The following is a 71,355-nucleotide window of genomic DNA, read 5'->3' as shown; positions in this document are numbered from 1 at the left end:
GGTAACAGTTTCATAATACAACATGAAGTAATGTGGGTAACAGAATGACACGTTAGAGTAAAACCCAGAAAGGGGCATGTATGGACCCGTTACAAATCTGTTATTACCTGAGGAATGAGGTTAACCTAACTCTCTGCCAATAGAAACAAAAAGACTGCTTTTTGAAGGATGCTGAACCTAGATTCCTTTGCAATTATCTTTAAGTTCTCAGTCCACGTTAAAGAAATCAGAACTAGAAACAGTGGATGAACTGTGCTGTGGTTTATGCAAGAAACACAACACAGACTTGCAACCTGCACTCAGAGAATAAACCCGGAGCTTACTCAAACTCATGTCCACTGACTCGGTGATGCCATCCAACCATCTCATCCTCTGTCATCCCCTTCTCCTCCCACCTTCAATCTTTCCCAGCATCAGGGTCTTTTCCAATGAGTCAGTTCTTCACATCAGGTGGCCAAAGTATTGCAGTTTCAGCTTCAACGTCAACCCTTCCAATGAATATTCAGGACTGATTTCCTTTAGGATGGACTGGTTGGATCTCTTTGCAGTCCAAGGGACTCTCAAGAGCCTTCTCCAACACGACAGTTCAAAAGCATCAATTCTTCAGCTCTCAGCTTTCTTTATGGTCCAGCTCTCACATGCATACGTGACTACTGGAAAAACCATAGCTTTTCTCAGTTAACTACCCAAACATCAGAGAGCTTCCGGCTGTGGGTTTCTTCTGTGTTGGTTATTGTACAGCGTGCAGAATCTGAGGTTTTGGATTGTGTCTTGTCTGTGTGGCGGGAGCCAGTCTATGCCCTGAAGAAAATGGGAGCTTTAGAATGCATTTTCCTGTCCTTCACCATTTCCTGGAGTTTGCTCAAACTTATGTCCACTGAGTCGGTGATGCTATCTAAACATCTCATCCTCTGCCGCCCCCTTCTCTCTCCTACAGGCAAAGTGCCAAGGTGGAGGGTAAAGATGTTTTCCTTTGGCATCTAAAACTCCTCAATCTACACCTTTCATGAGAATCCTTCCCACCTGGGCGCCCCTCAAGCCCAGCTCACCTGACCTCTCTGTGTCCGGCCCAGTGGAGACCCCCCCTGCCCCTTCTTTTCCCCACACCGACCACCTTGTGGGTCTTACAAATGATGGACATTCTCCCTTTCCCATGCTCCTACTAAAACACATGATCAAAATGATAAGGCCACCACCTTTATCAAATGCTTTTATCTTCCCCAAGGCACCTGCCCACTGGATGCATCCTTGCATTTATTCTTTCCAGGGGCCTTAGGGCCCTCTGAGTCACAGTGAACAAACACTGATGAGAACCAAAGGCCAAGTCAAAGGAAAAAATGGAGACAGTGGATAATAAAGCTATAAATGCGAAGCCTTAGGACTTCACCATCCAAGACATCTATTGGCTTTTCAAATATTAAATAGCAATTATCTCCTTGACCTGCATCAAGTATGAATGTTAAAAAAAACTTGCCAAGCTGGTAAAAACAGGCTACTGTATGTTCAGAAATAACAGCCAGGAACATGCTACCCAGTAAACCAAGTCAGGCTGTGGCTGCAAACTACCAATGGATTCATGCATTTGTTCGTTAAGTAAATTACATTTTTATTGGGCATTTACTGTGTGCCAGGCACTGTGGTTTATCAGGGCTCCAGGGGGAGGGAAGTTGCTCAAATATCTCACCTGCCTCTCTCCTTCAGCAAAGCTCTTCATCCAATGCTGGACCAAGCCTCCCAGCTGCACCCAGAAACAGATGTGGTAAATGACCCTACCTGGGGGGAGCCAGCACCCCAATTCTAGCGTTAGCTTATATATCACTTGCAGTAGGAATGGCTGGTGAATGAGAGAGGGAGCCCTAGGAGCTTCAGAAAGCTAGAGGCAGATATTAGATGTTTTCCAATATTTTCATCTAAATTCCCATCATTCTACTGCACAGTTGTTGTTATTCAGTTGCTAAGTTGAGTCTGAGTGTCGTGGTCCTGTGATCTGCAGCATGCCAGGCTTCCCTGTCCACCCATTTCCCGGAGTTTGCTCAGACTCATGTCCATTGAGTTGGTGATGCCATGCAACCATCTCATCCTCTGTTGCCCTCTTCTCCTCCTGCCCTCAACCTTTCCCAGCATCAGAGTCTTTTCCAATGAGTCAGCTCTTCAAAGCAGGTGGCCGCAGTACTGGAGCTTCAGCTTCAGCATCAGTCCTTCCAATGAATATCCAGGGTTGATTTCCTTTAGGACTGATTGATTTGATCTCCTTGCAGGCCAGGGAACTCTCAAGAGTCTTCTCCAGCACCACAACTCAAAAGCATCAATTCTTCACTGCTCAGCTCTCTTTATGGTCCAACTCTCATACCTGTAATGACTACTGGAAAAACCAGAGCTTTGATGATGCAGACCTGTGTCAGAGAAGTGATGTCTCTGCTTTTTAATATGCTGTCTAGGTTTGTCATAGCTTTCCTTCCAAGGAGCAAGCGTGTTTTAATTTCATGGCTGCAGTCATCGTCCTCAGTGATTTTGGAGCCCAAGAAAATAAAGTCTGTCATTGTTTTCACTTTTTCCCCTTATAGCGGAGTCCTATTTTCAGAACTCATTTCAAGATTCCTGAACTGATGCAAAGGCCCTTGAAATGCGTCTCTAACTAGAGCAGCAGGAACTGAGCCACGGTGTGGTGCTCACAACAAGCCCACTGATTCATCCATCACCTAAACTGACTCTGCAAACTGGCACCTAGTAAGTGTGGGCCCCAGGTGACTCAAGGGCAGCTCTTGTCTTCATGAGGTTTTGCGGTTCTTCCCAGTCATACCTGGAAGTGACAGCAGAGTTCTGAGTGTGAGATCTGAGAACCCAGTCATACACCACTGGTCACCTGCTCACAGCAGGGTTACACCTGGTTTTGCATCCATTATAAAGCTACATAGAGTCATTTCGTCAAATCAAAGAACAAGGGACCTAGTGTAGTCTAATATGTGATAATCTCTTGTACAGAGGAAAAGACGTCACAGCAATCTCATTGTCCTCTTGTTGGACAATCTGTATAAATGTATATCCTCAAACTCAGATCACAGACACCTCCTCAATCCAGTCGTTCTATTTGTTATGTTCACAGCATCCTTTATTCAGACTTTCAGGTGTGTCGGATTGGCATGGAAGGGCTGGGGGAGGAGCGCTGTCTGAAGGTCAGAGGAAGAGACTTCCATGCACTTCTTTCAAAATGTTCTTCAGAATTTCCAGCTGATGCAGTAAATGAGATTACAGGTGTATGTATATTTACATCTCCCTGCAGGAGAGCCAAGAGGGAGGGGATATGTACATATATAGCTGATTCACTTCATTTTACAGCAGAAGCTAACGCAACATTGTAAAGTAGCTATACTCAAATTAAAAAATAATAAATGCACACATATATATCTCTTTACAAAAATAAATTAAAAAAACCCCAATTTTACACACATTAAACTACAATCAGGAAATCACTATGTAGTACATCTATGAAATATGGTGTGTCCTTAATAAAGAACAGTAAAGATCTTAAAATCTAACATACACAGGTGATGGATAATAGATGCATAGATAGGTAGATATGGATGGAGATATGATGATGTATATTGATGACAGTTTTAACTGACGTATGAAATATTTCAACCATAGTCACTTGGTCACTTCTTACTATTTTGCCATATTGTCTTTACATTACTGTTTTGTGAAGAATTCTCAGTCCCTTAACCCTTTCCATCTCTCTCTATCCAAATTTAACCGCTTATTTGAAGTTTATTATTCTTATGCATGTTTTTAATGCCTTAAAGGCATTTTTCTATGAATGCATACTTCCAAAAATATATGCAAGTTTGTTTCAAAGGTTTTTAAATGTTATATAAATTGTATCATATTCTCATGCTATGTCTATGAGATTTATTCATGTTCATGCATGTTGTTCTGATTCATTCATTTTTAACTGGTGCATTGTGTTATATTTTATGAATATACCCAATATTTTGTTCATTTTCCTATTGATGGACATGCAGGATTTTCCAGTTTCTTGCTATCACAAACAGCACCATTATAAATATTAAGCTTCTCTCCTTGTGCACTAGTCTCCCTTCCACACATACTGAGAAATGGAATTGCTAAACTGTTGTTGTTACTCAGTCATGTCCAGCTCTCTGTGACCCCATGGATCGTAGCACACCAGACCTCCCTGTCCTTCACCATCTCCCAGAGTCCACCCAAAGTCATGTCCATTGAATTAGTGATGCCACCCAATCATCTCATCCTCTGTTGTCCCCTTCTCCTCCTGCCCTCAATCTTTCCCAGCATCAGGGTCTTTTCTAAGACCCTTAGAATTGCTAAATTATAGAGTCTGAAATATTTAAAGTTATGAGAAATGCAAAATTATTTTCCAAAGTGGTTGTATCAACCACCAGCAGACCATATGCGTTTCTAGTCTCCACGTTCTCACCAAGACTTGGAAGTGTCAGATCTTTTCATCTCTGCCAGTTGGAGAGTGTGAGCTGGTACCTCACTTGGGTTTAATTTGAAGTTCCCCGATGATGAGGATCATCATTCATGTGTTCAGTGTCGACCTGCAGTCCTTATTATGTGACTTTTCTGTCTATAGTGCTTCCCAGGTGGCTCAGTGGTAAAGAATCTGCCTGCCAACGCAGGAGCCGCAGGAGACACAGGTTCGATCCCTAAGTCAGGAAGTTCTCCTGGAGGAGGAAATGGCAACCTACTCCAGTATCCCTGCCTGGGAAATCCCACGGACAGAGGAGCCTGGCGCGCTACAGTCTGTGGATTCGCAAAGAGTCGGACATCTGTCTACACCCTTTGTTAATTTCTATCAAGTTTCTGGTCTTCAGCTTATTGCTTTGAAGGAATTTTAATATATTAAATATAATTAAGATATTTAAGTATATTTGCTTAAATATATTTAAACATTTATATTCAATAAATACTTTAATATATTTATCAGTTATATGCTTTACAAACTTCTCACAATCTTTGATTTGTCTTCTCATTTTTTTATGAATGGAAGTTTTGCTTACAGACAATTGATTTAATCCTCATTTTCTCCTCTGGCTTGTATTTTTTATGTTTTTCATTTAAAATCCATCCCTACACCAAGGTTAGATCTCTCTGATGTTTTCATTTCAAATTTGAAAGTTTGCTTATGTCTTTGGTCTACCTAGGATATGTTTTTGTGCAGAGTGTCTAATTTTAATTCTGATTTTTTGCAAATGGGTACCCAATAGTCCCAGCACCATTTACTGAATAGTCTATATTCCCCACCTGATTTATACAGCTACCTTGCCATTAAGTTGTGTCCATTGTGCATTATTTTGCTTCTGTGTTCTCAATTTTGTGTGTTTATAAATCAAGGTTTTTCCCTTGAGCTAGTTCCCACACTGTTTTAATTACTGTAGCTACAAAATAAATCTTCAAAGCATCTCCCGCTACCTGCTTCTTCAGACTTGTCTTCTCCATTCTTAAACTTGCAGTTTTCCACATGGCTTTTTAATCAGCTTATAAAGTAAAACTTTTTTCTTGCAATTAGATTTCAATGGTATTGAATTTATAGATTAAGTTATTGGGAACTGACCTTATTAAGAGTCAGTCTTTTCATGTATAAAAGTGATAACTCTCTATTTATTTACATTTCTATTGATGTCTTTTGAGAGAGTTGTAAGATTTTTCCAGAAAGGTCTTACATATCCTTGGTTGGGTGTTTTCCCCAAGTACCATATAGTTTGTTTTTATTTGGGTGAATTTGGGGGGCAATTACAATAAAGCATTATTTAATTAAACTTTCAGATTGTTGATTTTTAAAGGAATTAAATTGATTTTTACACATAGACATTTTTCCAGAAGCCTTAATGAAGTTTCTAATTTTAATCATTTCTCAGTGGGTCAGTGTGGGGTTTTGATGTAGAAAGTCATATCATTTACCAGTAACAGTTTGATTACTTCTTTCTAGTCCTTACTCATTTCTTCCCCTTTCTTCAGTCCTACTGGCATGCCTTGGACCTCCACCCAAAACATTCACACAAAGTTCACAAATGGACACAACTAAAGCCTTTAGCACTGCATGTTTAGATTATTAAATCATGAGGACAAATAAGAATGTGGTAACCTAAAAGTCAGGACGTGGTTATCTTTAGGGAAAGAGAAGGTGTTTTGATGGGAAAGGCACTGAGGACTCGGGGGTTGTGGCAATATTGGGTGAGGGTCAGTCATGATTTTGGATTATAGTAATTATCAATCTGTGCACTTTTCCTTTATGCAATTTCTATATGTGTGCTACAATTTACAACTTTAAACATGTTTTTAATTGTTTAAGAATGAATTGGACAGCATTCTCTGTCTTCATATGCTCTAGAACATTCTATTGACAACTAGTGGTAATCTCTGGTCCTTGAATATAAAGCAAAAAAGCAGATTCAAATAGTGTGCTGGTTTTTTTTTTTAATATATGGGGGTTTTGATTATTGATTGAATTTTTAATGATTACATTCCATTCACAGTCCATTTCTTATTGAATGAATTTTTGCTATATTTTTCTAAAACTTCTTTTCCATTGAACTAGATTAGTTCCTAATGTTCTCATATTTGTGAGCTTCTGTCATATTGGTACTTCTGTCCACTTTTTCATTGCTATTGTTCTCTGTACCTGCCCCTTTGAGGGTGATTTTTATTTTCCTGTTTGTACTTTGTTGTGTACTTTTAGAAGTTCTTACCAAAAGTGTGTATTTCTTTTATAATCCATAGCAATCTAAAAAGTCTATTTCAATTTGGGGAGGAAAAACAGTCAAATGTTTGAGAATTCTTTCATAATGTGAAAAAGCACCTCACCAGGCAAAAAAATCTCACCCTAATGTCTCTACTTCACAGTCCAGCGTTTCACAAATCAGGTTTGTTTAAAATGCACTTCTGTGAAGGAAAGGGGTTTCCCAGGTGGTGCAGTGATAAAGAACCCGCCTGCCAGAAGGAGACGTAAGAGACAGGGGTTTAATCCCTGGGTCGGGAAGATCCCCTGGAGGAGGGCACCATAACCCACTCCAGTCTTCTTGCCTAGGGAATCCCAAGGACAGAGGAGCCTGGTAGGCTGCAGTCCCTGGGGCTGCGCTGAGTCGGAATGCTTCTGAGCACAGCATGCATATGATCTCAGCTGATCCTGTGTGTTAAGCTATAGAGAAAAATAAGTGAAAACATCAAAATCATAGGTCAGCATTGAATACCAATTGCTTTTTTACGTCTCACACACCGACGGGCTGTCAGGTTCACAATCTCTTCATCTTCTGCACAGTCTGGTATTAATAGACAGGAAGACAATTCTGCAGGGGACTGGAGTGGGGGTGCATCAGCTGTAAGGTTCCCAGGTGGTGAAAACAGGACTTATACCAATGTTTGGTAGGAAATTTCATCCCAATTATGTACATCTTCCAGAGACCAGCTCTGGCTGAGGAATTTCACGAAAGCCACGTTCCCCAAAACGAAGCCATTAACTCTTCTGGACACATGTGGCCGTAAAACATGCTGGAAGGGCAGATCTCCAGCATTCATTTGCTTCTAAAAATAGCTTGCTTCATCCCATAAACAAAGCACCGCTTTTCTAATGGATATTAGCGGTTTAATTGTTTGAGTCAATCGGGGAAAGGATGGTAATTGCATTCACTTCTACAAATGCACTTGGACTGGACATTAGTTGACTGCCTGCTCTTTGAGGGATGACATCATCATGTATCTTGCCCTTGGCAAACTTTAAGGAAGTCTGGAGGCTTCATCAGCTCCACGTGTCCTGTCTGCGGGCTTTAGGAGCGCACACTCCCGGTCAGCATCCTCTTCTAAAAGCCATCCTCAAGGTCATTCTGAAGGTGAACCGCAGAGTTGGAAGCAGGATACAACACCCTCCACGCCCGCGCCGGGGCCCAGATGGTTCCCATGAACACTGCAGCCGCGGTGCCATCACGATGCTCTCAACTTCCTAAAACGGGCCGTTCTCAGCTGCATTCTGCCTCCCTCGTCCACACGGCTGATGTCTCCCTCTCCAGTTCTCCTGGCTTGGTGGCTGAGGAGGAAGGAGAGAATGACGTGGCAGGCTGAGCGCCATCTGCAGCTGCGTGTTATATATATATATCGGATTTCCGATCCCAAGGTGGGCATCACTGACTTCCTCCTAGGGAACAACTTCACTAAGATCCCAGTTCAGCTAGCAGAGAACAGATCTAGGAGCCTGGCTTTCATTCCTGGGGAGTTTTCGACTGGCTCATTGAAAGCTGTCCGGGAACTTTCATTCGAGCTTTGACAATTTCAGCCTTATCTTTGAGTTAAATAGACGTGGAAGCGTGAAAACAGAGAAATTACTGTTGAACCATAGACAAATTTTATTCCAGGCTGCAGTGGAGTAAATGCTGTAAAGAGACAGGTAATAAGTTGTACCCGCTCTGTACTAAGTATTTGTTGTGTTGAATGGAATGACTTGGGCAAGGGGGCAGTCTGAACAGAAGCAGCTCTCTCCTCTATCACAGCTGTGGTCTCTCCTGTGTCTCTCAGCACTGGACCCTATCGTCCTCTGGACTTTCTAAGGGCACACATCATTAGGTCCGCTGGGATTCCTCCACTCACCACTGGGTGATTTGTCAGACTTTATGCTGCTGGTAAAAATTCTTGGTGGCCTTGATCTACAGCGCAGAGCTCTCAGGAAATACTTTCCCAGAAAATTATTCCAGGTGGCGCTAGTGGTAAAGAACCCACTTGTCCATGCAGGAGACGTAAGAGGTGAAGGTTCAATTCCTGGGTTGGGAGGATCCCCTGGAGAAGGGGGTGGCAACCCACGCCAGTATTCTAGTCTAGAGAATTCCATGAACAGAGGAGCCTGGTGGGCTACAGTCCATGGGTTCGCTACGAGTCAGACACAACTCAGCGACTAACACCTTCCACTTTCACTCAGTATTCTGGCCAAGGAGCCATACTCAAGTCCTGACATGGGGCCAGGTTTCAGTCCCAAACAGAACATTAAGGGAATAAATTCCTCCATGGCCCAACCAGCCACAGATCGGAGGGGGGACACACCGCCCACAGAAGTAATGTTCCCTGTTGCGATTAAGTTTTAACATAAATCACAGTGATGGAGATGCATGGTTACACTTCCTAATGTAACTACGCCCTTGGGGAATAAATGTGACGGTGACATAAATCCGTGAGATGACATCACACTGCTGTCTGTCTCCAGAATGAAACTTTTAACCTTTTTCCTAATACCAGTGTGGAAGGTTTTCCATTTTTGCTCTACCTTATGAAACAAAGTTTCGCCAGCTGGCAACTTTTTCATATAGAAAACTTTGAGAATCTCTTTAAATAGTAGTTATAGGACTTCCCTGGAGGTCTAGTGGTTAAGAATCCGCCCGCCAATGCAGGGGACACGGGTTTGATCCCTGGTCCGGGAAGATCCCGCATGCCATGGAGCAGCTAAGCCCGTGCGCCCCAAAGACCGCAGCCTCTGGCTCTAGAGCCTGTGCGCCGCAAGAAGGGAAGTCGGCACTGCGCAAGCGCATAGGAGCCCCGCCTTTTCGCAGCTAGAGAAAACTCGCGTGCAGCAACGAACACCCAGCACAGCCAAAAATAAATAAAATAAAATAATTTTTTTAAGTGTTAAAGTAGTTATAAATGTACCATAATCATGTTCTCGTGCAAGAGAGAAGGGCATGTCCGGCTGACACACCCGGCATCAGGCCGGCCTGTCGGGCCCGCATGGAGAGCACGTCGTGACCTGAAGCATCAGCTCGGCCACTGAGCTGCTATAGAAACAAACCTCTCTCGCCTGACCGTTCACTCCACTTAAGCAGAATGAAGATCATCGCGGCAAATGAGCAATTTAGCAGTGGAACCGTGGCCAACACAATCTTATCACACAAAGGATCTCTTTCTGGGAAAATGGGTGGATGGCGTTTGTAAATCTGTTCGAGATACCACTTAGCATCTTGTTCCATGACAACTGCAATTTCTTCTGCCCTAACAGGAGGCAAGAGGTCAATGTGCATTGGAAAAGCACAAGAACAAGGGGCAACAGATGACCACTGGGCTGTGTGTAGATAAAAGATCAAATAATTTTTATTGCAGGCTCTATAGTCCAGTGACATCAGAATTTAACGCCATGCTGCGCTGAAGAGGTACTCGATCCTTTAAATCAATACAGAATTTTTTCACCCCATCATTTTAACCCTAAGGATGTTTAGACTCTATTCACCAATAAAAACATTTCCCTTAGAATTTAGCAACATTAAATGCCGTTAAACCAGCATAATCCTTTGATCAGCTTTCTAGAGCACACAAGCAAACTGTGCATTTTTTCACTTTCATCAGAAGCAATCCCTTTCCGTACATATTTCACTGCACAAATTTGATTTCCTGATTTTTTTAGGTCCCTATAAAATTTAACAAATTAACTTTTTTTTTTTTGCCACCAAGCATTTTATTACAAGCTCATTATTTCTTCCAAGTCTAATGTTCTTATGTGAAGATTTAGCTACTATCAGTCTTATTTTGGGTTTTCTATTTCTACCAAGTCTGAATTTTCCTAATAACGTATGCAATCAAAACATCACTGCAGCTGAAATGGTCAAGTCCAGATATTCTGCTTTATTTATGCATACATTGTATAAATAGACTTCCCTTTTTTCTCATGGCATAATCATCCATGTGTAACTGAAATCCCCTTAGTAGCTCAGATTACTCCTCAGCTTGCTTTGGTTGATGCTTTGAGACCTGCCTCGGCTTCCCTGTAAAAGCCACCCAGGGAGGACCCAGTGGGAATCAGGCTGACTCTGGGCATCTCTAGGCGGGGAGGGGACTATGGCCAATGAGTGACATTTCTCTTCTCTACAGGTACTCAGAGGCAGGCGTTGGCATGACACAGGGAGGATGGTCAGCAAGAGTTATCAGGAAAGGGACTATGTTCCCTTGACAATGAGGATCGTGTTTCTAAAAGAGTTCAAAAGGGTGCCTGAGTCCAGTGCCTGTCAGGGACCTCATCACATGGAAATACTGCCCCCAGACTGTCTTTTTAAAATAGTGGTTGTGGTTGTTGTTGTTTAGTCACTAAGTTGAGTCTGACCCTTTTGTGACCCCATGGACTGTAGCCCGCCAGTCTCCTCTGTCCATGGGATTCCCCAGGCAAGAATACTGGAGTGGGTTGCCATTCCCTTCTCCAGGGAATCTTCCTGACCCAGAGATCGAACCCAAGTCCCCTTCCTTGGCAGGTGGATTCTTTACCACTGAGCCACCAGGGAAGCTCCTCATACTGTCTCCCAGAAGCTTTCTTATTTTGCTATTCAAATTTTCATCTACAGTCTAGCAGGGATGTGTTTCAGGGTGTGGTGTGGTGGGTCCACTTTTCTTTCCTCCAGACAGCCACCTAGTTGTCCCAGCATCAGCCTTTAAGGAGAAGGCAATGGCAACCCACTCCAGTGTTCTTGCCTGGAGAATCCCAGGGACGGCGGAGCCTGGCGGGCTGCCGTCTATGGGGTCGCACAGAGTTGGACACGACTGAAGCAACTTAGCAGCAGGAGCAGCAGCCTTTAAAGCCCACCCTTCTCCTCTGCTCTGAGCCACCTGTACCATCAAACTTGTCTCTGAGTTCTGTCTTCTGCTCCGTTTGTCCGTTCTTGCCTTGCACCAAGGGGCAGCCTCATACCTCCTGGCTTTACACCAAGCCTTCCTCGTGGTAGAGTAGGCCCTGACTCCCTGGCTTCTTCACAGTGACTGAGTTACTCTCAGTCTTTCCATTGGTATAGACTGGTTTCACTGATTTAAGGTATTGGTTCAGTTCAGTTCAGTCACTCGGTTGTGTCTCACTCTTTGCGACCCCATGGACTGCAGGTCCAGGCCTCCCTGTCCATCACCAACTCCCGGAGCTTACTCAAACTCATGTCCATTGAGTTGGTGATGCCATCCAACCATCTCATCCTCTGTCGTCCCCTTCTCCTCCCACCTTCAATCTTTCCCAGCATCAGGGTCTTGTCAAATGAGTCAGTTCTTCGCATCAGGTGGCCCAAGTATTGGAGTTTCAGCTTCAGCGTCAGTCCTTCCAATGAATATTCAGGACTGATTTCCTTTAAGGGTGACTGGTTGGATCTCCTTGCAGTCCAAGGGACTCTCAAGAGTCTTCTCCAACACCACAGTTCAAAAGCATCAATTCTTTGGTGCTCAGCTTTCTTTATAGTCCAACTCTCACATTCATACATGACCACTAGAAAAACCATAGTTTGACTAGATGGACCTCTGCTTTTTAATATGCTGTCTAGGTTGGTCCTAACTTTTCTTCCAAGACATGAAATAAGTGTGCAAAATACATTCAGTTTTAAATGTCTGCTTCAGGGAAGGCATAAGTCTTTTAAAGAGCTGTATCCTTGGATTAGGCAGAAATGGCTTCATTGTACGTATTTATTTACATGATGCTAACTACCTACCTGATGACATTTTCTCAGGTCTTACATGTCCCCGATGGTCCTTCTGCCTCCCAGAGCCACAGGACATGTGGTATAACATAGAACATGTACACAGCACCAGTTAGGGCGCTGGCTTCAGACGGGGGCAAGTCACAGCTGTGTGTACCGATGGGTATTTAACCTCTGAGCCTCTACTCCTTACCTTTGGTCATCATTGTACCATCTGCCCCACAGGTTTTTTTTAAAAAGCTACAGGTAAAGCTTGTTGCTCAGTGCCTGGCACACAGTAAGCTCCCGATCTTTAGTGAAAGTTTTTATTATTAATCTTGGTGAATGTCTCAGTTTCTCCCCAGGCAGCATTAAGTCAGGGAGTAAGCACAGGTTTTCATCTCGAGTCCACAGACACTTTTCTGAAGCAGACATTTAAAATGAATGTATTTTGTACACCCATTTCATTGTGACATACCTCTGTGTCAATCAGCGAACACGCACATTTGCCTTCGGGCAGGTCCCAGGGTAGTTCACTGTGTCCCCTTGAGGCTGGAAATAGAAGTCAGAGGGTAACTCGGGCAAGTGGTCAGGGCTGAGGCCAGGCCAGTTCAGGAAGACTCTAAGATTCGACGTTTGGAGAGCAATTCCCAGTTTCTACACAGTTCTTGGAGCAGGCACGCATCCTGTGTGTCTTCTTCCAGAGCAGAGCGTCGTTTTATGTGGACCTGAAACGGAGGATGTGCAAGCCAGACTCCCCCCCAAGGCCTGGTCCTCATGCTTCGTGGGAGGCAGGGCCCCTCTGTAGCTGCCCGGTTAGCCCATCAAGGCCCCAGACCAGCCCGCTCTTCGCCTGACCTCCGGGCAGTGGCAGATGCTCCACTGAGCCGCCTGGACAGCACCTCTGTGTTCCACCACCATCCCCTGACCCCGTTCCTTTGGGCGTGCTATGCTCCCTCTTTCAGCCCCAGGGGCGTCCGCAGCCCAGGACACGCCTAGCAGGAGCTCATAGAAAATCCGGGTGTTATTCCTTGAAGCCCCAGGAGACCACAGACGACATCCTATGCCGAAGCTGGATGCTATATTATTCCACAGACAAAATGCCCCTGGCGTGTAGGACGAACACATACCTGCAGTTTTTAAAGGCACGTTTCTTTACAAACACTGGAAAAACACTTTGCACACAGTGATCTTCCCATGTGAGCATTTTCTTTCTGCAGCAATTATAATCATTAGACTCATTAAGAGATGTTAATAAGAACAATAGACAACTATCAAGTCACTATAACATCCATCTTGGCCAAGGTCAGCCGAAGAATTGATGCTTTCAAACTGTGGTGCTGGGGAAGACTCTTGAGAGTCCCTTGGACTGCAAGGACATCAAACCAGTCAGTCCTAAAGGAAATCAACCCTGAATATTCATTGGAAGGGCTGCTGCTGAAGCTCCAATACTTTGGCCACCTGATGTGAAGAGCCGACTCATTGGAAAAGACCCTGCTGCTGGGAAAGATTGAAGGTGGGAGGAGAAGGGGATGACAGAGGATGAGATGGTTGGATGGCATCACCAACTCAATGGACATGGGTTTGAGCAAACTCAGGGAGATAGTGAAGGACAGGGAAGCAGGCCTGGCGTGCTGCAGTCCATGGAGTCGCAGAGTCGGACACGACAGTGGCTAAACAAAGTCAGTCAGATCTTTGGTCTGATTTTGAATCAGACAAAATTTTACACATGGAGTACACCTGAAATAAAAGTATGTCCCTTGACTGCACAGCTTGGCAGGTACATTTCTCTGCATGTAACTCATGCTTGATTCCTTTGCCAACTGCATAGTGAAGAGTTTGCACCTGTTACTTTACTTGAATTGATTGAGCTCCATGAGCCCTGCTTCTTTTTCTTCCTTGTATTTAAAATATTCCAGCATAATAAATCCTCTTGCTTTGCAGACAAAAAGACTTTCTCTCTGACAAAGCAGTATGATTAGTAAATGCTGTTTTTTCATGGCTGTTAATGTAATCTCATTGCACGTAATACTAAGATGGGCCAGTCCCCTATAGGGCTAAATTATTTACACTGGGCGTATCTGTGGACGTTCACGATGTACAGAACTAATAGAGGTTAGCATGTTAATCCTTGAGAAATCCCCCGTCCCCCACATCCATTTCTGCAGCCATGATGTAGGGTCCGGCACGGCAGGCACTGCCAGTGGCCAGGAGGGGGGTTCCAAGCGGCCCTGGCGGGGTGAAGAGGCTGCACTCGCAGGGGCAGGGGGTACAGGGGAACAGGGGCCCTGGCAGACTGAAAAGCATCTCCTCCGGGCGGGGCACCCGGCCACAGCACAGCGGGCCAGCGGGGAGGAGGGGCGTCTGGCGAGGGGCGGGAGGCGGGCAGCAGGGTGGCATCAGGAGATGGGTCCAGTGTGGCCTTTCCGGGTTCCTCCACCGTGGACTCATCCTCTCCCCTGAGACCCTGTGAGTCCCTCGTTTCTCATCACAGTGTCACCCACGAACTCAGCACCGACTGATGAGTCTTGTGGAGATTTTGCCAAAGAGTGAAGCTGGGAACTGTTTTGAAAACTGAAATTGATAACCCTAGAGACTTGTGTGCAGGGTTGCAGACTGCAGTTTGGAGACGATTCAGCTTGCACCTGCTCAGGTAAATCAAAGCTCCGCAGAACACAGGCCCCTCCCCTGCGGGCGGCCCTGAGCTGCCTTCACGCTCGGTCGCACAGCTGAGTCGATGCAGCAGACACCATACGCTCCACAAATGCCGAAGCCACCACTGGGCCCTTCGCAGAGTCTGCCAGCCCGCCTTAGGGAAAGACTGCACTTGCGAAGTAGCTACGGAATGTCTTATATGGAGCTAGAAAAGGAATTCGTATACAGTATAAACCTGGTCATCACAATAAAAAAAGATTAAATAGAACGGTTGAAAAAGAAAGCTGAGACACTGTTACAGAAAGCAGAACAAAGGACTAAGAGATAGAAGGTGGAAAAGATAAGAAACTTCAGAGGATCCACCCAGAAAGGATAACAGTAGATTAATAAAAGGAACGGAAAAATAGGACAGAGAAAATAACTGACATTTTTAACGCATAACTGAAGTGCAAATTCTTACATTAAAATGACCCATAATGAAGGATAAAGACCTACTTCAAAACACATTATCTTGAGATTTCAAAACACCAAGCATAAATTCCAAAAGTTTCCAGGAAGAAGAGAAATACTACAGATCATACACAAAGGAAGATCCACCCAAATGGCATTAGATACAAGGACAATCACAGGATAAATGCTCAAGAAAAAATATCTTCGAAGTTCTAAGAGAAAATATTCTTCCTCCTACAATTTGTCCCCAGTTAAACAATCAGACGGTTTTCAGAAATTCATGGATCTCAAATGCGTCTTCTGTGGCACTTCCTTAGAGACCTACAGGAAACGTGGGCCACTGACGAGGGGATATACAGCTGACCGCAGAACAGCACGGGTCTGAGCTGTGTGGGTCACTAACACTTGGGCTTTTTCCAGCAGTTGATACTACTGTACCGCTCGATCTGAGGTTGGGGGAATCCGCAGACACTGAGGCAGCTAGGACAGGGAGGGCCAACTTTATGCTAGACTCCAATCTCCAACTACGTAGAGGGTCCACACAGGCTTTGTTCAAGAGTCATCTTTAAATCAATGAAGACAGGATTCACACAGGAGACTTCTCAGGATGAGGGCTGTCCAGGAGGGCTGGACAGAGAAGTTTAGATTGAAGCAAACAGGCAGAACTCAGGGGATGAGCCTAGTGGGAGGACATAGTAGAACTTAGAGAGTATTTGATATATTTAAGCCTTTGTGGGTGGGAGAGGAGGTGGGATACATTGAAAAACTGGCCAACACATGCAACACTGGACAGACCTTTAAGGAAAACTTCAGGTTCATTGAAAACCCATGCAAGTAAACAAAAGAAGGCAATTACTAATCCAAGAAAAATAACAGATTGTAGAAGAAAGAAACCTCACCAGGAACAATATTATATAGCAACAAATCACAGCAACGTATTTTACATTGCAGGAATTATCTGGTATGATGCAAGAGGGGAGATGGCTGGTGTTAAAAAGAGAGATTTTATCGACCATAACTCAATAGATGCTAAAATCAACAAAACCAGAATCAGCTACAGATTATTACTTAGAAATATGGAGAAAAACGAGAAGAAAGATCTACCCAAAGCTGAACATTATCTCAGACCCGTGAAAGGGCAAGCGGGGGCAAGGGTGAGTCTTCCAGCCTCTCTTGGTGGTGAGCACATGGCTTTGATGAAATGCCGTGACTGTCAATGCCTCACAGGCCCCTCCGTCTAACCTTCCCTTCCAACGTTAGCTCAGATGGGAAGGACGCGCTCACTCACCAATCCCTGCCTCCAGCGAGCTCCCCCAGCTGCTGGTATGCCCCTTAGTTTCCACGGATGCAGCAAACAGCTGAGGATGGATGGAGCCTGGTGTCCACTCACGGACCAGCCGACTGTGATGCAGACAAGTGCTGTAACTGTGAGCCCCCACGGTGTTGCCAACATCAGTTACCCGGCTTCCTGTTCCACCCTGGTACTGTCCATGGGGAAAGGAGAGCGGCCCTCTTTCTCCACCTCGACCTACTTCCAACACCAGATGCAGAGCTGCTGTCTGAACGGCACGTGCACCACACTTCCCTCTTCTAAGGAATGACAATTTCTTCAGATGATTACACATGCATCTTTCCTTGTGAAGCAGATCATTTGTCTATTTTACTTTCCTTTATTGAATACTAGTGTGACTGCTAAATGCCATGAATACAGCACTTTCTAATCCTAATGAATACCATGAAGTTCAGATTTAAATGTGTTTCCTTATTTGGGGTTCTAACCTATAAAGAAAAAATCCTATGTATCCAACATACACACAGTGATCACATGATCTTTACCCAACATACAGACACACACCCCCATACATACACATACATGCAGTGGTGCCGTGATCTTTATCCAACACACACACACACACACACGTACATACATACATGAGTGGTCACATGATCTTTACCCCACACACAGACACACCCACCCACACATACACATACATACAGTGGTCACGTGATCTTTATCCAACACACACACACACACAGAGTGGTCACATGATCTTTACTCAACACACACAAACACACACTCCCACATACACAGTGCCTTTATAAAGATCAGTTCACATGATCTTTATTCTACACACACACACGCCCCCTCAAGAGAAAACTTACCAGTTTCCAGTCTCATCCATTTTCCTGTATTTTAAAGTGCAGGGGCAGGAGAAGAGGAAATGTTTTCCTTTTTTATTTTATATGAATTTCCACTGCGATGTGTGATGTTTTTAAAATTTAACTTACTCTTCTAAATGTTAACTTTAAGATGACCCAGGAATCATAATTTATAATGTGAAATAAGAAGACACGGAACAGACCAGTGCTTTATTTTAACTCATGACAAACACCAAGAACAAAACCAGTTAGTCCAACGGAAACAAACAGCAATAATAATTTGCCACCGATTGCTACTGCTTAGTATTTTGTCCCAAACCACTGGTTTACTTTTGCCAACCGCAGGTAGAGAGCCAGGCTGACGATAAAGTACTCCTCCGTCTCTTTGATCCACACCAGCTCCATGCGCAGCCTCCCTTCCGAATCCGAGTAGTCCACACGGTACGCCTCCCCCAGGAATTGAGGGCCGTCGGGGGGCCCGGGGCAGCATCTCACGCAAACCGGGGAACTGAAACACCAGAAGGGTTTCCCGTACTCCTCCAAGAGTGTTAAGTCCATTATGGAGCAACTCTACAAAAGAAACACAGATATTCATAAGTGGCAAGGATAAAAATCCCAGTGAGACCTGAATTTAGTAAACGGTGAGAGGAAGCCTCGTCATGAAGGATTACGTGAGAGAGGAGGGAGAAGAGGAAAGAGAACAAAATGACAGGAAGAGGGAACAGCGCGTGCAGAGTGTGGGCTTCCTGACCCTTTCAGTCTGCCGTGTTGATATGCTGCCTTTCCTGGTCCTCAAGATCTACTGTGATTTCAACATTCTCATACATGTTTCTGTAAGGCTCACCTGAACCCATTTTAAAAAGCCAGGCCTGTGCTCCTGAAGAAATGAAACAATATTCTTTTGTGTATGAAAAATCTTTGCCAAAGCTTAAATACCTGTTTACACGTACAATTAATAAAACATCTCATCACAGCAAAGAGCAAGTGGACCAAGGGAGACGCCTTAGTGATAATGAGGTGGTCTTCGTGCTTGGCGACAGTGCGGCTCTCGGCCTCGGTCGTCACCCCTCACCCCTGTGATGAGGCTTCCGTGCTCCTGGGCAGGATAAAGCCAGCTCACTGGGGGCCTCTGCATCCACAGCAGAACCATCCCACGGGAATCCAGTTCATCCCACAAAATAGAGAAGGAGAGGAGTGAGAACCAGGGCGCCCATGGGCACAGGGGTGACAGGAGGAGCGAGACTGTGCAGAACCAGCCTCCGCCCCACCCCCGGGCCAGTCCCTAACCCCCACAGCAAGCCTCCCCACCCTGCGACTGGTTTGTGACAAAGGTAAACTCCCATTTAACTGTTCAAAGAAATATCTGTGTGCTGGAACGGAACTGCAATATACTTTAAATGGGTGTATGAGAAAGACATTTTTGAGTAAATGCGACTTGCCTGGTGCAACCTACAGCTCCACTCTTTCTCCATAAAACAAACAGCCAAAAGGGCTTCGAGGGAATGGGAGGGTGCAATCAACACCGCTCAGAAACGGTGCTGAGTGCCACCCACCCACTTCGCTCAGTGGAAAACAAAAGGCACTCAGTAAGCGTTGGATAAGTCAATCAACTGATGGTCAGTGGTAAGAAGACATGCACAACTCTTCTGACACCAGAACAATCAATCTGGAACTTTCAAAGCAGCATCACACATACACATCAATAGACACATTAATTATACAGAGACTGAGTACTTTAAGAAAAAAAATTACCTTTATACAGCCGTCAAAACTATTAGTTTTCCAAGAAAGGCCAACTTTTCCAATAAGAGGTAGGTGTTCTGTGTTATTTTTAAAATTTATCACACTGAGCTTCATGTATTCATTTTCAAGGTTTCCTGAAAAGACTGAAGATTTTTTAAATTACTATATAGCAACCAATGCTGGACGACAGGTCGAGATTCCTCGGGTCAGCCCCTACAAGGAAGCCTCGGGGATCTAAGAGCTGGGCTTGGGGATGGAAGGAAAGAAAGACCCCAGCATCTGTCTGAGGCCAGGGAACCACCATCTGCACCTGCATTCCCAAGACAGAGAAATGAGCAAGTCCCACTGGGGAGACCCCTGGGGTGAACCCAGACAGCACCCTGTCACCATGGAGAGACCGCTGAGAGATCACCAGGGGTTCCACTGATCTGATAAAACATAACAGTAAGAAAAATGGGGAGACAGAGCTGTGGAGCTTAAGAAAACAGGGGCCAGAAACTGCACAGAAAGGGCATTAAGTGTAAGGGAGGAGAGAGACGTCCAGAGAAAGAAGCAGGGAGGGCAGGTGACCATGGACGCGGTCAGGGAAGGAGCCCCCACACAGCGTCGCCTCACAAGTGTATAAACAAGCAGAAATCCCGGCCCACGTGGATCGAGAGCCGAGATGGGAGCCGGGGTCACATGGACCCGCGCTGAGCGGCCTGGGAGCAGCCTGACCCCCGGGGCCGTCACGGTGGGGCTGCACGCACGCCTGGGGGCCTGCGGGACTGCTGACCCTCACGCACCCACTGTAACGCGTCCTGCTAAGGCTGCATCACCCGTGACAACGTCACGGGCCTTCACTCGGGCCTTCACTCGCACGTGAGCTTTCTTCAGAGGCCACGCCTGACGGAGCGTGAGATGAGTCACGGGCCAGCAGGGGGAGGAGAGCCAGGAAGAGCGCAAGCTCTCTGACCTCACGCCCTTTCATTCACAGGATGAGAGAGCCAAAGCTGAGCTGCCATGGGAGCCAGAGTCCCGTTCTGGAAACTCGGCACCACGTTCTCACATAGGTGCAACCGGAAGATCGGAAGCAGGACACGGGTTCTGAGTGGGAGTCCCATCAGGCAGTGTGGCTCCAGCTCTGCGGGGCCCATCAGCGGGTCTGGTCCAAGGATGGGCAGCCCAGGGTCCCTCCTTGTCGGCTTCTCCAGCGAGGCCTCGGGGGAGGCGAGGCAACACCATCCTACCCAGCACACATGGCCCTGCTCAGACCCATGTCACCGCACAGCCACACGGGGGACTGCCGGCCGGTCCTCGGGCCACGGCAGAAAGTGGACCCCAAGGTACCACAGCCAGTGACAGCTCAGTGGCATCCATCTGAGTAATAAACATGAAATCTCTCCAGGAAGCGAGGACCGCTGCTCGTCCGTCATCACCAGACATCCTCCCGTAGACCATCGACGACACTGTGGCGTCTTCACGGTCCTCGCTCTCCCCACCGACCCTGGCAGCCGCTTCCGTCTCTGAGACGGAACAAGAGGGAGCTCTGTCTCCGCGTAAGCAATCTGCACACAGGACGCAGGTGTGAAGGTGAGCGCACATAAAACGGGTCATGCTTCCGAGCATCTCCTGTATATCACGCATGAGTTGAGCACTTTGTGTACAGCAGCTTAAAAGAACAGCCTAGAACAGGACTCCTAATTAGACACAGTGTTTCTCTGAGCTCACAGCTGGAAAGCTAGCTGCAGAGAGGTGAACAGCGCCCTCCCTGGGGCCACACAGCAGGTAAGCGGCAGAAGTACCACCCAGACAGTGTCTGTGTCTATGACATGTTACAACAGATTAAAACAGATACAAAATCAGGGAAACAGGATCACCCACTGGTTTAAATACTAGCTGAGAATGTATAATGTGGGTTTAGATTCTCAAGAGGCTTTGTTTTCATTTTACTACCAACAGAGAAGAAAGTATGAATGCACAGACCAGACATGCTGGGGAACCAGTTGCAGCCCCCCAACCATGGCTGATCCCCTGGGCTCCCTGCCTGCCGCCCCAGCCCTCCTGTGACTGGTGGTGAGCGGCCTGGCTCCTGGCTGGGGCGCATCCCTGCTTGCCTGGGTCAGTGTGAGCAGCGGGCGGGGGCAGAAAAGGGGATGCTGCCTTGACGGATGGGGCCAGGGGCACAGGCAGGCTCTGGGGTCAACTCCTGGGGTGACAGGGTGATGCTCTCACGGGAGAAGCCACAGTGCATCATGCGGGTATAAATGCAGAGTCGAGCTCTCCAGGAGACTGAGAGCCAACACATCCTCATAAAACTCCTGTGACGCTTAAACCATTCGGAATAAACTCTGTTGTTGGATCCTGTCTAACCTTAACCTGCCAACACATAAAGGCCACCCCCAAAACGCAGAGAAATACAACACAAGGCTCATTACCCTTGGCTTCCAGGACATGAGCTTACAACCACGAAATCTAAGAGTCATAAGGACTTCATTTCAAACCCTGCCCAGGCATTTACTGGCAGCGTGACCACGGTCAAGCTCCAAGCCAATCAAAATGAGATACGAACAGAAAGTACTTTATAAAGCTATGTGATTAGTAAAATTAACAGTAAATAGTAACATTAGAGGATGGGTCATTATAAATGCCACGCTAAGCACTTTTATGTATTATCCCAACAATAATAATCCGTCTAAGGTTAAGTCTACTGCCAGCCAGAAAGATGCACCATGTTCATGGATTGCAAAACTTGATACTGTTAGGATGTCCATTTACCCAAATTTGATATATAGACTTAATAACCTCAATCATAATCCCAGCAGGTATTTTCTTAAGTGTTTTATTTTGTATGGGGGTATAGCTGATTAACAAACACTGTTGTGACAGACTCAGGTGAACAGCAAAGGAATCCAGCCATACATACACCATCCAGCAGGTATTTAATAAATAATTTATCAATAAAAAATAAGATTTGACAAGCTAATTCTAAAATTCACATGGCGATGCTAAGGGCCTAAAATAGCCACACAATCTTGAAAAAAAGAAAAATAACTGACTTCAAGAATTACTAAAGAGCTAAAGCAATCAAGACAGTGTGGTATCAGTATAAAGATAAATAGATGAACAATGTAGAACAGATGGGTCCAGAAATAGATCAATATTTTTACAAGCAACTGATTTTTTGACAAAAGCATCAAAATAATTCAATGAGAAAAGAAAGTCTTTTCACAAATGGTGTAAGAACAACTTTCTATTCATTTGGGAAAATGAAATGAACCTCAACCCTTGCCTCATACTTCATACAAAAATTAATTACGGATGGATGGTTCACAGACTTAAACCATAATCCAGCTGGAGAAAAGAATATCTCCATAACCTGGTGCAGAAGTTTTTTTTTATAACAGAAAACAATACCATAAAACAAAAAAAAATAATAAATGAGATTTCATCAAAATGAGAAACTTCTGATCACTAAAATGGTACAACCACCAAGAAAATGGGGCGCTTCCCTGGAAGCTTAGTTGGTAAAGTATTCATCTGTGATGCAGGAGACCACCTGCAATACAGGAGACCCAGGTTCGATCCCTGGGTCAGGAAGATCCCCTGGAAAAGGAAATGGCAACCCAGTCCAATATTCTTGCCTGGAGAATCCCATGGACAGAAGAAACTGGAGGGCTACAGTCCACAGGGTGATAAAGAGTCAGACACAACTGAGTGACTAAACCACCACCACCGAGAAAATGAATAAGCAAGCACAGACTGGGAAAAAATGTTTGCAAAACATGTATCTGATAAAGGACTATTACCCAGAATATATAAAAAGCTCTTACAATTGAGGAATAAAGAGACAAAATACACACACACAAGGATTAAAAGACACTCCAAAAACAAGATATACAAATGGATAATGAGCACGTGCAAAAGCGCTTACCGTCGGTGGCCATTAGGGAGAAGCCACCACTGCCACATACTAGACCAACTAACATTTAGAAGTCTAATAACATCAGTGGTCGCCCAGGATATGGAGCGACCACAACACTCAGACACAGATGATGAGAGTGAGAAATGGTACAACCACTCTAAAACTGAAGTTTGGTAACTTCTGATACATAAAAATTTCTTATACATAAAAAAAAAGACTGTCAACTTTCAATCCATAAATCTGCCCTAAGATTCAACTTTTCAGCCCTAGGTATTTAGCCAAGAGAAATAAAAATGTATGCCCACAAAAAAGACTTTCATAAGAATTCTATAGTAGCTTTATTCCTAACAGTCCAAACCAGAAAACAACCCAAATTCCTTCTCTAGCAACAGGAAAACAGGTGAGCAAATTCTGGTGTATTTATTCAACGGAATACATTTCATCCATGAATAGGAATGACGATCACCCTTGCATCTCAAAGACACTATGCTCAAAGAGTCTGAACGCACAGGGACACACTGTACGAGCCCGTTTGTATGACGTCCTAGAACAGGCAAGACCAATCTATCATTAAAAAAGGAAACACATATATGGGAGTTCTTGAATTATTCCTATAATTTTCCCTAAGTTGGACAGCAGAAGGGAAAGTTACAGAAAATGAGGCGCTCCGGGGTTAGCTGTTATCTTGATCAATGTCCCTCCGAAGGCCCCTCTGTGTACACACCAGCCCCACTTTTCACATCCAACCTGTAACTTTGGGCAGGGCCCACTTGAGTCCTCAGAGCTTCCTCGTCCCCCACTGCCTTAGGGAGCTTACCCGTCACCCCTGCGGCTGACAGCACCCTTCTAATTGCGTTCATCTCTTCCTTTCCTAAACCCCTGTGTGTTAGCCACTCAGTCGTGTCCAACTCTTTGGAGTGGGTTGCCATTTCCTTTTCCAGGGGATCTTCCCGACCGAGGGATTGAACCCAGGTCTCCAGCATTGAACCTGGCTCTCCAGCATTCCAGGCAGATTCTTTACCATCTGAGCCTCCAGGAGAGCCCTATACTCTTGAACATTTAAAGATACTGGACTGTTGATCTCTTTCCTGAAATAACCTAGTCTCTGGGAATAAAGGTCATGTCTTCTGTGGCATATTAATGACACTACTATTAACAGTTCTCATTTCTCAGCTATGATTAGAGTTCATTTTTTGCATCATAAATAGAACATAGAAAAAGTGGGAAGTAAAGACAGTGGGGAGGAGAGACCAGTGATTGAGTTTTCCTAAAGCAAAGAACACAGAAGGGGGTTCAGTTAGATTAAAACTGCCTGAGGCAAGGACAGCAGAGCACAGGTTAACTAAACAGATAAACTGAACAAGACAGAGCCCTCGATCACCATCTGGAGACCAGCTCAGGGGCACAAGTAAGTGGAACGGAAGCAACTCTCAGGTGTCTGTGCAAGTTTTGGATAGAGGGAGGGAGACCCTATAAACCTAGAAATACACACCACAGCGTATTAACAATTTACAGCTGCAGAGACCTGATGCTACAATGTAGTAATTAATAATAAGACTCTAATGATCAAACAGAAATGGCACTAATTCTTAAGGTGAGAAAATCTCCTATCAGCTGTCTAAAGTAAATCTCCCCTGGAATACACATAGCTTTGCTATTTTTCTCAGATAATTATCTTCACATAATCTTCAGACACGTCTGTTATTCCAAACCCCTGATACACGTTAAATGCAAATAGTTAAATGCAGTTACAGACCAGGTCTCTGAACATGAAGAAAAAAATCTGACAGACCCAGTGGACATGTATTTGTGATTTTCTCTAAGGAACTTCTGGGCATTCATTAAGTTAGAATCTCAAACAGAAGTAAAGAGGCCAGAAATGCAAAAGAGGAGGAAAAGGGCTCATGTAAAGGCTTCCCAGGTGGCTCAGTGCTAAAGAATCCACTTGCCAAGGCAGGAGACGTGGGTTCTGTCCCTGAGTCGGGAAGATCCCCTGGAGGAGGAAATGGCAACCCACCCCAGTATTCTTGCCTGGGAAATTCCACGGACAGAGGAGCCTGATGGGCTACAGTCCATGGGGTTGCAAAGAGTCAGACACGACTGAGCAACTAAACAATAATAAATGGTTTCAGAACCTCAAGGCTCCTCCCCGCAGGTCCTGGGTCCCCAGACTGCGGCAGGCGGAGACAGGGCGGGGGAGGCGGGGCTCGCCAGCTTCAGGGGCCACAACCCGCGCATCTGCAGAGGACCCTCCTGGTTTAATGTCACCATTCTGAACTGAATTATTTTCTCACAAGGGGCCTCAACGTTTCATTTTACACTGGGCCCCACAAATCACATTGCCTGTCCTGCTTCAGGGAAAAGACCCCTGACTCCCAGGGAGCCGTGACGTAACATGCATGGAGGTCTGTGTTCTCCTGCCGTGCGGACACCACTCTGTACTGCGGATCTGTTCACAGGCCACCGAGTGTACAAACCAGGAAAAAGGTCATCACCGCCACTGATGAAGACGCTATAGAAATTATCTGCTCTAGTTTTTCTAGATAATCACCACCTAGAAAATACTAAACAATTTCTAATGCCTTCCTGTTACCATTATTAGAGAGAATAATCTGACCTAGAAACACAGAAAGTAATTAGTATCAAGGAACAGAGGAAACAAAAAACTATCTATTTTTGGAATCACAGCCAATAAAAATGGGGTAACATACTATATAAGAAACATATCTCAAACAATGAAAAATTTAAAGTAGAATTTCTTAAAAACAGGTTATCTGGGCTAAATAGTTTCTGCTCATCAAGAGATGAAAAACCCTACTTTTTTGTAGAGTAAAAAGTTTCTCAGGCCCATAACTTCTTTCAAATCCCTCAGTGTTTTCTATTGCGCCTTACAGAGTACGGCACTATTTATTATTTAACCAGTATTTTAATGAAAAGCACATCACAAAATCTCCAAAGGATATAAAACAAATCTCGTAACAGATAATGGAAACATAACCTAGAAGTATTCACTCACAATGACACAAAAATGAGTTGAAAAAAGTAAAAAACCTGCGTAACAAACATTTCTCCTAAGGACAGGGAAGAAAACTTACACAGAAAGTCCAGAGCCCTGAATGAAACCACATCAATCCCTTCCAAATTAATGTACACATTCAATACAAATCTGATCAAAATCCAAATAAGACACCTAAAATCTGGCCAAGTGATTATTTTAAATACATCTAAAAGAATAAATGGATGGAAATAACTGAGATGTTTTCAATAAAAGTTCATTGGTAAGAAATGTTACCCTGGGGGAGGGACACATTTTCATAACAAAATCCACAAGCAAAGCTTGGACGAACTTCCTGCCTGGTCGAGTCACAGGGAGAAGGGGCCCAACACACAGCAGAGAAAGAGCCCTTGTGGGAAGGCAGGGAACTGCAGGCTGCCTGTGAGCATGTTCCCAGCCCAGGGATCGAACCCAGGTCTCCCGCATTGCAGGTGGATTCTTTACCAGCTGAGCCACAAGGGAAGCCCCGGGTTCACAAAAGGAAGGGAGATAATCGGAAGGGAACACACGTGAATGTTTGCCTGGCCTTGCCAAGTGGGTACTTTTTATGTGTAAAAATCTTGGAAAAACAACAAGAAAAAAAGGACCGACTATACACAATGAAAAATTTTTCAGTGGGACCTTCCCTGGTGGTCCAGTGGCTAAGACTCCACACTCCAATGCAGGGAGCCAGGATTTGATCCCTGGTGGGGGATCTAGACCCTACATGCTGCAACTCAAGATTCCTCATGCCGCATTTAAGACCTGGCAAAATAAATAAATATTAAAAAAAAAATAAAAAAAAACACCTTGGGGGGGCATCCAAAGCAACATGTACAAAACTTAAAAGGCAAAAGACAAAATGTTGAAAATATTTGCAACCAATATAACTCATATAGATCTAGTAAACATTTAAAAGAGTGGAACCAATCAAACACAAACAACTGGAAATTCAGTTAGGAAAGAAATATGAAAACCAGACAGCACTGGTATAGCCTCATCTCCTGGAACACTCCTCACTTCCTTTCTCACTTTACCACATGTCACACACTTGTGACAGGTGCCACTGCAGCTTAAACAGCTTCAGTTCAGTTCAGTCGCTCAGTCGTGTCCGACTCTTTGCGAGCCCATGAATTGCAGCACGCCAGGCCTCTCTGTCCATCACCAACTCCCGGAGTCTACCCAAACCCATGTCCATCGAGTTGGTGATGCCATCCAACCATCTCATCCTCTGTCGTCCCCTTCTCCTCCCGCCCCCAATCCTACCCAGCATTAGGGTCTTTTCCAATGAGTCAACCCTTCGCATGAGGTGCCCAAAGTATTGGGGTTTCAGCTTCAACATCAGACCTTCCAATGAACACCCAGGATTGATCTCTTTTAGGATGGATTGATTGGATCTCCTTGCAGTCCAAGGGTCTCTCAAGAGTCTTCTCCAACACCACAGTTCAAAAGCATCAATTCTTCTGCGCTCAGCTTTCTTCACCGTCCAACTCTCACATCCATACATGACCACTGGAAAAACCATAGCCTTGACTAGACGGACTTTTGTTGGCAAAGTAATGTCTCTGCTTTTAAATATGCTATCTAGGTTCGCCATAACCTTCCTTCCAAGGAGTAAGCGTCTTTTAATTTCATGGCTGCAATCACCATCTGCAGTGATTTTGGAGCCCAAAAAAATAAAGTCTGACACTGTTTCCACTGTTTCCTCATCTATTTCCCACAAAGTGATGGGACCAGATGCCATGATCTTAGTTTTCTGAACGTTGAGCTTTAAGCCAACTTTTTCACTCTCCTCTTTCACCTTCATCAAGAGGCTCTTTAGTTCTTCTTCACTTTCTGCCATAAGGGTGGTGTCATCCGCATATCTGAGGTTATTGATATTTCTCCCGGCAATCTTGATTCCAGCTTGTGTTTCTTCCAGCCCAGCGTTTCTCATGATGTACTCTGCATATAAGTTAAATAAACAAGGTGACAATATACAGCCTTGACGTACTCCTTTTCCTATTTGGAACCAGTGTGTTGTTCCATGTCCAGTTCTAACTGTTGCTTCCTGACCTGCATACAGGTTTCTCTTAGGTGCCCTTAAACAGACCACCTGACAGCTGCTGCAGTAACCGCCAAACTCAGCTGCAGTCCACAGGCTTTTTAAAATAGTCAACCTAACATTCAACGTTTGCAAACTTAAAACAATCAGATGTCATTTTCACCTCTCAAATTACCAAACATTTTTCAAAATAATGCTCATAATAGTGGCATAATCATGGAAAAGGAGACCTAAACGCCCAACAGAAGGAGAACAGGTCAATAAATCATGATAAAGCCAAACAACAGGTTGTCATACAACTTCCCAAAGTCTAATTTTTCAAAGGCTATTTAGTGACATGGGGAAAGAGCAGGCACCGCTCCCACAGAGTGGTCTGCGAACATAAATATAGCTATAGACTTGAAAATGAACCAAAAGAGAAACAAGAGTTGTCCTTCAGTGATTTTATTTGCTTCTTTACAAATGTCCACATATTCAGAATTTTCAAATCCCATAAAAGGAAAAAGCCATTAGTTTTTAAATGCCTTTTATAACAACTCAAATAAATGACCCTAGCAGCATACTTTGTTATTTAAAAATTCTTTTCCTCTGCCTCTTTACCATCACTCTCCCTCTCAACACTGATAAAAAGTCTCAACATGCTGTACTGTGCAAAATCTTTTTCCTCCTCCAGCTTCTGAAAATTGGTAATAATTAGCTTGATACTAAGATCAAAAAATACACATCCTTTCACACTTTGCACTGCTGAACGTGCTCCTTTTCAGGCTCCATTTACACTTCAAAGACATGACTGGACCGCTTCCTATCTGCTCCTCTGCTGGGTGAACTGCACTGGCATCTTGAGACAGTCTACCCTTGGAAAGCCTGCCAGCCTTTGGCTGAGGTCTGGAGACCGGTTTCAGGGGGATTTCCCACTCACCATTCCTCTCTGACTGAACAATATGTACCAACAACGTGATCCATGCTGAACACCTTTCCTCCTGGGAGTCTGGAATGTGGGTGAGGCTTGCAGAGGGTACCCACGTGGCCAGCCCCAGTAAGAGCCCTGGGTGCTGAGGCTCCAACACACTTCTCAGGCAGACAGCACTTGGCAGGTGTCTTCACGACTCCTGTGTGACTGCACGGCCCTGGGAGGGGTCCCTGGGTACATTATGACTTCTGTAGATGTGGGTAGATGGTTGGCACTGGGTCCCCAAGACCCAGAGAACCTACTGGGAGGACTCATAGGACTCAGGGCGTAGCTGTCTTAATGGCTAAGATTGATCACCGCGAGAGGATACAGAGCAAAGTCAGCGAAAGAGAAAAACCTCAAGGGTCTGGAGGAAGCAGGTGCGAGCTGCCAAGGTCTTGCCACTCCCTGCAGGCTGCCTCCGTAGTCAGGCCAGGCTGCTCAGCGCCCTGCAATTCTAGGGCCGTGAGGATAAAACATTTACCCTTGACGGGGCACCGTGCTGTCATTCCCTCCGCAATGACAGAGCTGGAAGTGACTACCACTTGGAACCACAAGCGCGTTTCTCAAAAAACCAGAGGACCTGTGGGTTTGCACTCCGGTAAAGAGGGATGACGACTCTGACGGCCACAGCGCCCTCTGCTGGTCCGCATCGCGGAACCACAGGCAGAGGAAACATGCAAGAGTGTCGTGTGAAGCCTTATGGGGAAAACGTCCCTTATGGTGAAAACAACAGATGAAAGGCGGACTGAACTGCTCCCATCGCAGGCTGCCATCCTCTTTTACTCAGCCTCTTTCATGTCCTAACAATCATCTCACCTTCTCAGGGTACGTCAGCGTTCTGGCAGAGAAGGGCCCCCACCTGACACCCTTACAAGCCCATGGCCTTGAAAAGACAGTCACACACAGGAGAAAGCACAGCGCTGCGAAGCACAGCACACGGGAGACAGCAGCCAAGTGCCTGCGACCCTGGGCTCCGCAGAAAGCCCGGGGTGCCGCCGGGGCACCCCAAGCACAAGCTCCAGCCGCCCCAGCAGTGGCCCGGGAGGGGGCACAGCCAGCCCACAGGCTTGCCGTGGAGACTGACACAGGCACGAAGCGTGCAGCAGGCCCCTGTGACGAAGGCCCGCCCGTGCGCTCTGCCACCATCGTCCTGTCCTCGTCACAGGCACGGGCACAGCTCGGACGTGAGGGACGCACACGGAGCGCAGTCAACAGGCTGCGGAGCTCCCTGAGAACAAGGCGCGGGCCGTCCTCTCCTCTGAAGCCCTAGCAGCCCCCCGACACGGACCTCGGCCCAGCCCCTGGAGACGAGAGACTGTGTCAGGCTGGAAAGGCGGGGCGCGAGGGCACCTGAGGGCCCGGGGCTGGAGCCCTGAAGCGCGAGGCCAAGCTCTCTGCCAGCACCAGCCCTGGGCACGCACACGGCACCCTGGGAACAGGTGTGCGCACGTCAGCAGCCCCGCAACAGCACGTACCAGGAAAAGGGACGAGATTTCATCCTCTGTTGTAAGTAACAGAATGAAGGTAAATGGGTGGACAGACAGAGAAACTACTTTGGGCTCAATGAAAAGCAGAAAAAAAGGCAAGTGCGCTGTTTCTGGGCAGAGCAAATTCAAGCCCAGGACAGGTCATTCTTCAGATCACCTTTCAATTCCTTCCAACCTCGAGAGTCCAAGATTCTGGGCATAAAGGGAAATGGGGGGAAAAAACAACAAGAAAACCTGAAAGTTAAAAAATCTAAGCAGTCAACTCAACAAGCTAGGGAAAGGTCGAAATAAAGCCCAGAACAGATGACTTCTAGGAAACTATATAAATCTTAAAACTGACTCAATTCAAAGTAGAAAACTTGCTTATGACTGAAAAAGAAACAAATTTAAAACATAAAAAACTGAAAACTATAGTTTGAGTTTAAATGGAAAACACTAGAAACCAAATAACTAAAACTAGTATTTTTAAAATACGCACATATATGAGAAGAGGAGCTTGTCTTAGGGACTCTAGGATGTTAACCTTCCCATAGAAGATATATCAATGAAATTTACTATGTTAATAGTGTAAAGTAGAAGAAATCATACCATCAACAGTTGCCCAAATGTATTTCATAACATTTAATAATTATTCCTGATTTTTGTAAAAAATCCAACAAATCCAGGAATAGAAAGAAACTCAACTTAAGAGGACATATAACAAAAACCTAGAAGAAATGTACTTAGTGACAACGTATTTTATTAACTTAATTCCCCACTAAGTTGGAAATACTCTCACAAAGGGGAATTTGCCAATATCTTTCAAGATTACATTTGCAATGTACTCTTTGAGCTACCAATCCTATTTCCAAGAAAGTCTCCCAAAGACAAGCTGACAAGACATGAAGTGATACGTGAACAAGACTATTCACTTTATATTCACTAAACCACTATCTATAACAGCAAAGGTTGGAAACCACAGAAAAAGACATTAACAAGTGAAAGTCGCTCAGTGGTGTCCAATTCTTTGCAAGCCCATGGACTATACAGTCCATGAGATTCTCCAGGCCAGAATACTGGAGTAGGTAGCCTTTCCCTTCTCTAGGGGATCTTCCCAACCCAGGGACAGGACTCAGGTCTTCCGCACTGCAGGCAGATTTTTTACCACCTGAGCTACAAGGGAAGCCCAAGAATACTGGAGTGGGTAGCCTATCCCTTCTCCAGCGGCTCTTCCTGACCCAGGAATTGAACCAGGGTCTCCTGCATTGCAGGCGGATTCTTTACCAACTGAGCTATTGGGGAAGGTGAAAAAGAGAAAGACCTGTATCTCACTCTAAAAACTAATCTTCAGAATAAATTATTAATTGGAAAAAATGAAGGAACTTCAAAGGGAGTCTAGTATGTCTCATTTTAAAAAATTGGGAGAAATATGAATATATTAATATACAGCATTATGTATTCAAAATGAAACACTGAAAGAACAAACTTTAGACTAACATGAAGGATTACCTTTGGAGGGAGGGAAAGAACAGAAGTGAAGAGACAGGGCAGAAGTAAACGTCTCTGAACTACATTGCTTTATAACTTCAACTTTGGACCATATAAAGGTGGTATGTAATTTCTTAATGTAAAAACAGAAGCAAAGCAATCCTGAAAAATAAAAAGTCAACTGAAACAAATCACCCTAACTGTATATCAAGGTGATAGCATAACCACACAGAGCAGAATTATTTTAGGTGACTTAACTTTTTCTCACATGATATAATATCTTAAGTACATAAAAATCCACAAGGAAAATCTTATTTAAAATAACATGTAATGTCTGCTTAGTCACTCAGTCGTGTCTGACTCTTGCGACCCCACAGACTGTAACCTGCCAGGCTCCTCTGTCCGTGGGATGACTCCAGGCAAGAACACTGGAGTGGGTTGCCATTTCCTTCCCCAGGAATCAAACCCCCACCCAGGAATCAAACCCAGGTCTCCTGCATCGCAGGCAGATTCTTTACTGACTGAGCTACAAGGGAAGCCCAAACATGCAATAGGTTATTACTAATAATATCAATATTGGGGGGGTTGAAATCTTATATATTTTGATGTTGTTTGGAACAAAGACTTTCAGCGTAAGAAAAGAAATACAAGTATATAAAAATGATAGGTGAATTAAAAACCCCAAGATCTTTAATTTAAATGAATGCATAACTTATTTCTACATATTATAAAGTCTACAAACCTCACAGCTCTGCCCAGTGAAAATCCTACAAGAGATGAAAACCCAAGAGCAACAGGCGTCCTTTGGCTATAGATTATGATCTCTAAATGCCACAGCCTATAGTGAGAAATAAAAGGAAACAGGTCCTGGGGAGACGGCCAAGTCTAGGTCTGGGTGAGACAGACAACATGAGCTTGAAGCATCTCATCCTGCTGGAACACAAGCAAGCTACCAAAGAGGAGGAGAGTCATGTCAGAGAACAGAAGCAGATGACCCAGGACAGGACAGGCTGAACATCACAGTAATAATAAAAGCAATGGCTTCAAATGGACTAAAATAAAGAACCTCTGTTTTTTCAATCCATGAATTAACAATAATACCTCCCTTGAGAAGGAAATGGAAACCCACTACAGTATACTTACCCGGAGAACCCCATGGACAGGGGAGCATGGTGGGCTACAGTCCATGGGGTCACAAAGAGACAGGACTGAGCAACTGAGCGCACAAAACTTACAAGTCATCTCCAAAGACTATTACAGCATAAATTACTACGCTGTATATAAATCAAGAAAGAATCAAGCAAGTATCATGCCTTTCCTGTATTAATTATATTTCATGGTAACTTAATAATTGACAAAAGAAAACCCTTCTTTATCAAATGCTAATAATAGATGAAGAAGGAATGATACAATTAAGGAATCATCCTTTTATACTCTCTAATAAAATAATGGACCAGGCTTCCCTGCTGGCTTGGTCAGTAAACAATCTGCCTGCAGTGCAGGAGACGCACATGGAGGGCAGAAGACCAGCTTCAGTCCCTGGGTGGGGAAGGTCCCCTGGAGAAGGGAATGGCAACCCACTCCAGTATGCTTGCCTGGAGAATCCCATGCACAGAGGAGCCTGGTGGGCTACAGTCCACAGGGTTGCAAGAATGGGACATGACTTAGTGACTAAACCACCAATAAAATAATGGACTTAAGTATTTGTCATCTGGTAAACATTCATGGAGAAATTTACAACAGAAGTGGGGTTGTTCTTCTGTTGATGAACCCACCCATCAATGAACCCACTCATTGAGGAACCCACTCATCAATCTTTATATTTACACAGATAACTTGAAAGACACAAAATACCAAAGCTCACACAAGAAACAGATATCCTAAACAGCCCAATTAACAATGTAGCTAAAAACCTTCCCACAAAGCAAGCTCCAGGCCTTGATGGCTTCAAAAGTGAATTCCACCAACCACTTAAGAAAAAAATACTGCCAATTCTATCCAAATCCTCCAAAAAATTCAAGAGTTGAGAATATTTCCCAACTCATTCTATGAGATCAGCAGTGACCTGAGACCAAAACCACACAAAGACATTACAAAATAATTGGAAGATATAGCAGAAACAACAGAAGAAAGTTACTAAAAATCTTAAGAAATGTGCAAAATAAGTATGAAGAAAATTCTGATACATTCCAAAAAGACATAAAAGTATTTTTGAACAAACTAAAAGACATTCCACATACTTGGGGGGGACAAATAAACAACAAAGATGCTGATTCACCCTAGGTTAACATATACCTTCTTCATAATTGTAATATAAGTGCCAAAAAGCCCAGAAAAGCCCAGAAATCTTCTTGAAACAAACGCAAAGATGACTCAGAGAAAAAGGAAGGTATATGAACAGGCAGAGAAGCCAACCTGAAATAAATCCCACTGACCAAACTGGGGACAATTTTAGCTTTACAAAGAATAATGTCTGTAACCGATTATAAATTATTGAGTACATAATAACCCAAGAGTCCAAAGTGACACTAAACAAGATAGGAGAGAGTGCCCTCAAAACTGTTTCTACGATAGCAGGTGACAACTACATTAATTTCGTAATCTGCAAATTGGTGGTTAAAAGAGAAAGGATTAAAGCATTCACCCTGCCACTATAGGAAGCCACCCAGCTGACGAGGGGAAAAGTTCTCTACAACAGCTCAGCTAACAAATGTGGACAGAATGATGCAATTTAAAATCACCATTTTCTAAACTCCAAAATGATGATGTAGGCAGGGAGTGTTGCTAACGTGCTAAGTTGCTTCAGTCGTGTCCAGCTGTTTGTGACCCCAAGGACTGTAGCCCACCAGGCTCTTCTGTCCACGGGATTTTCCAGCCAAGAATCCTGGGATAGGTTGCTGTTCCTTCCTCCAGGGTATCTTCCTGACCCAGGGATCAAAACCCAAGCCCCTCATGTCTCCTGCACTGGGGGGCGGGTTCTTAACCACTAGCACCACCTGGGAAGCACAGGCAGGGAGTATTAATGGAGGTCAGATCCATTAGGTGAAAGAACTGGGGGGAACAGGACATTCAGAAATGAAGTATATAATTTCCCCTTATAAAATATTCTTACAACCAGTGTGAAACTTGCAAGTGTCTACACCGAAGTTCAAGTTTATAGGATACAAGGAACACCACCAGGTGGGAACAGAACCAGGGCAGGGGCCTGCATCACCCCCTCCCCAGGATACAAGGAACACCACCAGGTGGGAACAGAACCAGGGCAGGGGCCTGCATCACCCCCTCCCCAGGATACAAGGAACGCCACCAGGTGGGAACAGAACCAGGGCAGGGGCCTGCATCACCCCCTCCCCAGGATACAAGGAACGCCACCAGGTGGGAACAGTCAGAACCAGGGCAGGGGCCTGCGTCACCCCCTCCCCAGGTGACGCCCCCCTCCCTCCCATTCACCCTGTCTGGGCTCATTTGCCCTCACCCTGGGTTCGCCCCACACTGGCCCTGTGGGGGCCATCCACCACATTCAGCACACTCCTGTGAGCAGGAAGAAGCTAGGTAGGGTAGGAGAGGGGGCACATGGTGGGGCAGAGTACCGAGTACCAGTGGAAAGGGTGAGCAGAGAATATTCCAGAAGGTAGAGAAGGGGGACGTGATGATGGGGCTGGCCCAGAAGCCCCACAGCCCGTGATAAGAGGCCTGCGGGGGGAGAGGGCACGGAGGGCCAGGCAGGACATGGCTTCATGGTCACTTGGGGGGCTTTCCTTAACTCGGGTATAAAAAGTGGTCCCCTTGCCTCTCCAGACTTTGAATTTCACACCAAAACAAAAACTCAAACTCAGTGAGCTTCACCTTTGTTGGCGGAGAGATTGTGGAAGGAGCCGCAGAGGCAGGACACACCCCCGCTGTGCATGTCCACGTGGAGCCTGTAGCCATGCAGGCCACGCTCGGGGCTGTCGTCCAAGACAGGGGTGTGAGGAGGCATCTCGTAGGGGCTGAGGAACAAAACAAACACACACGCATATCTGTTAGTCCCAGAGGCAAGATGCTCCAACTGGAAAGACTCCCTAAAAAACAAGCACCCCTTCAAGACACCAGCTGCCGCCAGCTCTCTGTGGATCCCAATAGGGTTCAATACCACTGACTCAGAAAAAAGGACATGTTCGTTTCTCAACCTCTACACAAACGGGCAAAACTCGTGTGTTCCCTGGGCACCCCCTGACCACCACAACGGAACGTGGCTGGGACCCGCCCCGGACAGCAGCTCTGCTCCGGGTGGTCTCGGCATTCAGAGGGCTGAATGTGCGGCAGAAAGACGCGCCAGACAACAGACCAGCAGCTCAGGGACCCCTGGGAGGAGACCCAGGCCTACAATGAACAAGGCTTCATTCAGGAAGAAACAAAGCTAACAGACTGAACGGAGACGCACTCGGGAGCTTTCCAGGTCGGTATCTGGGTGCCTCGGCCCGGAGAGCGGGGGAGAAATGGAAAGCACAGCCCACACACTGACCTGAAGTCCATTAACAGGCGTGCTGTCCCGATCGAGCACAGCACACACCCGGGGGTCAGACCCCAGGGCCCACGGCTCTGCCTGCTGTCACAATACGACCACACAGAGCAGCACCAAGAGCGTGCAGCGTCGCAGTGCGCACACACGTCGGTACTGCGAGGCATTGCCTGGTCTGCAGACCGCATCCCACAAGGCGCGCCAGCCTGAGCCCTCACAAGTGCAGCGGAGGCTACTCGCAGGTAACCCAGTAACCGTTGGCAACAGCTGCATAATTATGCCCATCGGCTTGTGGCTACTGATTAAAAACAGGGCATCTTTGCAGCTATTCTCGGAATGTTAGGACGGTTTCACCTCTGACTCCTTTATGCTGACTGTACAAAACTGCACACTGCACAGCGATACGTACACAGCCGGCGACCCCAACATGCTCCTCTCCACGAGGCGGTGGAGGTGTAGATTTGCCATGACAAACGCCAGCTCCTCCTCCCTCTGCAAAGGCAATTAAAAGACATGTGTCAGTGGAAATATTTTCAATGTTTACAGGGTCGCTGTTTTTGATCTCAGCACAAGCATCTCACAGAGAGATGTGGTTTCTTACTGTCTAAGACCCCGCGGAGCTAACTCACCATCACTGTCTGATAAGACTTAAGACGTAGCAGCGACGGCAGGACCACGAGGCACCCAAGACACACAGAGCGTGGAACCAAAAGCATTAACACCCTGGCACTCGTGAAACATTCACGTGCCCTGTGACGGACGGTGACTGTGAGAATATACACTGTTAATTCCAGGTTGTTTCGAAGGCTTTTCAGAGATAAAGAGAACGCCGAGAGACCTCCACCATCAGGTCAGCCAGAGTCCTGGCATCTGTGCGGCCAGCACAGATGGACCAACTCACAAGCCCAGAGAAAGCCACGTGCGGCCTGGTCCACAGTCACCCTGCGCGGAGGGAGGGAGGGAGGAAGAGCACAGGGCACGGCGGGACGAGGGGAGAGGAGGTCTGGAGGCTGGCGTGGGGACCCGGGCTCTGCCTGGTCACTGAGAACACACGTGAACTGGTCTCACAATCAGCTTGTTCACAGGCCGCAGCCACAAGGGGGAGACGACCTGGCCGTGTGGGGAGCAGGACACTGTCAGCCCCTCACTGCCACGACTGCCCAGGGGACGAGGAGGAGCTGGTGGGCTGGAAACCACCCTGGGGAAAGGAAATGCCTGGGGGGCTATGCCCCCCTCCCCGCCATGAGCAGAGACACCCGTGAGCCCCCGGGGTGAAACGGGCAGGAAGAAGTTTCGGCAGAGGAAAGACACGAAGGAGCAGCAGGAAGGAGCATGGACTGCCGGGAGGGGAGAGGACGTCCTGGGAAATCACAGCGTGACGGGAACCCAGCATGCGGGCAGGAAGGGCTCGTGTGCCGCAGGCGTGGGCAGCAGCAGGACCGCGGGTGGGAAGGTGAAGGCACGAGGGGGCAGCAGGAATGGGGCCGCACCCTCCACCCCAGCGCGAGGGCAGCGACGGGGGTGCAGAGGGCAGGCCGCGGGGCGGGTGCGCGCCGGGCTCACCTTCCAGAGCCCCACCACCAGGCCCGGGGGCAGGCAGAAGACCCGCATCAGTCTGTCGCCGCCCACCATGCTGGACTCGGTCAGCTGGCTCAGATGGTACTTGGTGATCAGAGAATGCCATCGGGGTCTTTGAATGTCATGCCAAAGAAAGCAGAGAGGAACATGAACTCTGGCTGGCCCGTGCTGCTGACGCTCTTCAGTGCATCTAGAAAGACTTCTAGGAACATCTAGCCATGCACAGGTAGCTCATAAGGAGAGACAACCTGTACAAATAAAAGGCACACCGGGTAAGCCCAGATTTCTCCCCGGCTCCCGCCCTCGCTGCAGTGAGCGGCAGCATCACCCAGGGGCGAGGGGAGGCGCCGTCCTCACAAGCCTGGACACCACCACCATCGGGAGCAGAGCCTCCAAGTACGCCCTCAATAATGCAGAGGATGAAATCCCTTAAATGGCAGAAAAGGAGCACTCCACTGAAAGCAGAGTTGCTTCTTCAAGTTATTATCAAGAACAACTCAGAGACAGTGGAAATTATTAACATCAGAAAATAAAGTTCAACCAAAATCACAAGGGTTTTCACAGGCGAGACGCAGTGTGAACTCTCTGTTAGGATTGAGAGTCTGAGAGTCAGTAACTCCCACATGCAAGAGAACACAGCTCAGCACTACTGCTCGTGACACACAGATCAACAGAAGGGAACGATGCTGTCCGCTCCATCACAGCGGACGGAGGTGTCTGTCATTCCCGGGGGCAATTCGGGAAACCAGGAGGGAGAGGAGCGCTCGGTGGCCAGTTAACACAGCTCAGCTCCAGTCAGAGGGAAGTCTCTAAGGAGTGGGGGCCCCAGGTGCCCCTTCAGCACCCAAGACACACGACAGCTGGTGACAGGTGTTGAGATGTTCGTTAGGCAGAAGCACGTAAAAACCAGGGTATTCCCCTGTGCACTCTTTGAAAGCTGAGGGGCTGTAAGCATGGAAACCAGACCCGTCCATGGCTACCTGACCACCGGAGCCCCTCGCCCGGCTTCTTGTGCTAAGAACCACGCAGATTAGGTGAGCTGGGTGTGAGGCAAGGATCTAAAAATACACCGAGCCCGGGGCGAATACCCTGGGGGAAGCTGAATACCAAGCTGGGGACCGAGTGTAGAGTTAGGAGAACCCGAGCTGAATGCTTAGCTCCAACCCTGCATGCTGTCTCAGCCTGACTTCACCTGTGTCCAGGGAGACCACCCCTGCCTTGGAGGGAAGGTGGGCGGGAGAGGAGGCGAGAGCCCCTCCCTAGAGCACGGGGCACCGCGAGGGGCTCGGGGGCAGCAGCCACTGCGATGACATCGCCAACGTGGATGCAAGTGGGCGGGGCTGGGAAAACACCCCACAAGGAGCCTGACGCCCCAGCCCTCAGACCACGGCTCCAGACCAGTTTGATGGACACCACAGAGGCCATGCTGCTCCCCGTTGGCCTTGGCCTTACAATTCACCCTGACGCAGAAACTAAGGCTGATGGTGACCCGACATTCCTCAGAAGTCCGGGAGGCAGAGCTTCCCCTGAAGAACAGAGAACGCCAGCGACACAGACAGCATAACACGTCCAACCAGGAAAGCACGTGTTACAGGGAGGTGCAAACCAGAAACCACATAAATAAGGCTTTCATTGTTTAAAAAAATCCTCATGGAGGAAACAAAATAAAAGTCACCGAGTCTCTCCTTTGCTGTCACACAGATGCATACAGGGGTTTGCATTTCTGCACCATGGACACATCTGCTCACAAACCTGCAATAAAAGTGTCGATCAAAACAGATTCCTGAGAAGCCCTTTCAGTGTTTGCTCACCACTGCTGATCAAATAAATGCTGGCGGAAGCTCAGTGAGTTTTAATGGAAATAAATTAAATGAATTTTCACAGTGAGTTCTAGCTTTCTGTCACTGTGTAGTATCTGGTATTCCTGACTTGGATGACAATTTCCGGAACATAGTATCTTTGAGTGAGTTTACAATTCAACACCATCCATTTATGAACTTTCATGAGCGTTTTACTTTGATGCTAACTGTTCTGTCCTCGTCCCTATAAACATAATCTCATGATGTGCCAATAACGTACTGTTGAGTCACACTGGTACAGAGGCTGCAGACTCACTCTCTGGAAACAATTTCACGGTGTGTAAAACCTAAACACTGCAGTAGAAAAATCTGGGGTCCACAATGATACCAGGTAGAATTTCAGAGATTCATGCAGATAAAGGTACCATTCCAAAAAAGTAGCTGTTCCGAAAATATCTTCAGTTAATATAGCCAGGGGAAGTGATGCCAATGTTTTCCTTCACAGTAGTAAGAATATTTTCGGAACACAATAAAACCTGGGCTTACTAGCACTAGGAATACGACACCCCCACGGTCACAGTACAACAACCGGACCAGTGGTCACTGGAACAGCCCTCAGAGAGCCAGCACCTGAGGCAGGACCACAGACAAGCGGCTCGGCCACAGACTGCAGCATCATGTCTGTATCCAGGCACGTGGGGAAAGAAGGCGGTCCTGCTGAGCAGAAGGCAGATGCTGCAGTGAGATCTCAACACCTTCCTTGGCAGGGGCTGGGAGAGGAGCCCGTGGTGGGGCTGCAGCTCGAAGGGTGCTGAGAACAACGCATTGCGAGGTCAGAGGGGCTGAGGGCGTGAGAGAAACCGACGCCAGAGCAGGCAGCCGCCCCCTCTGCATTCCCACACATGTAGAGCCAGGAGCTCGGGATGCCACACATGACAAAACCCAGCTTAGAAAAGTAAGCACGACCGAGTTCTTGGGAAAACCAAAAGCCCAAGAATGACTGTGAACCCAGGGCACAGCTACCTCACAACGGAATAGGGACTCAATAGGCATCAGCACTAAGACACGTAAGGCCAGATGTATGTGCAGCAAGAAGACCCGATGTACGCACTGGACGGTGAAGTTCTGTGATCTCACAGCAGCCATGCACACTAAACACTACCTCACAGCTGTCCTCACCGCATTTCACAGACGGGAACATGGAGGCGTGGAACAGCAAGCCATCTGCACAAGATGACACAACGAGCGAGTTCAAGAGAAAAGCACATAAAATAGCTAATGGCTTTACGATCTAATGCCTAAACTACGATTACTGTATCATTTACTAAAGAAGGAAAATATAATCGTTTTATATGTCTCTGTGTTAAAATGGTTTTAAAACTAAAAACCTCAGAGGGTCAGCCATCTATCATCCAGGAAATTGTCACGAGAAAACCATTCCCTAAGCCATAGATAGGGCTTCGCTGATGGCTCAGTGGAAAAGAACCTTTCTGCCAATGTAAAAGATGCAGGTTCAATCCTTGGGTCGGGAAGATCCCCTGGAGAAAGAAAAGGCAACCCACTCCAGTATTCTTGCCTGGAAAATCCCACGGATGGAGGAGCCTGGTAGGCTACAGTCCATGGGGTCGCTAAGAGTCGGACACGACTGAGCGACTTCACTTTCACTTTTCCCTTTCATGCACTGGAGAAGGAAATGGCAACCCACTCCAGTATTCTTGCCTGGAGAATCCCAGGGACGGCGGAGCCTGGTGGGCTGCCGTCTATGGGGTCGCACAGGGTCGGACACGACTGAAGCGACTTAGCAGCAGCAGCAGCAGCAGCCAATGTAAAAGATGCAGGTTCAATCCCTGGATCGGGAAGATCCCCTGGAGAAAGAAAAGGCAACCCACTCCAGTATTCTTGCCTGGAACAGCCCACAGAGGAGCCTGGCGAACTACAGTCCACGGGATCGCAAAGAGTCGGACACGACTGAGCAACTAAACAACAGTGAGCTTATCCGTGCTATAAGCCCCTTCTTTTCCTACTCCACAGTAACCCAGAATGAAAGAGAAGGCTTGAAGATCCAATCAAATCAAAATATTTCTTAATGACAAAAGGCAGGCCAAGTGTCATTCCACGTGACACAGCCTCACCCAGCAGCACTTACCTGATCCTGGCGGGGGTTCTGGACTGGCCCATGAACACCGGCGTCACCCCACACAAGTCCAAGGTGGTCAGCGTGGCGAGCGGCGGCCAGTCCTTGCCGTACCACACGACTGTGACCGAGGAGTCATTGATGGAGAGGTCAGCGTGCTCCAGGGTGTACTCTCTCCCATTGTCTGCTCTCAGTATAATCACCCAACCTAAGCCAGACATCCTGAAGACAGAAAAGCAAGTGAGAATGTTTGCCTCGTGGCAAAAAATAAAAATGCAGCCTGCCACATGTCACCTCTAAAGCATCTAAAGCTCCAGAACACGCCTGACCCGAGTTCTCAGGCCATAGTAGCTCTCTCTTGGGACCTGTCCCCTCACCTCACAAACCCCCAGGGAACCACTGCTCTGTGCAGGAACCAGTGAGGCACAGGTGAAGACGACTAAGGCTCTGCCGGCTGAGCAGGGCCCTGGATCTCCCGCTGTACTAGAGCCAACTACCAGGCCGCGTAAAGCCTTTGGACCATATGTATGGGATGGGAAAATACCATTTATTTTATAGATACACAAAACCACAAAACATCTAACAGCCCCTCCCCATGTAAACCGCACGTATGACCTGTATACACAGTACTTGGGGCTCACGCCATCCTTCTTTGCTAACGTAAGGCCTACCTGAGTGCCTCCTTGGTCTTCACCGGGAGGCCTGTGTGAGGGTGCAGAGGTTTGAGAACCCGCGCTAGCGCCGCCTTTACAGACGCTATCTGTTTTGTAAGATACTCTTTCTTCCAATATCCAGCTTCTTTATCCCCTGCTGACAGTAAGTTCACGGACAAGTCTGTCTTCTCTGCTGGATCAACTCTCCAGTAAGATCTTTTCGGTGAAAAGGCAGTTGAGTATATTCTGATCCAAATAAAACTGGGGGAGGAGAGAAAACAAACGGGTTAACTAAGAGACACTGTCACACACCTGTAACGAATATGTTAGAGAAACATGAACCAACTGTTTTATGTGATATAACAACTAGTTAAATAACTGTTATCTAGTTATTTCCATCGGAGAAGGCAATGGCAACCCACTCCAGTACTCTTGCCTGGAAAATCCCATGGACGGAGGAGCCTGGTAGGCTGCAGTCCATGGGGTCGCTAGGAGTCGGACAGGACTAAGCAACTTCCCTTTCACTTTTCACTCTCGTGCATTGGAGAAGGAAATGGCAACCCACTCCAGTGTTCTTGCCTGGAGAATCCCAGGGACAGGGGAGCCTAGTGGGCTGCCGTCTATGGGGTGGCACAGGGTTGGACACGACTGAAGCGACTTAGCAGCAGTAGCAGCAGTTACTTCCATGACCAAGTCAAGCTAAACGTTCACAGCTGTTCAAGAGTCAACACAAACTGTTGTGTGAGGTTAGTGTTTTAGATTCACCAACCCTAGAAACACATACTAACGGGAAAAGCGTGCTTCCCAGGGCTCAGGGAAATGAGCGATATCATGTTATCCTGGTGTCATCCCAAATAAGAGCTGCCTTCTTACACCAATAATTGAAAAGGTCTAACATAGGAGAAAGCAAGAAGGGTACACAATGTGACTTCCTAGCTTATATACATACATGTCTTTGAAAAGATCAGAAAGCAGCTTCATGTATACACACATATGTATACACACAGAGAGAGAAATGTCGATGGTAATTGACAAGTATTTTAAATTTTTAACAATGAACACGGACTGCTTGCACAAAGAGGAAAAACTGAAGATGGTTAGTAACACCTAATAACAGGTAACACTTTGGAGCACTAGCTCTGAGCACATTTCAGCACTTCACAGGCACTCACTCACTTCGCCCTGCCAGCAAACCCAGGAGGTGGCGGCTACAACGGTCCCCACTGAACAGACGATGTGACTGAGGCCCAGCTGCGAGGTGCCCTGCCCAGGTCTGTGTTCACTGGTGACAGAACCACCAATGAATCCTCACAGCCTCAACCCCTGCCTGTCCCTGACCCTTCAGCAGCACGGAGACTGGGCACCAACAATTGTATCCACCCCCAGAGCGCTCACCAGCAGGGGCACTGGGATTCCAACGCCACTCTGACCCAGAGCCTGAGGCAAAGGGCTGGGGGCCACAGGAGTGGAGCAGCTTCGGGGGAGGAGCCGGCGGCTCCCCTCGCCAACACCATCCTTCAGGAAGGAAAGGCACCCGGAGGGAAACTAAGGCAGGAGTTAACAGAGGGTTTCCCGGTGTGAAGGGCGAAATTTACATAATTAATTATTGACTAATTCCTGTCTCCGCATTTCCATTGAATGCAAAAAAGGATGATCTGCAGGAGGCCTGGGAGACAGGACTTCTGGAGGGGTCAGCCTTTTCAGATAGCATAGTAAGAGCGATCCTCCAACACTCTCCATGCAGGACTTCCAGCCAACGAACCAGCAGTCACACCCCTACCCGCTACCAGCATCGCTTTCTAGTCTGAGCTTTTCTAGTCATTTCTCCCCTCACAAAATCATTTCACTCCAAGGTTTCTGTCTTAAAGTATTCATGTTTCAGCTCAAAATTTTACAGGCTTTTTCATACATGGGCTAATAGATGCAAAATAATGATCAGTTGAGAACATCCAGATAATCTGAGCTCTTTCACCAAACTCCCTTGAGGAGATGCTTGAAAACTCCCTTTGCATAAATGCCTGTCCGTGCTTTCTTCTGATTTACTCGGGTCACTCCATTCAGTGTTCTTCGACTTCAGCAAGATCTCCACGGAACCCCAAACTCCCCACCTCCGCACCACCGGGACTGCGGCTCGCTCTATTTTCCACAAGCTCCAGTCCCACAAACTACAGAACACGCGCCCGGGGAGGGGCGTGAGGGGCAGGGCGGGGACGTCACACCCTTGGCCGGTCATCTACACTACTGTACACTGCTGGTCATCACCCTACAGTCGTGTGATGAACCACTTTCACACACACTGACTCACTTAATGCACCATCGGTGGCGCCTCAAGAGAATAAACACATCTTACACAGTTAAGATATTCAATATTATGTATATTGTTTCACTTCATTGTTTATAAAACACAAAGGTCAAGCTTAAGAGGCTTTTAGACAGTCCCTAAACCCAAAAACATTCATTTCTTGATCACAAAAGGCCCCACCTGGTTAAAAAGCTAGAGCAGACTGAAGGGCAAGAGCTATCTGACTATGAGCCAAGCACAGGAAGAATTCCATCGGGTTGGTCAGGAAATAGGGCCAATTTAACGTTCTGATGAACAGTGTTTCCTAGAGGAATGGAGAGAGCCAGGTTTCAGCCCGATCCAGGCTTCCCTGTGACCCCCCCCACCGCGGAGCCCGGGGCTCAGGCCGAGGGCTGCCCCATGCAGGTGGGGGGGGACAGCCCCCCAGACAACGGGGGCAAAGGGAGACCCACCCTCGAGACTCATCTCCCCGTAAGTCAACAGTGTAACTGGCCACAGGACGGGCTCCTGTCCTCTCGTCAAACAAGGCTCAGAAAGTACCACCAACTTCTCAGGATCACTCATGGTTTACCTATTCAGTTGTTAACATGTCCTTTTATGAAGTCTGGCTGTGAAATCAGACTGTAACTCTTAAGAATACAATTCAACTTATCCCACAAGACTCTCCTCCATAAAAGAGAACAAACACGAGGGGAACTTCAGAAGAAGCTCAGATTTTTACAGCACCATCACTTCCAAGGAAGTGGGGTGGACAGGTAACTGACAACAGGAGTGCAAAGAATCCAACTACAGCTGAGCCTCCCAGTCTGCTGACAGCCCGGGCCTGCGCCCCGTGGGCCCTGGACAGAGGGGACAGAGACTGAGAAACGTACGGCTTACTGGTTTATCTGAACAGTCTCAGTTCTGTCCTTGAATTAAATAAGAACCCCCAAGAAGCTACAGTTCTGGTCATTTAGTCAATCCCCTCCTTGAAAAACGCCTCATGGCTCCTTTGCTTCAGTGAATGTCTTCATCTCTGAGGGTCACTAAGAAAGAGACACACAAAACTTGCTTTCCATTTATTCTCAAACTATCTCAGGAACTGACACTATGCATAGATACTGACACAGACATGTATTTTCTCATACAGGAAATATCTTTTTTAAGTTAACAGATAAGAAAACCACCTTGACCAACCAGAGAATGGCATATGTCTCCTCCTTATTATGAGAACGTAGCTGGAGAAATTTTTAACACAGATTCTAGAATACAGATTAATCTGCAGAAATGTGTACCAGGGGTCCAATATTTGTTCACCTTTCCCACCGGCCCTAAGGCAGCTGTCGCAGGCCCCGCGTTGAGGGGCACTATGCAGGTGTGTCTACACACCACAGCCCTCCCCCGTCCCTCTCCGCCCCCTCGCCCAGTAAACCACGCCTGAAATCCGCACTCCCCTCTGTCGTGCTCTCTGCCCTGGTTGACACGGGGCTTCTGCATGGGACCAACACCCGTCTGACCTTCTGATGGTGAAGACAGAGGGGCCTCACAGCCAAGACTCCACGACGCTCAGCAGAAGCTAGGAGGAGCCCACTTCCCACCCTCGAGACAACGTTCTGAGCCGCCGACAGAGATCACAGCGACAGCATAGAAGAAGGGGTTTCACCCCTCTTCCCCGGATCTCCCACCAGCCCCGGGGCAGAGGCTCGCTGGGCACGCTCTGTCCTCCCCGCCCCTCCCCTCATGCCTCTGCACCAAGCACGTCCCATGGCAGGCGGGTTTCGGGGAGCCCCTCCCTTGTCTTCCTGTGGGGTCTGCTCCACAAGCCCCGGCGGGGCTGGTCAGGGCAGGTCCCGTGGTGGCACTGCAGGCTGCGGGGGAAGCCTGCCCACCTCTAGGGGACAGCGAGTCCTCCAGGAAAACAGACCTGAGGCCACTTTCGCCAACGGCTACATCAAGAACAAGTGTGACCTTCGAGCAAAGAGTATCCCTTTCCTAAAACACTTAAGTGCAAACCTTTGAAAATTTCACTCGGTAGACATATGTCTGAAACCACTCTCAAAATTCTTCTAAATTCTCAAAAATGGTTCAGAAGCTCTCACTAGTTTTCACAACTTCCATCAAAACGGCACCGGACACGACAGCAATGTGCGGGCTTCTCCTTACTTGTCGCTGGCCAGGTGATAGAAGCGCCTGTTCACGCACCCGGCGCACAGCAGGGCCACCGCATCCAGGTAGGAAAGGATCTTCAGCAGGACCTCTGTGGGCAGACTGGGGGGCAGGAGGGGAGAGTCAGAGCAGCTTCCAGGAAACACCGGGCCGTTAATCCCCCAGCGCAAGAGGCCCTTTCCGTGCAGCAGGCCCGGGGCGCCCATCTCAGCTCTGCCGGTGTCTCTCGCTCTCCTCTCCTCGAGGAGCAGGGACACAGGCAGAGAAGTGAACGAGGCAATGTCAGAAAGCAAACGGCATCCACCTCTGGGCGTACAGCCCCACGGGGAGAACAAGGCCCAGCCCTGCCCTGGGGCTGCGGGCTCCGCCCTCGCCCACCCCCAGCACCCCGCTCAGCATCAGGGGCAGCCCCCCACCGCGCTGCCCCTCTCTGGAGGCTCTTCTCCAAGCCCTTTCGTCTCCGTGTTCAGTTCTCAGCCTAAATGTCAGCTCCTCAAGAGAAGTCTTGCCTGACCATCCCACCCTACTAATCTGGACTGAAGAGGCCCTTTGCTTTCTGGACAGCACACACCCCAATCTATCATCCACTCCTTGTTTTAATCTGGGTCCTCCACAGGACTGGAAGCCTCATGAGGACACATGTGGGTGGTTCACCAACTGCTTCCTTCCCCAGACAGAGCATTCGGTTCAGAGGAGGCCCTCAGGTATCCATGAACAGATCAGCTGAAGCGCTATTGGTTCTAGCTCTCCTATCAGATTACTGCATGACAGATTCTATTCCCAGAGAAGAATAAGAAAACAATTCTTTTTTTTTTTTTTTTAAGAAGACAACTCTTGAGAGTGCCTCGGATAATAAGATCAAACCAGTCAATCCTAAAGGAAATCAATCTTGAATTGGAAGGACTGAAGCTGAAGCTCCAATACTTTGGCTGCCTAAGGCAAAGAGCCTACTCATTGGAAAAGACCCTGATGCTGGGAAAGATTGAGGGCAGGAGGAGAGGGGGACGACAGAGGATGAGATGGTTGGATGGCATCACCGACTCGATGGACATGGGTTTGAGCAAATTCTAGGAGACAGCGAAGGACAGGGAGACTGGCGTGCTGCAGTCCATGGGGTCGCAAAGAATCAGACACGACTGAGTGAATGAACAACAACAAAATTCCTAGAGTGTACGGTTTAAAGTCTAAATCCATGTCCTTAGTTAAATCTTTCTTTTTTGACTTTTCGTTTCTTTTTAAAAACATAGTAAAAGTATGGACACTGTTACCTGAGCTAGTTACAATGCGATATTAAAAGTCCAAAGCCTGAACTCAGGCTTCATGTTTGAATCCGAGTTCTGCAGCGCGTGGACTAGGTGAGCCCGCTCCCCGCCCTGTAAGACGTCCCGGTGGTGCCGGCTTTCCAGGACTGCACACAACACTGAGCACACAGCTGCTGCTCCAGAGATGTTACTACAGTATGAAGCCACAGGCATTTCAGCATCAATTTCAAATACCAACACATTTTTTCAGTTTCTAAGATCTTGTTGTTGAGGGTCACAGAACAGAACCTGACATGATAAAAAGGGGTTCCCAAAATCCTGAAAGCCAAGTAAGTCAGAGACCTCTGTGCTCTCCAAAGGACACACTTTAATCTTTCTCCTTTTTCAAGGGTCTTTACCAAGTGGAAAGTGAATAATTGTGAAGAACATTTTTACAAAAGGAAAATAAAATGCACTTGTCACTTTTATAAGTTCAGCTTCATGAAACTAGTCTGACGATGACAGTGACAGGCTGTGGTGACTCACAGCCAGCTCTCCACGTTGTACATTCTCCCCACACACTTCTATTCTTAGAGAGCTCAAAACAGCAACCTGGTGTATCCGGCCCTAAACTTTCTCTAATAACGCCGCCCCTGAGCCCCGAGCTGCGGCAGAGCACCTCTGCCCCTTACCTGTCCAGGGACGTGGAACAGCCCTCGCGGGGCCTCCCGCAGACCTTGTCCTGCTGGGCACAGCGACTCATGGCAGCGGGGCCTGCGGGCAGCATGGCGCCTGGCCTTGATCTGAAAGCAGACGTGGAAAATACAAATTACAAAGGTGAACTGTCCATTCCCCTCTGTGAAACAGAAAGGATTCACACACTCTGAAGCCCACTCACTGTGAAACTTCTTCTACAGAAGTTGGGGGGTGGGGGCAGTCAGACATTCAGTGTCCTGAGCAAACCTGAAGGCTGGGCTGACTCTGCTGCGTCTTATAAACCGTCAGCACATCAAAAGGTGCTACAGAGAGAACTTAGTGAAAACAGTGAAGCAATTATCCTTCAATTAAAAATAAATACATTAAAAAAAAAGTACTTAATGGAAACAAAAAGGGAAAAAATAAAATGTGTCAACTGTCCAGTTTAAATAACACAATAGAAAAACAGTAACGTTAACATCAGTAGAGTTAAAAAAAAAAACAAAACTTAAATTCCTGAACTGGATCTGGCACTGTCTCAAGGTCTGCCCATCTTAGAGGGCTAACAAGCGGTTCTAGTTCTGGCTCCGGCAGTCACAGCCGCAGGAGGACCAAACACCCACCCACCAAAATTAATGTTCATTACAGTCACTCCTCAAGACCAGCCATTCTCAACAGCAGCTGGGCAGGGATCTGAGACACCCAGAAAGCCAGCAAGCTCACAGCTCCTGGTGGACACGCTGCTTCTCCTGGGGAGATCTGGACCCTGCTTCTTTACCTGCCCTCCCCGCACACATGACACCCCCCCACCCCGCCCGCCACCACACACACATATACCATTCACTGACCCTCCCAGCCAGCATCCCATTTCAGAAGCGACTGGAACCTAGACCATGCAGTATCCACATGCTTCATTCACCAAACCTATGGCTCTGAGGATACACTCTGTTCACAACAGGTGTAATCACCCCATCCCATTTTTCCTACCAGATATGTGCGATGACTGGGGGGCAACGGGAGGGGACCCCAAGAACTTGGAAGTCAGGGCAATAGCCTCTCTGGGAGCAGAAGAATGAAGTCCACATGGACAGATCAGACAGAGGAAGGCCCTTGACCGTGAGCACAGCCTGCTCTCAGGAGGCTGGGGACGGTGCTGCCCACAGACTTGGCATCAGTTGGTGCCTGCCGTGGAGACACACATGCCAGGATGGACATGCCAGCAAGCACTCAGATAGCCTGATGATTCCCCAGGCGCTTCTGAGCAGCCAGAGCACGAGTCTCTCTTCCCTTGCTAGATTTTTCTCTTCAGAAACGAGCATACTGGCTGGCACATGGCAGGCCCTCAGGAAACAATGTGATCCTCTGTGCGCTGGCATCTCAACCCAGGAGAGGCAGAGTACTATCCAGATCCTGCTGCTCCTCCATCCCAGCTTCCTGCAGCAGGAGGCACTCTGGTGCTCTTCATCTTACTTGACTTCCTGGCCAAGTGCAGAAATGCACAGCGGGAGAGGGCAGGGCGAGATGCTCCTTGGAAAGCTCTGCAATGCCCTCTCCCCCTTTAGTCAGAGAATCCCACCTGGGCAGTAATTTTTATACTTCTATTGACATTTTTGTTTAAGCAAAGATTTCCATAGCCAACAAGCTTCAAGTCCACTGATCCTGCTATAATGGTTGCTACTGCTGCTGCTAAGTCGCTTCAGTCATGTCCGACTCTGTGTGACCCCATAGACGGCAGCCCACCAGGCTCCTCCGTCCCTGGGATTCTCCAGGCAAGAACACTGGAGTGGGTTGCCATTTCCTTCTCCAATGCATGAAAGGGAAAAGTGAAAGTGAAGTCGCTCAGTCATGTCCGGCTCTTCGCGACCTCATGGACTGCAGCCTACCAGGCTCCTACGTCCATGGGATTTTCCAGGCAAGAGTACTGGAGTGGGGTACCATTGCCTTCTTCGGCTATAATAGCAACCAAGGGTAAAAGACAATTTCCTAATTGTCTTAATTTCCTAGGGCTGCCTTAACAAAGTGGGCTTCCCAGGTGGCTCAGAGGCAAAGATTCTGCCTGCCATGCAGGAGACGTAGTTTTGACCCCTGAGTTGGGAAGATCTTCTGATGAAGGAAGTGGTAACCCACCCCAGGATTCTTGCCTGGGAAATCCCATGGACAGAGGAGCCTGGCAGGCTGCAGTCCAGGGAGTCATAGAGTCAGAAGAAACTGAGCAAACACAACTTAAAGTACCTTAAACCAGGGTGGCTTAAAACAACAGTGACATACTGTCTCACAGACCTAGGTGCCAAACAGGAAAACCAAGGTTTTGGGAGGGCCATGCTCCCTCCCCAGGCTCTGGGACAGACTCGGTCCCGCCTCTTCCAACTTCTGATGGCGCTGACAGTCCTCAGTGTTCTCTGACTCTTGGCAGCTAAGCTAACCCCAACCTCTGCTCCCTCCTGACAAGGCGGTCTTCCCGCTGTGTGTGTCTTCCTATACAGCAGCAGTCACGTTCCGTATAGGACCCACCCTGATCCAGCATCACCTCATTTTAGCTAATGACATCCACAGAGATCCTAATTCCAAATAAAGGCCAATCCTGAGGTTCTGGGTAGACACGAACTTGGAAAGAATGGGAAAAGGGGGCACAATACACAATTCAACACTACACACACAGTTTTTTTAAGCATTCCTTATTTTAAGCAGCTAACCAATCCTGCAAACTGTAGATGACCTGGGTTACTTATTCAAAGAAAATATCTTAAAGAGACAAAGGTTTCTGAGCTTACTTAAGCTTTGAAGGATTTTTTTTTTACTCTTCCACCTAATAACAATATCTATCCAGTCCTCAATTGGTTACCCTTAGACCCCTACACAAGTGTGCCCAGAAGTCTGAGAGTCTGTACACAGGTAGAAACTATTGACTGATGACTGAGGAACGTCTCTCACAGATAGATACTATTTTATAACTTGAATACTGCTGTGGCTGATCAAATACAAATTTGTTTAGAAGCATTAGTAAATTGATAACAGCTTTTTGCCATTATGTATTTCTTCAATGAAAAGATGGAAAAAAAATCAAAACGATCACCCCAGGCCTTTCCAAGGAAACTGAAGAGAACTAAATTAATAGATCTATCCATCAGTTTCAATCCAGCAAATTGGCAAAGACCAAATAATCAATGATAAGGGTGGCTTGGCTGCAGATGAGCAGGCATGCTCCTTCACTACTGTGAGCACAGACTGGTGCCAAGGGCAGGGAAAGTCAAGTCCTAGTATATATCGAGATCCTTCAAATACATGTATTTTTTTAAGCCAAGAATTTCAGGTCTAGAAATATAGCCCAAGGCAAAAAAAAAAAAAAAGAGCCCCAAGGGTTCACTCAGGAACATCCATCTCAAAGTTGCCGACACTGGGAAAAGTACTAGAAACAGTATTTGGTTGTTGCTGTTTAGTCGTTAAGTCATTTCCAACTCTTTTGTGACCCCGTGGACTGTAGCCCGCCAGGCTCCTCTGTCCATGGAATTCTCCAGGTAAGAATACTGGAGTGGGTCACCATTCCTTTCTCCAGGGGATCTTCCCGACCCCGGGATCAAACCCGAATCTCCTGTACTGGCAGGTGGGTTGGTCACCGCTGAGCCACCAGGGAAGAAGCCCCTAGAAACAGTACAGGGATCAGTTCATGCCCATGGCCCCCATAAAGTAAGCAACATTCAGCCACTTAAAACAGACAGTTGCAACACAGGTGGAAGTGTTTGCATAAAAACAAGTTCACAGTGTCTGCACGGCCTGCTCCTTCACCTCCTACACACAGTGCGTGCGTGCTTAGTTGCTCAGTCACGTCCGACTCTTTCAGACATCACCATCTCACTGAGATCTTCCAGCCATGCCCTCTAAACTCCGATCTGCACGTCACACACACACGATGCCCCCCCATTTTTTTCCTTAGCACGCATCACTGTTGACACCACACATTTCGTTCACCCACCGTCATTGGGGTGGAAGGGCTTTGCTGGCAGGGCTTCTGCAACAGTTCTGTTCACTGCCTATTCTTCAGCACCCACAACACCCCCAGCATGAAGAAGGCATTCAATAAATATTTGCTAAATTAATAACAGATCGATCGAAAATGCAGATTCTATCAGCATACACTACAAAATCTTATATTTGTATCTCTCTCTTCAGAGAAAAAAACCAAACACATACACACAAAGAAAAGCAGTCTGCAAGGAAAGATAACAAGGTATTAACTGGTAATACATCTGATTCACAAGATTAGGGGATTATAGAGTTTTTGGTGGCGCTTGTTTATAAACAGAAGCTGGAAGATTGGAGAGAACACAGTGTGCTCTCTAATATTTCCTGTGTACTGAAAATGTACTGAATTGTAAGGGAGGGTTGTTGTTCTCCTTTCAGAACTGAGAACCCCAAACACAGGAAGGTTTGAGAGCACAGTTATCACAGCAAAAAAATATCCTTTCAGCTGGAGCCTTCATTCTCAAAGGCCCCCAAGCATTCTGGGTTCCAGGTCCTCCGAAATCCGGGAGTACACCCTGCAGAAAGCTCAAAACTTCTTTGAAGCCGTATTTAATATGAAAAATTAATGCAAATATTGCATTATAATGCAACTTATCAGTGTTTGTCTTATTATAAAAATGTATTATACTACCCACCAGTTATTTAACATTTTCCCCCAAAGCTGTTATATTAGTTTTCCATGTCAAGAAGGAATCCCCTGCCCACTGGCTCGTATCTGTTCGAAGTACAGCCTATTTGTTTCTGTTTTGTTTTTCTGTGATTAAACTAGACCTCCCGAGCCCCTCATTTCCAGAGCAGAAGACTAAGGCTCTAACAAGGTAATTAACAGTGACGTCTGTGTCACCATACATCTATCGTTTTGGACTTTGGCACGGTTGAGAGCACATCTGCATTTCTCCATAAAATAAACTAACTGCACATTCTTCAGGGCTACACAGTTCACCATCAGAAAGTCCCACACATGTCATGAAGCTCTGTATGGCTACAAAGTTAAGCAGTGCGCATTAAGCTTTATAACTAGTAAGATGAATTTAGTTTAAAACCGATTTTTTTTTTCAAGTGACAAACTTTACCTGATTGCTTTGAATTAAGTTCAGTATTTTAAAAGCCTACTTTCTGGGCCTGATTCTTAATATCTGATAAATCAAAGAAATTAGACCAAGCAGAAACTAAGCCAACTTGACAGCTTTCTGTGATATTCTTACAGTTTAAGATATTTATACAAATTCATATTTTGTGTTAAAAAATTTAAACATATTAAACATTTTGTGTGATTCTTTGTTAAAATCTAATTCTTTCTGCCTCGAGACATTAAAAACAACCACCTATTTAGACTATAATCATTCTTAAGATCTGACTTTTCTTGACCAGAAAGAATTTATATATCACCAAATCACAGACTGCCATGCACACTTCCATGCCAGGCATAATTACAGGCATTCTAATTACATCATTTCAACAAGAAGTTCACTCAACTTACAAAGTAATAGAAGATTCACCATGTAACAATCATCCTGCTTCCCACTAACAGAACTTTATATATGAAGACTAATTTTAGTAACAGTGGCAAATTGATTTAAAGTTCAATCTTCCTACTTTAAATTCCTGTCTTTCTCTCCTATATAATAGAAATTTTGCAGGCATTGTCACCATTTTGTCACGAGGCTTGTGATATGTAGAGCATTTACAGCTATTCTCAAGAACCAACTATCACTGTAATACCTAAGGATGGAGGCCCTGCTTCTGAAAATAGGGTAAACGGGGTAATGGATCCCGGCAGGATGGACATGGGACACAGTCCTGGAGACTCAGGGGAAAAAAATATACCTTAAGTAGTTGAGCTGGTAAGTAGTAGTCGTGTAGTGTTAGTCACTGCTTAGAACAGAATCCTTTTCTATGCTTAAACACAGACATCTGGTTTATTAGAAGGCATAATACGGCAGGCTCTCTATACCCATAAACCGAGAAGCAAAAAGCCAGTCCTCAAGAATGCAAATGGTCCTTAGCACTATTCCTCCACCTTGCAATCTAACTGGGAAGACAGGTGCAGAGCTAGGAACAGCTCACGATGAAAGAACGGGATGTAATAAGACATGACGACAGCACCGGGGATACTTCCTCCGACACCTGAGCCACTCACTCTGTGAAATGAGCCACTGTCTTTGGAGTTAAGCTGAAGTTCCTTTTGGAAAGGAATTGCCACCTCTTGCTCCCTGCCCCTTCCCCACCTCACTCCTCCAATCTCCTTCTGTGACTGCAGAAGAGGACCACCCTTCAGGCCCAGGGGAGCCGGAGAGAACCAAGAACCTGAGCGAAGACGAGCCCCCTGTCACCAGAACACCACCACACACACACACCCTCCTCCGCTTGGACAGGAAGACTGCAGAAGAGAATCAGGGAGCAAGCACCGCGGGGTGTCTGTCTATTAACAGAAGGCATCCCCCCAGGGTCTGCTCAGAAACGCAAACCTGGCAGTGATGGTGGAGGTACAGCTCCCAGACCAACCTGCCTAACAGGTTATCTGGTTAGGGGCAGAGTCCTCCGTTCGTGAACTGGGGGCAGGAGAGAAAACTGATTATGTTTTGATAAGTAGAATCGACTTTTCTAAGGTCATAAAAGAGACAACAGGTGACTCCCGGGCCCAGAATGAGCAAACAACTTCGGGAACGCGCTTTGGAAGGAGGCCGTGCCTACGATCCGACGCGGAAGCGCGGAGATTCGCACCTGTCCCCGCAGGGGGGCGCGTCCCCGCGGGGGCTCTCCGCTGGAGCTGCTCGGGGTCTAGTGGCTCGCACGCCCCTGTAGCCCCAGGGCCCACTAACTGAACGAACCGAGGAGACAGAATATTCCAGGGAAGCTCCTTGACTTGTACCGTGACTTGGGGTAACCCCGTGCTTCCAAGTTTTAAGACATTTCCTCCCTCCGTCCTTCCAGACCTTTCCCGCGCTAACGGGTCGGAATCAATGAAAATAAAGAGAAAGGGAGGCGGGGGAGTGAGGGGCTACTCCGGTCGGGGCTCCCCCGGCGCCCGTCCCCACCCCACTCCACCCTACCCCACCCCATCCCCGGAGAGTCACCTGAACCCTGCGGGCCCCGCGGCCGCCCCGGGGCTTCCGAAAGCTGAGCCAAAGCCAAGGGGCCGGGGCTGCTCCAAGAGGAACCGCCATTGCAGCTGCAGCAGCCGGCCGCGTCCGGTCGCCATGGATACCCAGCGCCGATACTCCTCCTCCGGGCCGTCGCACCGCCGGGCCACGCCCCTCGACGCTGGCGCGTGCGCAGAGGCGTAGTGGGGGGCGGGGCCGAGGACAACTCCGCCTGTCAGCCGGCTCCGGTGGGCCGGACGCCGGCGCAGACGCCGAGGACGCCTGGCGGCGGCGAGAGAGCAGCCAGGGCTCTGTGGTCCTGCGCAGCTCTGAGGCGGCTTCGCCCTCTCTACCTGCTTGCTCTGGGGTAGTCTGCTCTGCTTCGTGCCCGACTGGTTTAAGAACACCAAACAAAAAGGCTACATCGTCTGCCCAGAAGCAACAGCAGGGCCACGGTTAGACCGAGAATTTCCCAGTTGGCACGGCCCCCTCTAAAGGGGCACCGAGACAGGCGGTTTGTGACCGCGAACTTGATTTTTGCAAGTTCCTGAACTACGCGACGCCAGGGGCTCCCATACTTCCCTCCACCAACAAAGCCCCGCCTTCCTGTCAGGCCGAGCCGCGCGGCGCAGGGGCTTGTGGGAGGTCCCAAGCCGTCGGCGCGCGCCCCGGCCGCTTTGCACTGTGGGAGATGTAGTCCTTGAGAGTTCCGCACCGCGGCAGCTCCGGGAGGAGTGTCGCCCTCGAACTACCACTCCCAGGATTCCTAGCGGCCTTCCAGGTCCCTTTGCAAGGGGCCTAGCGGGGATCGGGTGAATGTCAGCAGAGAAAGGAATCCAAGTATTTTCAGTCCAGTGAAAGGAGAGCCGAAGGGAAGGGCAAGTGGGCGTCAGCTCCTTTCGGGAGACTTTCTGTGTTGATTGACGCAGCTGGAGCTAACGTTTTTGCCGAACACGCCGGTGCAGCGTCACCGGTGTGGACGCGAGGGCTCGAGCCCGCGTCCGGCCGAGTGTGTGGCAGGTCGCGACGGTCTGCTCTTCACAGCTGGCGTCTTCCCTGAGCGGGACGGCCTTCTGGGAACATGATCTGCACCCTCCTGCGAGCTGTGCGGTGCACGCAGAGGCTGCACGGGTGCCCCGGGAAGCCATGGTTTCGGCCACACTCCGTGCCTCACAGAGCTTGCTCGCAGACTGAGCCCAGGTGGAGATGGGGGCTGCAAGAGCAGAAGACGACGGCGCGACCTAGGTGTATTTGGGGCGTCACCCAGAGATCCATCTGGACGCAAGGACGGAGCCCCCAGAGCGCGAAGGAAGACGGCAGCAAGCAAGTGTCTGTGCAGAGGAGTCAGGGCCGGGAAACCGTCCTCTCGACGTCACAGAAAGGTAAAAGGATTCCCTGTAGCGATCAGTCTCTCAGCAAACGTGACGGGAGCTGCCAGCGCCCTTTATAAAAGTTCAGAGCCGAGAATAAACGGTTCACACAAATTAAAAGGTAGAACCGTTCAACACAGTTCAGAAGCAGAGAAGATAGGCCTGCAGTTTTCTTCCCAGATTTGAAAACTCACCTTTGAAGGTTGATTTTGATACAACTTTGCTGAATAATGTCTGTAGGATTTTTCTCAACTTTAATTAGTTTGGTGTGGAGAGAGCTTGTAAAACATAACAGTTGTTTAATGTTTTGTAACAGACAAGTAGATTTCCCAGGTGTTACTTCATCTCATTTGAGTCTCATCATTTACTTTTTCAGACAGGACTCAGTAGTATGTTAAGGCTTATTTCTCCAGTTTCGCACAACTGAAAATTGAATGTGAGTATTTCTAATCTCGGTTTCCTAATAGCCACGCCAGTACCTCTTAGGATAACCACACCTGTCTTTAGTCTCTAAGAATAGCGCTCTCTCTGACATTTGGCCCTTAGATGCAATGCTGTTTTTTATTTACTATTTTGATCAGTGGGAGGCAGCTTTAGAGGCTTCCATTCGACTTCACTCATTCTGGTATGGTGAGTAATGCGCCTCAAAGGACCTAGTTTAGGGACTGTTGTTGCTGATGACTGAGTATAGCCGTTCCAGTTACATTTTGAAAATCAGGGAAATGACCATCTGGTAAGTCCACCCAGCTGTGACCCTCTTACATGCCAGGCTCCTTAGTACATAGCCACCACAGGGTCTTAACAGAGGGACCATAGGGACTCCTTAGGTTATTGATGTCAGCTTAGACTCTGTCCAGTGGACCTTGAAGTGTCCCCTTTTCAAGCATAGGCTCACCAGGTTAATGGCCGAGGGGCTCAGGTGAAGGGCCGGGGGAATCTTATACTTGCTTACGTGCCTCCTGATGGACTTGACCTGCCTTCAGTAAATGAACGGCAGGAGTGAAGAGCGGTTCAGGCCCGGAAACCGAGCCGTTCACTGTCATGATTGTTCCCACGTGGCTTCAGTGCCGGGCCATCCCCAGGGCTGTCAGAGCGCCGTCTTCTATAACCCTGTGAACAGGGTTTTCCAGGCCGTCCCTCAGGACCGCTGGCCCTGGCGTATGACGCCCACTTGAGCACACCCACAGTTCGCTGAGGAAGTGCTGTCATTTTTACTTCACTCACTGTGGACCATGCTCGCTCCATCTTTCCAAGAGCGGCCCGAGCCGCGCACCAGCTCCCAGGCTGGTTGTCAGACTTCAGTATTTGATCGGAGAGTGCTGCCCTGTGGATCAGCTCCCACGCAGCCCAATCTGTACTTTGCACCCCTTCCCATCTCCCTTAGGATATAGCTGGCTCTGCTGGTGGGGCCTCTGGCCACTTCAGGAGTGGGATGGGCTGTTTCCTCCTTCCTTCCAGTTATGTTGTACCCTGGGCAGAGCACGTGTCTTGCAAGGTGGAAGCCCCCACCAGGTCTTCGAACAGGAGGAAGAGCTAGCCTTTAACTGGGAGGCGTGAGCTGCCACTTCATGTGGGAGGGTTCGGAGGAACTGGATCAAAGGATTTCCTCATCTTAGACAGTAAGGAGGCATTAAGATCAACTACCTAAAGTACTCCTCAGCCCTGCTCCCAGAGTCGGCTGTGGTTCTTTCCAAATAACTCTTCAGGTGATTCCGATACGCAGCTTTGACAGCAGCTGCTCCAGAACACGCGCCGACCCCTCCTGTGTCCCAAACCCACGCCTCACCTGCTGGACATCCTGAAGCCAAGAGCATCCGGCTCATGTCCAGCACACATGTAACCAGTGGTGTTTTCTCTTTACAGTGAAAGAAGCCGGAAGAGATTTTACCTACTTAATGGTGGTGCTTGTTGGAATCACCATTACAGGTTGAAATCACAGCAAGTATAAACCCCCTGAATGTCTTTTTCACTCTCCATTTGTCTCATTCTTGTTTTGCTAGATCTCCTTTTTCTGTGATTTTCAGGTGGCTTGTTTTACACGATCTTCAGAGAACTTTTTTCTTCATCTAGTCCGAATAAGATATATGGGAAAGCCCTAGAAAAGTGCAGATCGCATCCCGAGGTTAGTCTTCAAGGCTGAGTTACGCAAACTCCGACAATAGGGAGAAAAAAATGTTGGGGTGACCAGGAGAATGATGGGCAGAAGTCACATAGTGGTTCCGAGACTGGTGAAATTTATGTAACAATAAATCAGAATGATTGGGTTGTGATTATGCTGTTAGCTCTTTGTTCGCTACTTGAAATGCTTTGATTTATGGGCAGCACCCAGAGGTCCATACAGGGACATTTCAATTCTAATTATAAAAGCTTAGACTATACCAGCATATGAAACTCATGCAGTAAGTGTCCAGTCTTTTTAAAAACCTGATTCATGACCTCATGAGCATAGTAGGGATTGTTGGGTCTTACTGCGAGCACAGGGTGCACACCCACTCATGCCGGTGCGGTCTCTATCCTGTGTGCAAAAGAACACTGACATTTGAAGAGTGTACGCAACAAAGCCAAGGTGACCAAGCCAGTAAGAGGGAGAAAGTGAACGTGTTAGGCTCTCAGTCATGTCTGACTGCTCGCTACCCCATGGACTGTACCCCGCCAGGCTCCTCTGTCCATGGGATTCTCCAGGAAAGAATACTAGAGTGGGTTGCTATGCCCTCCTCCAGGAGATCTTCCCACTCAGGGATCAAGCTCCGGGTCTCCCGCATTTATACGCAGATTCTTTACCTTCTGAGCCATGAGGGAAGCCTGGCAAGAGGGCTTACCAGGTAAGAGCCAGAACCTAGTCCAAGTTTGTCTGATTCCAGATCTTAGGTCTTAAGCACAGCCTGCCTGAACCACACTCTAGAAGTAGGCAGACGCAGAAAAGCCGCGTTGATTTTTTTTTTAAAGCATCCCATCAAGAAGGAAGTTTTCCATAGGGCTTTCTAGTCACAGAGAGAAAGCCAGTGTAGCCTGTGAAGGCCCAGATTTCTTACTCCCTGGGTGGAAAGCTTCGGCATTGAAAAATCTAATTCACTGAAAGCTTAATTCTTGTACTTTGAAAGGATATGGCATATAGCATCATAAATCGCAGCACTGTTTCTCATATAGACCAAGGAGTGATAGCAGAGACAGTCCCTGGGGAGAGCAGGAAGGTCAGCCTAGGTCTTGTCAGCGTCCATGCCCTGCCCTGGGTTTCCCTGGGCACCGCCTCCATATGCTCCATCAGTGTCTAGTCCCGTCGGGACGGAAGCCTCAGGAACTAACGGTCTCTGACGTCTTTCCTTCTTACTGAACTTGGGCTATCTGAGAGCCGTGGGGGAGATGCCACTCTGAGTGAAACTCAGCAGGGAATAAGGAAGCTCCCACTGTAGTTACTGGGAAACCTAATTCTACCGGACAAGATACACTTTACACACTACAATGATAAATATGACCAGTCGCATAGTTAAATGTTGGAAGGGATTAAGAGTTGCTGCGTTGTGCACAAACTAGCCATTTATTGATGTTCAGCATTTGGAACAAAACAGAACTTCCCTGAATAAATGCGGAGTGGGATGTTTTCAAGCTCATAACTTAATTTGCTGCCTGAATGAGCTCTACAAAGACTAATTAAACTTTAACAATTTGATTTTGTCAGCATTTATTAGGGACCTATTCTTTGCCAGGCACTGTGACTGATTGCGGAGAAGGCAACGGCACCCAGTGCTCTTGCCTGGAGAATCCCATGGATGGAGGAGCCTGGTAGGCTGCAGTCCATGGGGTCTCGAAGAGTCGGACACGACTGAGTGACTTCACTTTCACGTGTTGGAAAGGGAAATGGCAACCCACTCCGGTGTTCTTGCCTGGAGAGTCCCGGGGACGGGGGAGCCTGGTGGGCTGCCGTCTGTGGGGTCGCACAGAGTCGGACACGACTGAAGCAACTTAGCAGCAGCAGCAGTGACTGATTGAAAAACATAAAATTCTAATGTTCTGATACTGACATGCTTAATCTATTAGAGTGAGTTATTTGAAAGAACTGTCCCATTTGTTTCAAATAAACAGTTCTTTAATATGTCTAATCTTACCTATTACTTCTTTTTATTTATGTCTGAAAATTTTGATACTGAAGATACTCAACAAACAAATATTTCCAGAGTTGAAGCAATATTTGTTTTACTTTCATATCAAATTTGTATTTTATGAAAATGTTCTGAAGTATTTGCATTTTCAGTTCAGTAAAAATTTCATTTCCACTTCATTCTGAGTTTTCCCACTAGGAATAATGGTTTCCTACCCCTTGATCTAGTTTGCTTTAAATAGGGTCATTGTTTTTTATATGTGTGTTTAGTGACCAAAGTATCATTTTGCTCTCATAGCTTTTAGTATCAGACACCATTGGGTAAATGTTGCTAAAAATGTTCAATGGGCATTAAGTAGAGTGAACTCTGGGAGATAATGAAGGGCAGGGGAACCTGGCGTGCTGCAGGTCACGGGGTCACTTGGTTTGTCAGAAAATATTTTTCCAGGGAACTTTAAATGCCCATAACCCTGACTGAGCAGGCCTGGTCTGTGTCCTCTAGGTCATCAGTGTCTTCGGCGAGCCTGTCAAAGGCTACGGGGAGGTGACGCGGCGAGGCCGAAGGCAGCATGTTAGGTATCGGGATCAGCCGGGATCCAGGGGGCTGGCGGGAGGGCTTAAGTGAGAGGAAGTCAGGCTTGTGTTGTTTCATTTTCTCCACAGCTTTATTGAATACGTAAAAGATGGGCTGAAACACATGCGAGTGAAGTTCTACATTCAGGGCTCGGAGCCTGGGAAGCAGGGAACCGTGCATCTTGAAGTGAAGGAGGTGAGGCCGTGTGGGGCAGGGGTCCCGAACCCAACTCATGGGAAGCGCTGAGGGGAAAGCAATGCCTTGATGCTCTTTCATTTATGTTTGTGTTTTTTTCCAGAACCCAGAAAGTGGTGAATATGAATTTCGATATATATTTGTAGAACTTGAACCCTATTCTAGAACTATTGTCATTGAAGATAATCGATCCTGAGACAATCAGACGAACAAGCAAGCTTGTGTTTCCTGATGGGTGTGGCAGGCTTTGATCTTCTCAGCCCTCAGCCAGCCTCTGTTTTGAATAAAACAGGAGGGAGTAAAGATCATAATAGTGAAGGCTACTGGGTACTTGTTACATTTAGACAAACTGAATTAGAGATTTTCTCATAGAGTGAAAAATCATGAAATAGAGCATAATTTATGTTAAATCTTTGCGTTAATGGTCACAGGCAGAGTTTCTGCTCTACTTGACATCTTTTATGATAAGAAATTTTTGTTATTAAAAGTTTTACACCAGTTTTACACAGTTTTATTTTTATTTTAAATAAAATAGAGTTCAATATTCAATGCTTTTTTATGTTGTATAAAATCTGTGAAATAAAATTGAAACTAATAAAAAGATGTTCAATTGAGAAAGAAGAAGTACATCAAGGCTATATATTGTCACCTTGCTTATTTAACTTATATGCAGAGTACATCATGCGAAGTCCTGGACTGGATGAAGCATAAGCTGGAATCAAGATTGCAGGGAGAAATATCAGTAACCTCAGATATGCAGATGACACCGCCTTTATAGCAGAAAGCAAAGAGAAACTAAAGAACCTCTTGATGAAAGTGAAAGAGGAGAGTGAAAAAGCTGGCTTAAAATTCAACATTCAAAAAATTAAGATGGCATCCAATCCCATCACTTCATGGCAAATAGATGGGGAAACAATGGAAACAGTGACGGACTTTATTTCCTTGGGCTCCAAAATCACTGCAAATGGTGACTGTAGCCATGAAATTAAAAGATGCTTGCTCCTTGAAAGAAAAGCCATGATAAACTTAGTGTATTAAAAAGCAGAGACATTACTTTGCCCACAAAGGTCTGTCTAGTGAAAACTATGGTTTTTCCAGTAGTCATGTATGGATGTGAGAGTTGGACCATAAAGAAAGTGAGCACTGAAGAATTGATGCTTTTGAACTGTGGTGTTGGAGAAGACTCTCGAGAGTCTCATGGACTGCAATAAGATCCAACCAGTCAATCCTAACGGAAATCAGGGCTGAATAATAATTGGAAGGACTGATGCTGAAGCTGAAGCTCCACTTTGGTCACCGGATGAGAACTGACTTATTGAAAAAGACCTGATGCTGGGAAAGATTGAAGGCGGGAGGATAAGAGGATGACAGAGGATGAGACGGTTGGATGGCATCACTGACTCGGTGGACATGAGTTTGAGCAAGCTCTGAGAGTTGATGATGGACAGGGAAGCCTGGCGTGCTGCAGTCCATGGGGTCACAAAGAGTTGGACGTGACTGAGCAACTGAACTGAATGAAAAGATGTCCAAAGCAGCTTCTTTCCATCTATTTTGGAATCAGACTCGAGATGAACATTTGAAAATATTTGAGAACTAACTATTTTAAGATGTTTTATCTGTGTTTTGCTACCAAACATTCTCAGGTAGTTGGAATTTTCTTAATCAGGCCTCTCATATTCCTTTCCTAGCAAAGCAGTCATGGAAGCTACCACTTAGTTGGGTAGGATTTGTCCTCCCCTCAGTGGCATTTTCAAAAGTCTTCTTTGAGAATTGGGGTCACAAGGCATTGTTTTTGCCCTGAAGTTATTGACCATGCATTTACAGCACACCAAGAGGTAGATGTCAATCTTCTGTAGCCCTGGCCATACATCTGCGTAGCCAAAAGTACCTCCTGCCAGATGTGGTCTCATCAAGTCCTCACAGCCACATGGGGCCGGCTAGATAGGGGACGTGGGGCTTTACTGTTACTGGGAACCAGAAACAGGCCTTCTCATTCATGCATTCAACCTTCCAGTGCCTTTTAAGGTATCATTTTCATTTTTGTACCTTCAGTTCTTAGCATATCAGGAAGATAGTAGGTTTTCAAAAGTTGTATTAAATCCAAGCCTTAGAAGCATCTAGACATACTTCTAAAACACAGACAACATGGTTCTCAGAAGCTGACTTTAAAAGCTGCTGAAGTCTTAGCATGCCAGCTCTAAGAAATAGAAGACTGAAAATTGTGGACACAGTATCGTCACAGCTGAAAGCATTCTTGAATCAGTAAAACAAAGTCACTCACAACCAAAATAATGTGTATCTAATGCCTCTGGAAGGTTGAAATTTCTCCAGGAGCAGGCTTGCAAAAAGGAAGACATGAATACTGCTCTTCAGAATACACACACACAAACACATCAGCAAAGGATGGTTTTGCAGCAAAAGAACAACCAGCTTATAAAGACTTCATGTGTAACAAAAAAACTCAGGTCTCCCACATTGCAGGCAGATTCTTTGCCAGCTGAGCCACAAGGGAAGCCCAAGAATACTGGAGTGGGTAGCCTATCCCTTCTCCAGCAGATCTGCCCAACCCAGGAATCAAACCGAGATCTCCGGCATTGAGGTGGATTCTTTCCCAAGTTATCAGGGAAGTCCTATGTAACAAAATGCAAAGAAAAAAAAATTAATGTTTTGATCATACAGATGGTGGAAGCACAGTAAATGCTTTGATACATGTGTATTGATTTGACCCTAAAGAGTTTTGTGCACTTTAGGAAAAAAAATTTTTTCATGATAAAATATTTCTTTGACTGCAGTGAAAATGGTGTGACTATTTTGGTGGCTCAGTAAAGAATCTGCCTGCAGTACATGAGACCTGGGTTCAATCCCTGGGTGGGAAAAATCCCCTGGAGGAGAGCATGGCTATCCACTCCAGTATTCTTGCCTGGAGAATCCCCATGAACAGAGGAGCCTGGCGGGCTACAGTCCATCAGGTGGCAGAGTCGGACACAACTGAGTGACTAACACATTTACCCAAAAACTCCCAACATAAACAGCTCAGAATAACCATTCGCATTAACCAGATATGCTGAGTATGTCTTTTCACCATGAGGCATCTGATGCTGGGGCAGTCAGTGATGTACACAGAGCTTCTAAGAAACGTGCCCCGCCACTTCCCCTGACACTCCAAGGACCTGCTGAGGCATCTGCTCCTCTTCCACTAAATCCCATTTCCAGATTCCCCACCCCAACCTAGGAAAGGATTAGTGGGTGCTTCTGTTTACAGTCATCATTACTAAGATCTCTGGTAAGTTGTAAAACGCTTCTCCTTCTCGTCTTTTCCCCTTTACATGGAATTTATGGGGAACTTTTATTAAAAACAGTTAACAGCAATGCAAAGACCTCATTAGATGTTTTGCATGTATCCATTCCGTGGATTGAAGATCTAAGGAATTTAAAAAATAATACTAAAAGGAAGCATGCCAAAGTGAAAAATTAGTTGAAATGGTCAAGTTCATCAGCTAGAGATCCTGGCTTTATTTCTGGCAACTAGTATCCATCGGGGCGTGTATTGCACACATTATATTTGATACATGTGGCAGCATCATGGGCTTCCCTGGTGGCTTAGTGGTAAAGAATCCGCCCGCAATACAGGAGAGGTGGTTTCGGTCCTGGGTTGGGAAGATCCCATGGAGAAGGAAACAGCAACCCATTCCAGTATTCTTGCCTGGAGAATTCCATGATCAAGTCATGTATCAAGTCATGGGGAGAATAGAGAAAAGCAGTGGAGGAAGAGAAGAACCAAGTGACTTGGCAGTAATGACACTCCAGTCCAGGGGAGCCTCAGTGATGAGAACTCATTATTCACATTCACCAACTGTTCTGCCACGTGCGAACATATACATGGGAATGTTCAGCTACTTAAACAAAGTTGTCAGAGAAGAGGCAACATTACAAAACAAACGTGCTCTGTGGGGCCCGCAGCTTCCTGCTTACAGAGGAGACTGAAGGCCTGTGTGTTGATTTCTCAAGGAACCAAAGAGGAGCAAACAATGAAGACCAGCTGTTCGGTTTTTCCAGGAAGCCACCGTTTGTGATGGGCTGCCCACAGACGCTCCCAGTTTTACTTAGGAGCAATTCAGATAAAAACCATCAAGCTATTAAGCTAAATGGCATGGTCATTAATATCTACTTGTATCTAACCTATAGTTATGTAAAGTGGACATAATACATCAAAATATTTCATTTTTCAAGTAGTTTCAAATAACTGGATTGTAACAGATTTATTCTTTTTCATGTCAGAGTTATAAAGATGTTCATTTCTGTCTTTTATCAAGCATGACGGCCTCATCATTAGTATTATTATTAATACTGGTTTATTTTATTTGGCTCAGATGGTAAAGAATCTGCCTGCAATGCAGGAGACCCAGGTTCCATACCTGGGTTGGGAAGATCCCCTGGAGAAGGAAATAGCAACCCACTCCAGTATTCTTGCTTGGAGAATTCCATGGACAGAGGAGCATGGTGGTCTACAGTCCATGGGGTCGCAGTATCATTTTATTTCAAATTTATGCAACCAGGACATGCCAGAACATATGCTAAGCTCCTCATGAGTGATGCCACCTGGCAGCCACCTTGCTTGCAGGGCTCACTGTACCCTCTGACTGTGTGAAGGAGCGCAGCCTGTGGCTTGACTGCTTCCGGTCCTTGAAGTGGCCTTGATTTGGTTGCTGTGGCTGTGGGCCTGAGCTGCCGGCACCCCTCCTCTGTCTGCAAAGGGCGCCTGCAGAGTTCTAGAGACAGGACTAGAGATTGGGGATCTCAGGGTGGGGGCACACAGGGGCCACTTGTTCCGGTACCCAGGCAACTTCACCAAGAAGCTCAGTCCCCAGGGGAACAGCCGGATGCAGTCTCTCTCACTTAAACCCATCACACCTCAGCTTCCCCACACTCTTCCACTCAGCATGTTCCCTTCTCCATCATTCTCTGACTCTCCACCCCCCTTCTCTCTCCAGTCCCCACCTCCCCCCTCCAGCTCCTCATCTTCTCACTATTGGCTCCTTAACTGACTGTAATGAAGACTTACAAACGTCTGTGTTCCTTCTTACTGATTGAAATCAGGCCAGGTGGATATTGGGCTTTCCTGGTGGCTCAGATGGTAAAGAATCTGCCTGCAATGCAGGAGACCCAGATTTAATCCCTGGATCAGGAAGATCCCCCGCAGAAGGAAATGGCAATCCACTCCAGTATTCTTGACTGGAGAATCCCATGGACAGAGGAGCCTGGCGGACTCTGGTCTATGGGGTCGCAAAGAGTCAAACACCACTGAGCAATTAACATGCACGCATACGCACATAGATCGATCTCTGGGTTTCTGGATCGGACGGAAGATGGGAGGATGAGTCTTACCAGTTGAGTACCCAACTAAAGGGCACCATTTAATCCATCACAGGGCCCAAGAATCTGTCATTCTTAATAGATTCATAGTCAAGTAACACAGATAAATCGGAACAACGGGCCAGGGGAAAGCCCACCATTGGTTCTCACTGCTTAGGAAGCTTGTCACTGTCCGTTTCCTGTATGTGCTGGTGTCTCTCTAACCAGGCCATCTTCTTCCTCGGGACAGAGCCTTAGCAGGGGCTTGGTACACACACAACCATGGACGCTGATGGCCCTGAGAGATGCTGCCTCGGGTTGCACTCACACAGATGCTAAGTCACTTCAGTTGTGTCCGACTCTGTGCGACCCCATAGACGGCAGCCCACCAGGCTTCCCTGTCCCTGGGATTCTCCAGGCAAGAATACTGGAGTGGGTTGCCATTTCCTTCTCCAGTACTCACACAGCTATTTCTCCAGAACTCAAATGTCTCATCCTGGCCCTTCCCCAGCCACGTGTCCCAGGGCTCCGCTCCCACCTGCTAGCAGGACATCTGCGGTCATTTAACAGACACCGGCTCACAGACGGCGGCTCAGTTTGGGAAGGACGATTAACCTGTGGCAGAGGTCAATTATCTGACTGTTTCTGGTGAGAGCAAAGAAGGTCGCCTGGAATGCGACTTCTGGTGGGCTCCTCGCATGCCCGGAGGGAAGCAGCAAACAGAGCCTTGTCCTCCAGCCTCCAGCAGAGCCTTCCCTGCGCTCCAGGCACTGGAGGAGCCCTTCAGAGCCAAGTGTCTACGAGGACCAGGGAGCAGGCTGTAACTGACAAGCTGCCCCTCAAACCCTGCCTTCAGTAGAGCTGACTCTTTTTTTCCCTGGAAACCCTAAAACCACAGGTGATAGTCTTCCATGATTCGGTGCCCTATAACCCAGCTGATCAGAGGTTAGAGAGCCATATTTAGGAATAAGAGAAGAGATTGAGCAGTAGATTACGCCCACAGTCGCCCAGCTGCTCAGGTTCAAATGGCAGTGAATTTCTTGAGTTCAATAGTTCAGGCCTTTGTCCCCCTTAATGCCTTTTACAGAAGTTACCATGAAGTCCTCGTGACAGGATTGCCAGAGGGACATCCAGCAGTGATTTTTCGGCTTACCTGCGAGGGACTTTAGAAATACCCTTTGGCACTTTATGGAAATTGTGACATTATGAAGCAGTATTCAAAGAAATGAACAATTTGTAGGAGAACAGTCTTCAGATTTGAGCACATTTGCAGAACGAGAAGGATGATAGAACTGTTTAATGTGCTTAAAAGGTTTATGTATGTTAATTAGATTTTGTATCTTGGTCAGAATAATTTACAGAGGGAAAAAGAAATAAACCCTTAGCTCTGAAGCATTTTTAATATGCCATTGGAATACCTTGTTCAAAATTACATTGAGCAGAACTTTTTGGAGAAATGTTTGAGTTGGGTCTGTTTTAAAACCTTGTCATTGAGTTCAACTACATTTTCAACTTAGGGTCCGGATTTATCCCTGAAAAGGAGAAATGGTTTCTTTGTACTATGAAATCTTCCCTCACCCACTACACTCTGCACAGAACATTCTTTTATCATTATAAATATCTCCTCCCACTGGCCTTGTTCATTATTAGGATTTTACTTGTAGGAGTCCGGTTTAGTCCTGGCCTGGGCTTGTCTTCAAAGCTGAGAGGGTGTCAGTAGCCACTCAAGGAGTTGGGGAGATGGGTCCCCGATCCCACACTCCCACTCAGCCACTGGGCCAGGAGCGCTGAGCCGTCCAGCTGACAGTAGAAGGAAAGATGCTCCTCCAGGCGGCTTTTGACTACAAAAACATTGTAGAAATCAACTATCATACAAGCCACATTTCCACTCTTTAGGAGAGGAGTCTGGGAAATCTTGACAGTGTTGTGAAAATCAAGATAGTCTTAAACTATGAGGGGGAAATCTGCAAATGTCTTATGGCCAAGTATCTAGGGACACAGCTGTTGAGCTACAGAGACCCGTAAATGGAACCCTTGTTCTGCCCCTGACGTGGCTGAGTCATATGGACACTCTCACTTGACCTCTCTGAGTGTCGATGCGTCTGCTGGCGACACGGAGACCAAGGAGCGTGAGGGTCAGAGGTGAACACGCATGTCCAGCTGAGTATGAGGCTGGAATATAGGAGGCTTGTAAGCAAAGTCTGCCATCACCATTTGGTCTACTTGCCTTTGTTCAAAAACAGCGATCCACCCTGAGACTAGAAGTCCTGAAATTAATGCCACATTTTTCTATACAGTGGAAATGCGTGACCACAAGAATTCAGTTTTATTTTCCAGGAACAGTCTAACATATGTAACTCAAGTATGCAGGGTTGAAATGCAAAAGAATGGGACTTCCCTGGTGGTCCAATGGTTAAGACTTTGCCCTTCCAATGCAGGGGGCACGGGTCAGTCCCTGGTTAGGGACTAAGATCCCGCATGAGACATGGCCAAAAAAGAAAACAGAAAATGTATCTATAAACAAGAACTAATGGCCATAAATTACCTAGAAAGAGAAGAATGTCAAGTTAATAAAACTAATATTTTTTTTTAAATGCAAAGGAACAACACAGAAATGAGAAACTGGGAAAAATCAACACACGGTGTATTTTTAAACAGAAGTGTTTTAAACAAAACTACCATAATAGCATATTTTTAAAGAAAAATATGCCCTTCATCCCCCTTCTACTTTACCAAATGCCACTAAAAAAACTATCTTTTTTTCTTAAATGACCTTCCCTTGAGTTAATGATAGCTACCCTTCCTGGTTTTTAAATACTTGGAGAGCAGCAAAAATTATAACTATTTTAATTGAAGATGTGAGCAATATAATGACTTACAATAATACATTATATAGCACCTCCAAGCTACCTCATAATTTACCCAAAGGGAATATACCTTAAAAGGAAAGGATCTAATTTTCCAACCAATTATCCTCCAATTAAAAATAAATACATTTTTTAAGAAGGAAAAGATATCCCATAATTTCCTTCTCCAATTAGCATATGATCAGGCATGTTGCTTCCCTTTCATTGCCATAAATTCTCAAATTGTTGCAGCATAAATCACTCTAAGCATTTTAGCATAAGAATAAAGATGTATCTGACACAGTGGGGGAGCTGGGAGGGGTCCTGGCTGGCAGGGGACAAGGGACAGTGAAAATGAGTCCATACTGGACAGGCCAGACTTCAGTGTCCAGCATACTGGGATGCAGGACAGGCAGCTGAGCCCACTGGACTTCTGCACAGCTCAAGAC

General features: G+C 46.8%; 2 protein-coding genes and 1 long non-coding RNA gene across 6 annotated transcripts; 2 read left to right on the top strand and 1 right to left on the bottom strand.

The window, feature by feature from the left end:
* Nucleotides 1–17,868: 17,868 nt before the first annotated feature.
* Nucleotides 17,869–57,084, bottom strand: FBXO15 (F-box protein 15). 3 transcript variants are annotated; one of them, XM_081562854.1, is made up of 10 exons: nucleotides 56,468–57,084; nucleotides 49,344–49,477; nucleotides 47,431–47,565; nucleotides 43,005–43,247; nucleotides 42,346–42,555; nucleotides 38,386–38,512; nucleotides 37,232–37,314; nucleotides 36,168–36,310; nucleotides 19,443–19,576; nucleotides 17,869–18,260 (listed from the first exon to the last, which is right to left on the bottom strand). In XM_081562854.1, exons 1-10 carry the CDS (start codon nucleotides 56,555–56,557, stop codon nucleotides 17,991–17,993), a joined length of 1,569 nt encoding a protein of 522 aa, XP_081418980.1. In that variant the 5' UTR covers nucleotides 56,558–57,084; the 3' UTR covers nucleotides 17,869–17,990. The 3 variants fall into 3 exon arrangements, with proteins under 3 accessions (XP_081418980.1, XP_081418981.1, XP_081418982.1); XM_081562855.1 differs by having other exon boundaries at nucleotides 47,431–47,535; nucleotides 49,367–49,477; XM_081562856.1 differs by having other exon boundaries at nucleotides 19,443–19,567; nucleotides 47,431–47,535; nucleotides 49,367–49,477.
* Nucleotides 57,085–57,276: 192 nt separating this feature from the next.
* TIMM21 (translocase of inner mitochondrial membrane 21) lies at nucleotides 57,277–63,329 on the top strand. 2 transcript variants are annotated; one of them, XM_081562858.1, is made up of 6 exons: nucleotides 57,277–57,855; nucleotides 59,707–59,769; nucleotides 59,868–59,965; nucleotides 62,442–62,515; nucleotides 62,603–62,708; nucleotides 62,812–63,329. In XM_081562858.1, the coding sequence occupies exons 1-6, from the start codon at nucleotides 57,555–57,557 to the stop codon at nucleotides 62,902–62,904; spliced, it is 735 nt and encodes a 244-aa protein (XP_081418984.1). In that variant the 5' UTR covers nucleotides 57,277–57,554; the 3' UTR covers nucleotides 62,905–63,329. The 2 variants fall into 2 exon arrangements, with proteins under 2 accessions (XP_081418984.1, XP_081418983.1); XM_081562857.1 differs by having other exon boundaries at nucleotides 62,576–62,708.
* Nucleotides 57,901–59,462, top strand: LOC145534718 (uncharacterized). The gene is made up of 3 exons (XR_014074899.1): nucleotides 57,901–58,045; nucleotides 58,220–58,279; nucleotides 59,302–59,462. It is a non-coding gene; the product is annotated as an uncharacterized LOC145534718 (long non-coding RNA).
* Nucleotides 63,330–71,355: the final 8,026 nt, after the last annotated feature.

This window comes from Giraffa tippelskirchi, chromosome 14 (assembly GCF_054371585.1).
Source record: "Giraffa tippelskirchi isolate mGirTip1 chromosome 14, T2T-mGirTip1v1.2.pri, whole genome shotgun sequence".
Classification (NCBI taxonomy): domain Eukaryota; kingdom Metazoa; phylum Chordata; class Mammalia; order Artiodactyla; family Giraffidae; genus Giraffa; species Giraffa tippelskirchi.
The sequence above is the reverse complement of the archived record's forward strand: the minus strand, read 5'-3'. Positions and strand labels throughout refer to the sequence as shown.

Excerpts from the sequence above, each read along its gene's own strand:
- TIMM21 (XM_081562857.1), top strand. The coding sequence starts at position 57,555 with ATGATCTGCACCCTCCTGCGAGCTGTGCGGTGCACGCAGAGGCTGCAC. Across the intron at positions 57,856-59,706 it reads CCTCTCGACGTCACAGAAAG|TGAAAGAAGCCGGAAGAGAT; the intron begins GTAAAAGGATTC and ends TTCTCTTTACAG. Across the intron at positions 59,770-59,867 it reads TGTTGGAATCACCATTACAG|GTGGCTTGTTTTACACGATC; the intron begins GTTGAAATCACA and ends TGTGATTTTCAG.
- FBXO15 (XM_081562854.1), bottom strand. The coding sequence starts at position 56,557 with ATGGCGGTTCCTCTTGGAGCAGCCCCGGCCCCTTGGCTTTGGCTCAGC. Across the intron at positions 49,478-56,467 it reads GCGGGGCCCGCAGGGTTCAG|ATCAAGGCCAGGCGCCATGC; the intron begins GTGACTCTCCGG and ends GTCTGCTTTCAG. Across the intron at positions 38,513-42,345 it reads AGAACCCCCGCCAGGATCAG|ACCCCGATGGCATTCTCTGA; the intron begins GTAAGTGCTGCT and ends TGACATTCAAAG.